The 60,948-nt window shown below is 42.7% G+C and overlaps 1 protein-coding gene across 1 annotated transcript; it reads right to left on the reverse strand.

The window, feature by feature from the left end:
* Positions 1-26,494: 26,494 nt before the first annotated feature.
* LOC308132182 (uncharacterized protein) lies at positions 26,495-60,346 on the reverse strand. Its single transcript, XM_080499180.1, has 16 exons — positions 59,976-60,346; positions 40,515-40,570; positions 40,249-40,361; positions 38,921-38,995; positions 32,711-32,854; positions 32,337-32,414; positions 31,980-32,131; positions 31,763-31,817; positions 30,793-30,867; positions 30,526-30,631; positions 29,836-30,342; positions 28,972-29,376; positions 28,712-28,810; positions 27,716-27,852; positions 26,882-26,933; positions 26,495-26,766 (listed from the first exon to the last, which is right to left on the reverse strand). The coding sequence occupies exons 1-16, from the start codon at positions 60,065-60,067 to the stop codon at positions 26,630-26,632; spliced, it is 2,283 nt and encodes a 760-aa protein (XP_080355306.1). The 5' UTR covers positions 60,068-60,346; the 3' UTR covers positions 26,495-26,629.
* Positions 60,347-60,948: the final 602 nt, after the last annotated feature.

Raw genomic sequence — 60,948 nt, forward strand, 5'->3', positions numbered from 1 at the left:
ACCCCCCCCAAAAAACCTGATCCAAGAAAGTATCATGACAGACTGTATTTACTTATCTTTATACAGTTGCTAATTTACGCATTTGGAGAAATGGATTTGGCCTCCCACAAAATTATCCAGGGCCCCACTGTTTCTCACCAGGCCAAATAAGACCCTCCAAGAAAGCTGGAAACCGCAGGCTTTCACTCAGCCCCAGCTCCCCCAGCTAACCGCTAATCCATGTGTTTGATATATTAGACGCTCTGCTTGGCTTTGTTCTGCAGGGATGTGCTGTCCCTTCTCCTGCCAAGTCCCCCTCTTCCCTCAACTATCTCTTTTGCTTGAGCTTTCTCTTGCTCCTGCTACAGTCCAGAGGATTAGGCCACAGTCCATGGGATTTATCTAATTGTGTTTAATTAGGGCTAGGTCAGGCCCAAGTCACAAAACTGTGGCGGCTGGATCTGTGAAAGCAGATACTGTGCGGTAACCCCTCCAGATTTGAGGCAAGCAGGTGGGCCTCAGTAAGGTAAGAAAGCACCAAATCAAGAAGGGAAAAGTGTATAAATAAATGCAGTGGAGGGAGAAAGAGAGGGCATGAGGGAGGTGGAAGAGTGGAATCAGTAAGGTGACGACAATGTCTGTGTTGGATTCCCCCAAGGAGAAATCGATTGCCACGCGCCTCGCTGTTCCCCAGACCTCTGCTTCCCCATGCTTTTCTCTCTGACACCATGCTGTGGGGAGCCGTAACTCACTGTGCCCTTGGTCGGGGCTTAAGCGGATTGTGGGTCAGGAAGTCTTCCCTTTGGCATGATGCACTGTATCCCAGCTAAAATAAATTCTCCACTGAAGAGCATTAACAGCAAGCGGCCTCTTGCTCTTGTCTGCTGAGGACTACCAAGGGCTTAAAGGAAGACAAAGGCGCAGAGGGGATGCGAAAGCAAACTGTGGGTTTCTTTGATTTTTGTCGACTGAGGACCTCCAAATCTACTAAGAACATTTAACACTCATCTGGGTTATTTGAGTACTGTACTCCAGGTCCATCACAGCTTAGCTGCCATGTGGGCATACAAGCAATAAATACAGAAAACACATGTCACCATTGTCCACAACATTATCGTCTATTAAACTAATGTGAAACGTAACAACATCAAGTGCTTAAAGACTTCCATCTCGAATGTCACTGCATACAGAACACGCCACAAGTGAAAATTCAACAATACCTCAAAGAAAAATGCACTGCCCCTTGTAACAAAGCTGTCACGGTAAATCTCCTAAGCATTTTCGTAAAATGAATCTGGTTGCCTTATAATGAGCCCTTATTATGGCATTGTATTTATGTTGTGTGAAACAAATAGTTGCTGGAAAAGAAATGCATCTGTAATTTGTGTGCCACGGCATTGTCATTAGGAGTTACTGCAAAATTGTGTAGGCTCCCAAATGTGAGCTATTGACACGCATAAATATGCACAAAAATATGCAATACCAAAGCCTCAAAAAAGGAGTTCTGGGGCCTATAAAGGCATGTTGATGGAACGGCGCTCTTGTAAATGAAATGTGCTGAAATGCTGCCGTGCGTTCTTTTCCTGATTCACCTCATCACATCTCAGTCTGAGACACGCTCCCAAAGAGACAAGACTCCATGCATACAAAGTTTCTGTGTTTGGCATGTAAACATTTTTTTTTAATAAATATTATAGTAGTGAAGAAAAACATTGATCCATGTCAAAAGTGCTGCCATCACATGTGAATGACATCACTGACAAGCCTCTAGTGATCCGGTGGTAAAGCATCGGCCTCAAGTTTATACAAATAGATCCCAATTATGAAAAGTTCTCCACACTTTTCCTTAATCTGCTGATATAAAAGGAGCAGGATTACTTTTGCAACAACACATCATCAGTAGGATCAAAGGAACCTTTCTAAATCCAGTTTCGACTGTCACGTTCACCATCAGTGGGTGAACAATCTAATGCTTGGTGAATTCTGCTTCACAATGACGGGAAGAGCCGACATCGAATCATAAAAAAAAAAAGCCATGTTGCTCTGAGCGCTTGGCCGCCACAAGCCAGTTATCCTTTTGACACCTGCTTAAAATTCAAAAAGTCCAGAACCAGCCACAAGGGCCGCTATCATGTTTTGCCTTGAGGTTCAAAAAGGCTCATTGTCCTATGAGAGCCAGCAATGCATAACAGAAATATGCCAGACAGATCATCCAAACTCCACCTCATCGTAATTATCCTTGTACTCTGGGTTAGACAGAAGCATCTTTCAAGCGTGAATATCTGCACAGAGCAGCTTGGGGAAGACAGGAAGTGAGTCAAAGGAAAGTGCTGAAAAACTTTCAAGACGAAACTACATGTACACATTTATGATTAGAATTAGTATGACAGCCTGGAAAAATGACCAATATGAATGTAAATACAATGTAAAAAGTCAAAACTTGGGAATTGTGTTTTCCGTACAACCTATTTAGCTGTTACAGGGTTGCAATAGCCGAAACCAAAATTGCTCAGTGCTTTCATGCAAAGTGTGCATCAAAACAGGGTTATTTATTGTGTCCAGTGCGTGCCATGAGTTAATACTGGAAATGAGAAGTTTTGGGGGTTTTTCCCACAAAAAAGAGAAGCGTACAAATTAAAGGTAAACCCTAATTGCTCAAAGTTTTATGCTTTATTATTAATTGCTGCAGTTTCTGTGTCTTATGATCATTCCCATGGAATCATGTGGAATCATCTGTGCTTCACATATGCACGCACACAGAGTGAGGCTGAAGTTTTTGGCGGGGTAAATTATTCTCCCTGGAGATTCATTGAGACTCCGCCTCCTGAGGGAGCACAGTGAGTTCCTCAGAAGGTTCTTTGTTCCTGGGGAAAGTTCCTGTGGTTGAAACTACTCAGACCTGGGATCAGTGACTTAATAACTCACTCAGACTAACCCCAGTATATAATCCCATGATTATCTCATGTCCATCATAACCGATGTGTTGATTCAGCGCGAGAGACAGATGGTCAGTGACAGCCAATGCTATCAACCTCAATTGACTCCGAAAGCTCCCACAATTACTCACTACCTCTTAATCACAATGACCCATAACAGTATCCAAGGCACTCCATTGGACTGGGAAATGGTTCACTGTACAATTATTCAAATCAGAGCTGAACAAGAGCAATGGTGGAAGTGTTAGAATTGAGTAATTATGGGCAGCAAGCAGTGGCTCCAAATGCCATAAGCTGAGCGATCAAGTAATAGCCTTGTATCCACGGTAACCTTTTTAAAGGAAAGTAATATTTGTATAATGTGGCCCCATTTGATCAGAACGGGAGAGAGTCGAGAAGATTCCCATAACTTTGTGTCAATGGCAAGCAACATCAAGGATTTATTTTTTTAACCGAGACTGCTGATATTTGTTTTTAATACAGTGGACATAATTTATTTACTTGTGTTTATAATTTTATGCAAGGCATAGCCTCGCTGGAGCATCCGTTTTAATATGGTTTCTGAGAAATTCATCCATAGATACCATCAATATCAGTGATAACATGAAAATACCTACCATTATTGGTCTTTTATAACATCCTTTCTGGACTTCCTTCACACCTGCGTGAAACCTGTCATGAAGAAGAAATGAAGGAGACTCGTTCAGATGGTCCGTCCTGTGGAACCAGAGATGGAGAAAATGAATAAAACTTTATTATTCATCACATGGTCAGCGGGGCAAACTACTGAACACAATATATCCATTTTCATCACCCTAACAACTCAGTTCCTCTGTCATCTCCGACATTAAGAATTGAGCTGCCAAGCACATATCAGTCCTGGTCAGCACCTTTCCAATCTTTGAATCAACAAGGCATTTTTCTAAGAGGAATTTGTTTGTTTTTTCTAAAACAAACAATTACAAGAAGTGTATGTTATTAATAGTAAGTCAATTACTGATGTAATTCAAGAATGACCACTGGAATTTAGAAAGGAAATTCCCATAAAAGATCAAAATTAACAGATTTTGTAAGTGGGCGTATGTGTATTTTAGAAAACCAAGCACCATGTTAGAGGTTATCAAGCTCAATAAAGAACACAATGATTAAACCATCAGCTATTTCTGTTAATTACAATATAAAAAGAAGCAGATTTCAGTTTTTAAGTAACATTTTTACCCTTTTAATATGATCTTCTATTGCCTGTTCAGTTTTTCCTGTATGCATATTTAAATGGCATGGTGCCATAACTTATATTTGAACTTGTATGCGAATGTCAATAATCATTACTTTTAGGGGAAAAATCAGTCATAAAATTACAGTGAGGCGTCTAAAAAAAGAAGAGAAAGTGGCTGTACTGTTGAGCAGAAGTTACAGCGCCGTTATGCTGCTGAATGAAGTATAGCCATTATTGTCCTGACTGCATGAGGTAAAAGTGGGACACAGCCAGAGTTAAATTAGAGAGCGGCACAGCAGTTGCATGTGTGCACATAACATTGGGGCTTGTTGCCTAGTCACAGCGGAGCACAGCACTGCATCCCGGTCCCAGAGAGTGAAGCGGAGATGCTGACTCAGCCAAAGCCCTCAGCTGCAGGCTGGAGTTGGCCCTCAGGAGCGCACCGTCTGACCCATATAACTCAACACTCGGCATTATACAGTACCAGCATACATTAAGTTTTATGGAACTTTACTGGTGGGTAAAGTTTCACTTCAGAAAACATTTTGTTCTAAACCAAACAGCTCCATGAACACTTTTAGTCATTTAGTCAAACAACTGCATTGTTTTAAATCGCTTCTGTGAGCGAAGTACATGTACATCGAGGTCGGCTGTCCTCACTTGAACTTAGGAGGAAATTAAAGTAAAACAACAACGGTAATCACCCTGTTTGTGCAGTGCTTGTGTTATCGATGCCATCACTTGCAGCTTACCTAACGTCAGACTGACTTTTTGTTTTCAATGTATGTTTAAATTCCACACTGTGGCTGTAAGCCGGTCAATCGCACAGGCGCCGACACATGCACACACAACGGGCAGTCTGATGTGTGGTGGCCTGAGGGTTACTTGCCTGTGGCAACAGACCGCATGACCATCACTTCCCATTAACCTTCTCCAAAGTGGGAGGAGAGAGCTGCAAAGCAGACAAGACCTGAGGACTTTATATTTAGAGGTGTGCTGCCGAGGCTCTGCTACCTATCTGCTCTGTCTTTGTTCCACCTTGAGAGGCAGTGCATGCAGGCTAGCAGTAACCTGGCAACAGGTTAGGTACTCTTTACTTATTGTGTGCTTTTATGAAAAAGAAAGGAAAAAAAAAAAAAAACATTTTCCAGCCGAGAAAGTCGGGTAAGCACAAGGCAAAAATACTCTCCAAATTCACTTCCCAAAATGCGAAAATAAGACATTGGAGGTTAAAAGTCTGTTACAAACTTAGCACAATAGAACAAAACAGGACTGGAGAAAGCGTATTCTTCAGTTTTCACAAATTCAAAGCTGGCCTTTACTTTGATTACGACGTGGTCAAGAAGGGCACTTTCGTTTTGTTTTCAGATACGCTGCTGCTTTTGCTGCACAAGTGCTGCAGGTCCCTCTGTCATTATGGAGCAAGAACATTTTTAAAGAGCATGTTTTTTTCCGGGACTGATCATTAACGTCTCTCTTTCTCATGATAATAAGTAAAGCAAATTATTACAAGCGTGGGCTCCTTTTCACTGTTTCAGACCTGATCACAATCCTTTGAATCTTTTCTTAATTACATATGCAGTTTTTATTTTAATTGACTTTCCTGTAATTATATTATCATTGTTCATTGTGTGTGAGGGGACTAATCAGAATTAAAAGAATCAAATTGAGAAAACCTTTGCCTTTCATTGGGAAACCACTTAATTAATGTGGTTGTGTGTGCATGTGTTCTACGCCGGTGATGCTCTGTTAAGCGTCAGTTGGATAATATTGTTGCGAAGGACTTTTCCGTGCTTCAGATCAATAATTCAAGGTGTTGTTTGAGCAGTGAGTAAACAGTAGACAGGATCTTGATCTATTCAGATAACATGACCTCCATTACATTATCATGAAGACATAAAGGTCATTGATTGGTGGAGAATCATTAGCCGCTGTCAAGCTGATTCATCTGCATCTCCGCGCTCGGCAGTTGAGAGGCAGTAAATGGAAAGGTAAGAAGATCAACTCGCCCCTACAGTTTCTAATCAATACACGACACTGTAACCAAAGCACACTAACCTAATAAAGTGGTTGTAATGTCCATTCAAACAAAATGTTTATAAAATAACTCAACACAACAAACGACATTCAGCGGATGTCATTTATGGTTGTGTGACTTACAGTGTTTCATTTCTTAGAAGTTTTAAGGCTCGTTCTTTTCCACAGCAGCTTTGATCAGAGCCCTGGAGAAAGTGGTCATCTGGACACTGTAAAGGGAACTTTGTCTTAATTGCTAAAACTAACACCGTGCAAACCTGTACTATGTTCTCTCTGGGTTTTGGTGAGCACAGCGGCAGCCGGCTCTATTTTGTTGTCAAATACAGGAAGGGAGCGAGTAGGAAAAAAACCACCATGGACTTGTATCAGTGTAGAGAGGACACTTGGTATTATTAATAGTAACAGACCCATGACAGTGAACAGAGAAGAGCCTGTGTGAGCTGCCTTTTATTTCAGCCACCCTCCCCTCCCGTACACCCCACAACCTCCAACTTCTCTCCACCCCAGCATCTTATGAAATATGTACAAGGCAAACAGAGGTGGGGTTGATGCGCAGACCTTCCTCCTCTATGACTAACCGCTACACGTCCAGTACCATTACTTATTTATAAGGCATGCCGTGTAAGTGCCAGAGTGGCCTCGCTCGCTTCCCTCCACGCCATAAGGGCACTTTCATAACACCCTGTTTACATTTCAACCACCAAGAGAGGAGCGATAACAAAAAAGGATCTCCAATTAGTTACAGTGTCCAGAGCATGGCGAGACACAGGCGGCTGTGATGGTTCCGATAAATATTTGTAATATGTCGTAGAGCCCATTGGTCTGTGCTGGGCATCATCCAAGCTTATTGGAGGAGATTAGTTGAATGCTTTTCCATTGAAGCCACGCTGGATTTGGAATTACCATGAGGGGAAAACGTGTAAAAACAAAAACAAATTCAAAAAGATCTGTTTAATGTAAACTGCACTTACACTCGGTGTTGGTAGAAGACGCCATACAAGTGCTATTTCCTTTTTCCATCACATTACTTTAATTTTTTTATTTATTTTTTGCCTAACTGGCTACTTATGTATTTAATGCTGAAATAGATCATATGCTCCATTTTTTATGTCGCAGTCTAGACATAATACCAGGAACCAATAATATTACCACGATGCATGGTTCAAAATCATTTTGTAACGGCTTTCATTAGAGTCCTTTTAGTGATTTCAAACAGATGTACGATACATTGAGGGGGAATGACAGATGTTCAATGGCTGGATTAGATTTTTCATGATACACATAGATTGAATAATAATTAAAAACCAATTCTGACAACGTTATTGTCTGCAAACCAATGAATGCTGTGATTTTCACTGAAACCTCTATAATATGGTCGCTTTGATATTTGGCTTCTCAAGGAATGAAAAACTGCCTCTGCGTTGAAATAAGTGGGAGGATTCTTTGTCAGCGAGTAAACAAAGCAGTGTGACAAGCCAATACCCCTCCCCAGTGTTTTAGAAACACAATAAAGAATCAGATCAAATCTGGATTAAGGATAAAATGCCTGCAGCACTTTACATTCACTGTACAACTGTATAGATTTTGAGCTTTACCAGGGTACTTACCAGGAGACACCATCTGGTGTAAGTGTATTCTTTTGGAGTCTTTTATTTATTCGGTGTAAACCGTATAGCTTGGTGGAGGCTTTCCACAGACGTGTGTTATGATAATCAGATCATAGTACATGCATAGTATTTGTCACAAAAAATTAAGACACCGACATGCATGCTGAAACTACAGACAATACTTGTATTTGAGAATTCATATGATTAATGTCTTCAAGGTATCTTATTTTTGTGTGCATAGTTGTAGATTGTGCACATGAATATTCAGACGGACTCTGTGTACATTGTCAAAGCGAAGCATCCTCCCTCCCTTATGGCAATGTAGGTCACATTTTCCTCCAACTCTGCCTCAGCATGAAGCTCGTGCTGCCCCAACTCTGGATGCCACCAGACACAGAGCTGGCTCAACCTCGCGGGACACACATGCAAGCGTTCACAAATACACACAACATACACACAACATACACACACACACACACACACACACACACACACACACACACACACACACACACACACACACACACACACACACACACACACACACACACACACACACACACACACACACACACACACACACACACACACACACACACACACACACACACTGACAGATGCAATGCCAGGCAGACCTCAGACATGTTACCACACTGCACCACTGTCTGGGACCTCCTTGGCCACTGCATCCCCAAACCACTGGCCTCATAGATCCAGCCTTAGGCCAGGCCGGCCCTGCCCAGCTGCGTGTGATCCAGTCCAGACCGAGCTGACACAAGTCCATCCTACAGCCACACCATCCACATCACTCTCCGCGTCTCCCCGAACTCATCACTTCTCTCTGGATGGATGGGGACTTGGGATCGACGGCAGGCTAGCCGCCTCTCGTCCTTGCCACGGCCATCTGCTTGGTGAGCCCAACGAAAGTGAGAGGAACGCTTGCGTGCGTCTGCCAACCAGCCGGCTAGTCTTGCCGAGGGCCGCCGTGTCCAAAAACGCTGTGCCGTGCCGCAGAACCTTAACTCACTGTCACAGGGCCGTCCAATGTGATTGATCTGGTCCATTTAGTCAGAGCAGCCAAGTCTGGAGGAGGCCTGGTGCTCCTGCTGCCCCTCCAGCCCCCTTCATCCCACTCTAGCCCTGACATCCCAACTAACACAACACAAACACTAGAGCCCTGCCAGCTGGCCCACAGGCTTGACATGCTCTGCCTGCTTATCAGTTAACACACCACAGGCCTAAAACCAGGCTTACATGGCCGTCCACAGCTCAATCGTTTTGGCGGTCCTATTGAGAAGTAATTGAATTGAACTGAATGAAATGAATGCTCATATTGTAATATGCTTTTAATCCATGATAATGTCATTTAGTTGGAAAATTGTGTCATATTCATTAACATCACATTTGCAAAGGCTCAAGAGGTTAAATGTGTTTTTCCTTTTTCATTAGCAGTTGTTCCTTGTGCCACCAAATTAAAATGCAAAGAGAACTCTTCTTTTCACCGATGTGAAATTACAGTGATTCAGAGAGTAGAGAAACATACAGTAGCATACTCTATATTTCCTCAAACGTGTCTCCCGGAGCATCCGTACTACATTTATAACGTGACAGATGAAATGGAGTTCAGAGGAAATTAAAGCGGTCATCAGGACACGTTTGCACGTTTCATTTTACATCCTTAATATTATTTCCTGTTCAGCATATTTGCGTATCCTCGTCCCTTCTATTGGAAGGCTGGTGCTCTGGCTTCATTCACTACAGGGAAGACATTTCACTGGGTGTTTAGTTACTATGAAAATTAGTTCCCTAGACACATAGGTTACAGCCACAGCCCTTCATCCAGTTGCTCTTTGTGCTCTGTGCGTATTACATCACTTTGAAATCGGGCAAGTCCAAAGGACAGAGTTCTCAGTACTCCCTTTAAACAGACCGACTGTTAGTTTTTGGGATTTACCCACAGTTGCAGTTTGCCCTAAAATTCCAACCACATCATATGGGGTTATTTTTCTTCCGAGACGTCCGACTGCTGCTGAGGAATCAGTTCTCGAGCTGCTCAATTTCACTGCGTAAACAGAAAATGATTGTAGATTTAGCGTTAACGTCAAGTGAGGTTTTCTTGATATGTTGATATAGATGAAACGTTTAGCTGGAACAGACAACGCTTTAAAGCTTTAATTGTGAGTACTGAAGCGAGGCAAAGACACAGAGCTTTTAGTTTGGGGAGATCCAGAAGAGAAATGGATTCTATGTATTGCAAGTACACCGAGTGAGTTTGAGGAACTCGCGGAAGTTGTTAGGAATATTGCATGTCCTCTCACTTTAATATTTAACAAGAGGAAAGCTTTTTCTCTGAAACTTTTCAGTATCCTTTGGTCACTGGATGTTTTCCTCAGCTCACACAGTGCTCGCTCTCTCTCTCTTTTTTTTTTTTTTACTTTCCACATCTTTCTCTCTCCTCTTTGCTATTTTTGTATGATGTTTGCCGCCAAAGGCCTTCTTTTTTTGCATTAGTCTAAGGGTAAAAAGGACAAAAGTGAATGGCCGTCTATTTCATACAGTGCTCATTTTTTCTTTAAATGAGAGATAAACCACATATTTTGATTCACCCCAGCAATAAGCTATAATTCCTACTTGCTGCTCAAGAGGTCTTTGTGTAATAGTGCACATACGGCGAGTAAATGATTTTAATCTCCACGATCGTCCGACCAAATATGAAGTCACACTATGGTGAGACAACCTAAGCAAACTCCCTATCGGACTGAGGCATTTGGCGGAGCAATCTGTGAGCTGTCCAAGGACCACCATGGGAACTTTACTAGAGGGGTTGGCTGGAAGGATTGTGGGAGTGTAGTGACAGTTGGGGGACTTTTCTCATGTGAAAAGAGCTCAGCAGCCTCAGAGAAACACACACCACCACAAACAAAGAGCATCCATGACCTGGTAATGAGGTAATCTCAATTTTATCATTTTAAAAGTGTTGCCACCCCCTCCGCACTCCCTCTCCTCCTCTCTCCCCCCCCCCTGCCAGTCTCCACATTCACAATTGTAGCCAGGTTAATTAAAGAATTCTCTCCTTAATTCCCCCAGAATATAATCATGACAGTTTTACAAGCAGCAAGGTAATATGATCTCATATTTTTGTTTAGTGCTGCAAACCGTGCTGCAAAGTAGTTTTAACCGTGTCTCCAATGGTGACATCTCATCATGGCGCAGTATGAAATGGTCCTGAAGTTGAATGAGACTCAAACAAAAGCGTGAGGGAATTAGTATTTGCGAGGCACATTTCCAGAAAGTGTTTATGTTCTTCTTAAAGCTTTTCTCTGGCAGAAGCGATTACATGAACGTCTCCTACTTATTTGTTTTCATCTGAACATTTGGCTGAGGGGTTTATCCATCTTGACAAGCACATAATATGGTTTTTGGTGCTGTGAGGGGAAAAAAATGAGAGAGATTGGAGGAGAGAGAGGGGAGGAAATGTGAAAGTTAAAACAGAGGCTCCGTGGTGGGGTTTTATCACTTTTCTTGCTCTTCCCTCCCTCTCTTAAACAACATGCTTAACTCCCAAAAGATGTGTTGAAAGATCACAATAATCCCCTCGAAATGACATTAGTCTTCACTCTCCTCTTTGAGTAGGTGGAATGTATCTGAGCCAAATTACTGAAGACACTCTAGGGTGTTGGGAACGATGTGATAAACATATAAAGTTCCCAATGTAATTTGATTAACTCTAAAAGTATAAATATGGTATCTGCTCAGCATTCCATGCTAAGCCTATTAGAGGCTCTACAGTAAATGAATGTTGGTCCATATGATAGTTTGACTTAACTTCCTGAGCAGTCAAAAGGTATCCAATAAAGCAGCAAAGGCTTTTCAAAACTTTTTATTAGTGGTCAGTTCGCTTTAAACACCACTACAAAATAAATAATCTTTAATTCAGAACATAGACTTATGTGCTGTATGTGATGGTTTTGACCATAGCTGATTATAAACGGGGGTTCAAATATGCAGCCCGTGGGCCAAAACTGTCCCGCAAGAGTTTCCAGTCCATGCAAACCTTGCAAATTCTTCAATAAAATAAACTGCTACTTCTAATTAGGAGAGATTAGTGACAGAAAGGGGGAAAACTAGCCAAACTTTAACACTTAGTTTGTGAAAACATGCTCAATAAAAGCTGCAGAAATCATCCAGGCTGCATGATTTCTACATTAGCGTGAAGAGAATTACTGTGGCAAAAAGGATTTAAGTTTACTCTTTTTCTTTCTTTTTTTTTCATAACAAATTTCAGGTTGTTTAAAATAGATTTAGCAAAAAAGTTCATGTGAACATTTTCAGTGTGTATTTTTTTCCCCTCAAACCGAAGTAAAACTTTGGGGTTGTTAAAACGTTGCTATGCTATCATTGTCCTGTTCTGGTCTCCTCGGCTGTATGTGGCCCCTGAACTAAAATGAGCTCGACACCCCTGGATAAAGACACCGTTTCCATTCATCCCATCACTGTGCAAGAATGCATTTTGTATTGCGCATCAGCAAGCAGAACCGGGACGAAAGAGGCCTGAAAGCAAATTATTAGGTGTAGATGGACAAGAAAGGTAAATGCCGAACATTGACTGGATAGATTGTTGTGTAGCACAGCGTCTTAACCACTTGGCCGCGACTTGAAGTGAACTTCAAAATGCAGCATTGCAGACATGTGGACCTCTCCTTCCACCAGTGCGGCATTTTGAACATTGCAGAAAGAGCCTCAAAGTGCTTATTTCTTCTCTGTCAAATTGGGAGCCTGGGAGACTGTATTGAAGTGCTCAGCTCCAAAAATTGCTGCCAAGATATGCCACTGACTTTTCAACCAGCTTTCAATTGTAACAGTATAATGTTGGAGAGGGAAACAGGGGCCTTTTTTGTTGTTTTTTTACAGTGCTGGGGGTGCTGATGATGACCCCCTAATATGTTTGTAATTTGTATTTTTATGTGAAAATCTATCTATCTATCTATCTATCTATCTATCTATCTATCTATCTATCTATATGGATTGTGTCATGTTGTACCTTATGGTGTCTGCATATGTCTAACAGGGCTTTGGTGGTCCATCTAGTTCTGTATGTGTGAGGCTGACTATTTGCTGATCTGCTTCCCAGTGTGAAGTGTTGGATAATTAGCTGCCGTTATCAGCCTGGGACACGGACAGTCTCCTCTCCACTGACAGGTCATGGAGCCCAGGACCAGCAGGAGGTTAGAGCAAAGGAGGAGGTGGGATGATAAGGCCACAGGAGGAGAGACAAGGAGGAAGAGGGAGAGAGACGGGTGAGAGAGCAAGGGGGAGATGGCGCTAAAGGAAGAGAAAACAACGTGGGGGTTAAAGAATCAGACAAAACCTGAACGAGAGGAATGGGATGAGGAGCCAGACAGAGGAGTAGACAGAGAGATGGAGCAGTTAAAGAGGGGGAGACAGTCAGGCCCCACAAGGACAGAGCAGCTGCTCCGGCCTATCAGCTCTTCTACAAGACCTCGACGCTCATTAGCATAAATTCAAATGACAAATGTGGCCCGCTTTGGCAAAGACTAATTAATTCACGGAGGGGGGAAACTCACCACAGTAAGAATTCAAATCATTCAACGCCACAGGCCTGTACAAGTGTTAGGAGGGAGCATGTCGAGCACCATTGTGTTTCGGAATTAACCGCAGTTCTTTACAGGTTACAGGGTGAAATACATGGTTTTAATATATGTTTCAGAAAAAATATCTTAATTTTTCAGGTTGCGCATTGATAGTTTGGCAAACTGCGTGTTACAATGCTCCTTGGAAACATTTCTGATTTACATGTGCTGGGTGAGTGGCAGTGATTGGGATGATTAGGCTGGCTGAACTTGTTTGGTATATTTTCATGCTCACATAAAAAACTCAACACTTCCTGATTTATGGAGGGAACAATGGACTGGAAAAGATTGCTTTGCACTGAAGTAAAGGCAAGTGACGCTGCCTGAGAAACACGGGGGAAGGTTAAGTGCTCCCCCTTGTGTTCAGCACACATACTTCTGCTGCTGTCTCACAGGACAAAACATCCTTTCTCCACATTATTTAAAACTATATCTAACACAAACATACATATTTCAGTGGATACCTGCACAAAGTTTAGTAACGCAACATTTAGCCCTTTGCCTTTTCCCTTAATGTCGGAATTATTACGTCATTGTTCCTTAACCGAAAAAAAAAGTCAGCCGATGAAATGTCTGTCGTCAAGTTTCACTAACAAGCTGATCATTCTCAGGGGATTTGTGTAAATTGAATCAATTCAACATGTTGGCAAGTCACACGGAGTGGCGTGGGGGGCCTAAACGATCCGTTTGAATGAGATTAGAGATAAAGTATCTGTTTCATGCCCCAGCCTGCACTCGCCTTCAATCCTCTTTGTTTTCCACTTTACAGGAGGTTTAACTGGCCAAAACATCTGGCTCTCATCAAGTCCAGGTGTTCCTGCAACTGTGTGTGTGTGTGTGTGTGTGTGTGTGTGTGTGTGTGTGTGTGTGTGTGTGTGTGTGTGTGTGTGTGTGTGTGTGTGTGTGTGTGTGTGTGTGTGTGTGTGTGTGTGTGTGTGTGTGTGTGTGTGTGTGTGTGTGTGTGTGTGTGTGTGTGTGTTGCTCTCCCTGCCTCTCACCCTCCTCAATTCTGTGTCTCTCTCACTTTCTCTACCTTCTTACATCCCCCCCCCCCCCCCCCCTCTACTTTCCCCCCGTCTCCAAAACATACCAAGCTCTGCCAGGTGCAACCGTTTTCCTCACCAAATCCCTTGTTAAAGACCCCACAATGGCCGTCCAAGTGTGCTCCCTCCTAAACCAGGCTCTTCCTGCTCCATAATTACATCAAAACAGAACATGTTGTGCAGTGTGAGGACTATTTATACATCTACATTGAGAGCCAGTTTTCGCTCTTTCTGCTTCCAAGGAACATCCTTCTGTGACTACTGTGTGTGTGTGTGTGTGTGTGTGTGTGTGTGTGTGTGTGTGTGTGTGTGTGTGTGTGTGTGTGTGTGTGTGTGTGTGTGTGTGTGTGTGTGTGTGTGGGTGCTGGGGGAGTAAATGAGTGGTGGTTGGCAGAGTGAGTGTGATTCTCCAGGTGGCATAGAGGGGCCCCTGTTACCACTGCCCATTACCAATTCCTCAAAGACTCTTACACCTGTAGAAAACATTATATCTTGACCAAAACATTGAGAATATGTGGTGCGCTTTTTGTCTGACAGTGGTGGACAGTTAAAACGATTTGACGGCAAGGTTATAAACCAACTGCTCGTTCAGAAGGGATAATTCTTGCAAAGCCACAACTATTACGGGCCGACTATTCATATCTTCATATGAGGCCATCACAATTTCCATACTAGCTTCATATGTAATACGATTGCTCTTTGGTTTAAACTACAGAATGGTCTTTGTTGGAGCGATCTCATAACTGTGCAATGTTCCAGCCTCTAATGGGCAATTACACTGTAGGCCCGGCCATTTATTTATTTAATACCATCGCTACCATGGCAATGACGTTTGTCTCATTCATACTCGCCCATTGTCATTGAGCATTTCAGTTTGGTTCTGAACTCTGCACATTCAAGGAGAAAAATTTGTGTTATTTATCAAATAAATTGGTAAAATAAATACAAATTCTTAAATCATCGTGTTTAGTTTTTTTGTTAAGTCTTGAATGAGTTTCTCTTGTCACTTTTTTAATAATTAGCTTGTGTGACAAGTACCAGAATAAAAACTGTGTACGTAATGGAAGGGGGAAACATTGAATAACCTGACAGAATGACAAGCTTTAGCAGGGGCTGTTAATTACAATATGACACACACTTCAGTATCTGTAGTCATTTGCCAAAAAAGAAAAAAAGAAGAAAACAATCGATTTTCACACTTGTATATACATCTTACAATCTTTGTGCATGGCAGGAGGCTATTTAATACATCATCTGCTATATGAAAGTTTTTGTTTAATCTGCGCGGGGTCCGCTTTGACATAAAGGAAGAGCCTGTTGCTGGATATAATACAATCAAGAAATGCATTGCCTCCACACTCACCCTATCAACTTAAAGCAGAGTGTCATGGCGGGTGGCAGCTTTGATAGGTTATCCACTGAAGGGGCTCTCTGATAATCCTGGGGCACTTCAGAAACAGCTACAGAGCTAACCAGCCTCACTAAAATTGCAAGCTTGTAACATGAACATGCAATCATAATTTCATGAGGGGTGTAACTCTAATAGAGGATACAGTTGGATTGTAATTTAAGGTTTTTGATTCAGAGGTTAAGATGTACGGCCGTGGTGGATCAGAGGAGATGTCAGCTCAGTATGAGCAGGATATGCCCTGGACAGGTAATATACAGAAATATACGACCACATACAAACATCTACACTTACAGGCAATTCACACTCACCAGTAACCTCAGGGACATGTCTTTGGATTGTAGCACAGGGATAAAACAAATTCACACAAAGAAAGAACATGCAGACTCCACACAGAAAATGTCCAAACCGAGAATTGAACCTGGTTCTCCGCACTGTGAGGGTCAACCAATAATCGCCAAAAGATCACCTCCTGCTTGATGTTTTCCATCCATCAAGCCATCTTGCTCACTCCACACATCATGCTGTCGAATCAGAGACAAAGCTCCATCTGTTGCTACAGCTCACAATGCCTCACTGGCATACATGGAGCAATAAGGAAGGGAGTGGAGGAATCGCAAGAGGAAATGGTTTCATGGCTGAGCTGACTGTTTGTATTAGTGCATTTCAAATGGGCATCGTCTGCTAGCACTCTGACATGGTGTTGCTCTCGCCTTTGGCGCGCGTCCATCCCTTCAGAGTGACACGCACGCACGTTCGTCTCTGGTCACACATGCACATACGCATAGGCGCGCGGCGACGCGCGGAAACGCACGCCTTCCTCCGACCTCCCCGCTGTGTGTGACACAGCACCCATGATCCTTTGCCTCGCGGGCTGTGAGCTGTCAGAGTGACAGGGCCATGAGGAGGTTGACATGTGATGCTATGAGACAGGATCAAATGTGTCATCATCTCCTCAAACAAAGACACAAAGAGATGAGATACTCTTTTCTGCAACATAAGCTAATTTCTAGAGTGTCACAACCGAATTTATAATTTGTATTATTTTCAGTTTGTTAGTTTTGAAAAATTACTTTTGTTGCTGCATAGGAGAATGTCTTGAGTGATATATTTTGTTTTGATGAATATGAGAAACACTATGAAGTTATGTTGCTCCTTTAAAGTCCAAAAGATGTCAGTCTAATTTAAGTTTTCACGTATTATCACCTATAATGACGTCTTGGACAGGACAAAATGCACCTCCCAGTATGTCAGGATACTGCATTTATTGTAAGATCAGCTGAGCATAAGAATAATAACAACTACATGCACATCATTGACAGTAACTGAATTTTAAAAAATCCCACTGCGTCCTGACGTATCACCGATGCCAAACTGTTAAAACACAAGTATGTACGCTGTCCAACTCCAGCGAGTCCAAGAGATAGAGGCCTGACGTCACTGCTAACAGTATTAAACAACTCTCATCTTGTTAAAAGTCATTTAAAAATGAATCAAATAAAAAAGATGGGTGTATATTTCCCACTGGTACTGCAGTGCTCTTCAACATTCAACTTTAAATTGCACATTCGAGTTTCTCAGAGTCAAAGATTCACACTGGAAATGCATGGATGACGGAAGACAAGCTACTTCTAAAAAAAAACACACAAAAAAACCTGATGCTTGTCCTGGTTCAACCTTCTGCCTTGAGTTAAACACACGTTGGTCATAGCTTTTACGGATCTTCTTCACTTGCTTTATTCAACAGTTGTTGTGGGTTGAGATGGAGCTGTAAAATTTGGTTGCACTTTACAGGCCTTGCAGCTTCACGCATTAACAGCTTAACAGTGGCCCGTGACAACCGATTATGTTTGAAGACGTTTCTCTATTCATGGTACCAGATTCATTAATACTGGGACCTGCTTAAACAATAAACAACAAAAAGGCTTTGAAAAAACATGACCCACTGGAGTTTTGGGCTTTGCGCACAAAAAAAAAAAAAACAAAGTTGAATGGTAACAGAGCTTTACGTCATACAGTATTGCAGTAAACTGCTTTAAGATTCATAGCACGCTTTAAATAATCACTTTCCCTCCTTCACACTCATTGAGACACACACACACACTAATATCAAAGTGCTTGTACACCAACTCGGGTTTCATTGTCTTGCTCAAGGATACTTCTGAACATGGTCAGGATGAGATGAGGGATTGAACCTCTGAGTTTGGGAGTGGAAAACAAACAACTCGACTAACTGAACCTTCCTTGTCCCAACTGTGGTGAACTGGTTAGTGCTCTTACCCCACAGTGATAATATCCCCAATTCAAGTCTGGGATTGCATATCAATCTGCGGGAGGCTTGATTCTTCCAACTGTGCATGTTTCTGTGTGTCTGCGTGTAATTTTCAAACGTTTGCCCTTTGATGGACAGGTGACCTGCCCAGGGTGTACATGCTGTCGTCATCTGGAATCGGGCTTCAGTAGGATGAAGCCGTACAGGAAACAGATGGATGAATTGATCACGTTTGACTCAAATGATGCACAAATGATAGATCTCCTCAACATAGATTAATTGAATGACTGTTAAGTTATGGCTCAAAACACACGAAAAAAAAAAAAAAAATTCTGACCTGAGTAGAATGAAATGTTGAATTTAGAATGGGAAAAAAGAAAAAACATATAACATTACTGCTGTTCCTGTCTACTCTCTACTCTGCTGTTGTGTGTCTGACAACCTGTCATCGGGTACAATGCTCGAGTATGCATGTGCGGACACACACAGAGGGGTGGAGAGAGAGAGAGAGAGACATAGAGGGAGAGAGAGCGAGAGAGAAATTTCTAGCTCTCGAAGCTTAGTGGAATCTGTCCAAGGCTGTCCAGGTTTCTGCTGTGTTAGTAGACCACACATCCACACCAGCTCTTTATTGTTCCTTGCACTGTGGTAATGGAAAAAGAGTCAGTGTGTCACGGAAGAGTAGGAAGTGGTGGCCAATAGCCATGGGCCCCAAGCCCTGTATGGCCTCTTAATGGCTGGCATCTCTTTATACTCTTTCACACACACACACACACACACACACACACACACACACACACACACACACACACACACACACACACACACACACACACACACACACACACACACACACACACACACACACACACACACACACACACACACACACACACACACACACACACAAGAGAGATAGGCTGACCACACTATAGTGAAAAAACACGCCGCGCCTGCATCCCTTCACGTGCTAGGAAATCCTGGACATGTCGGGGCACATTTACAAAAATACTTGCGGCTTTTTAGAAATTGCAATCACTTCATTTTGGAGAAATGCGATGCTGGTTATATTAAAAAATGAAAGGGTGCCCATATGGAAACCATCACAGAACCTCATGCATGCACATACAAATCAAAAGAACTCCATCCCAGCTGCTAATGAGAGTGACCATGACGTTTTTATGTTGTTATCCTTCTGTGTGGCTAAGGTAATGGCTGTAGGATGGGAGGCGTCCTCCACAGTGGCACACGGCGGCCTGCGTTGTATTGTTACAGCCTAAACGCATTTTTATGGTCTTTTTAACCTCCGAATTATAGTATCAGTTCTGCACAAGACAGGTAGGATTTAGTGGTTGGTTAGCAAACTGGATTTATTTACTTTGAATGTCTCATGGCAGCCAAATTGAAAAAGGGGCTGCTGCTTTATTTATGGTGAAAGGAACAAACATCCACAGTTTACCGAAGGAAACCAGGATAGAATAGAATAGAATAGAATAGAATAGAATAGAATACAAACAACTTCAAATTACAACAATAATTTGGGCTTGATAAGATTTTGGTTTCCCAGTGTTCGACAGTGGATTTCACATTGTCTTTGTGTGCGGAATGAGATGTCAGTTGTTAAGGTAATAATTGTCTGAGTGTGTATGTGACAGATAGAGCGCGTGTGTCTATTTGTGCATCTGTGTGTGTAGTTAGATGCACCGGTACTATCAGTCTTGGTCAGGTCTCTGCCTGGTGTGTGAAGGTTTGTCTCCCCGTGTTGTTGCAGCCTGTGTAATCATGGTATTAATTATTAGCTGTTTGCTCTCCATCATCAGCCTCCCCTGGGGCGGGCACCGTGCCTGGGCTGCCAAGGGCTGGCACCGGGTGTCTCATCCTGTATAAATCTGCTTGCTTAACATCAGAGTCATTGGAACAGCAGTGCGAAGTGCACACGTCTCATTCAGGTCGGGGGGGGGGGGGGGGGGGGGGGGGGAGGAGCTGGATAGATTAATATACCTTTTAGCAGAAGATAAATCAGACATGGTATGTTTTGCATGTCTTTGTCTTTATTTTTAATTTTTTTTTTTTTTATGAGGGAATAAACACAGTGTCCCCATGGGCTTAGCCTAAGTGGTGTGAGAAAAGATGTCTCACATTATCCTGGTTGGTGTCCTCAGGCCAGACTGTGAATTAGTTTCAAACTTTATCTGATCTCTTATGTGTCGTTTTATCACACGCCGCCATCAGCATAGCTCCATCACTTGCTAACACTGCGTTGGTGCGTGCGTGTATACATTTGTCTCCCTCAAATGCGACCGTCAGCATCTCTCCTACAGAGATACTTCAGAGAAGAATTGTGGGAGCGAAAGTCACAGCATCTGGCAGTGATCGTGGTGCCACAGGCCGTGTGTCCAAAACATGTTGGTGGGGGAGGGGGGGGGGTAAGTGGGGTGGGGTGCTTAAGGCTAAAAGACATCTCACCCCATTATTGACCTCCAGGACCTTATCCACATTGACTTGTGACTTTTGAAAACAATTTAGATCTTCAGTTTAAAGTCTGGATTTTCAGTGAAAATATCTCTGTATTCTTAATGCTTTTATTTCTTTCTTTCTTTTTAGCCGTTGATGTGTAAAATGTGTGAAAATGTATGCAATCAAATGCTATCCAAAACACTTAAAGTCATTTACAGGATTGAAAGCAATTTAGAAAATCTTTAAAATCAAATCTCATTATCCTCCATTTATCTTGGCCAATTCTGCTTTGCTTGCCTTTCAGCTGTTACCGCAGCCTTTGACATGTTTCCCATTTCTTTCAAATTCAATGATAGTCATAAAGACCAGAAAAGATCATTTTAGCAAAACACATTTTAAGTCAGTTACCAAATGGAAACATAAATGATCGGCACATACAAGGATCCAATAAATCTAAACCAGAGACAGAACGATTTCTTCTGGAGCTTTCGCAGAGTGAATTAAAAAAATATATTTCTTGTGTTTTTCAGAGAAACAACAGCTTTTCATTGTCCAGGCTTGACGATGAGGTAAGATTTACATGTGCCTGTTGCTACAGTCAAAGCGTGTGTGTTTTTCCTCTCTCCCTTTTTTCCAGCTTTACATTCAGAAAAATAAAGCATTTGTAGATTCTGTTGCATTAATTAACAACTACCAACGTTCCCCCTGTGGTTTCCCGTCACTTTGAAGACTCCTTCACAATAGACCAAGAGACTTAACCATTTACAAACTGAATGAGAACAAAAAAAATCTCTGTGATTGGATCACAATGCCACATGTTGGCTGATTGTAAGCACAGGAATTGTGTCGTAAAAGCAAAAACTGCCTCATGGGAATCATGACAGGAAAAATCCCGAGGTGGTTATGCTGCCAACTAGTTTTCACCAGTGACTGGTAAAAAGAGATTTTTTTTTTTTTAATCCTTTTTTTTTTTGCTTCAAGACAGAGAAAGATGTTCTAATCCTCTGTTCATTGTTCAGGTTGTGTGGGACTGGCCGAGGAAAATAGCTTTTTGATGGCAATGGAGGGGATAGGGGGCTTTGCCAAAGACGGGTTTCAGAAGTTAATGGGCCGGTTTCTATGCTGACAGTAAAATCTTGGCTGCAGCCGTCATTAGCTTGCGAGGCGTTATCTACTTCAGCGGTTTTGAAGATTATCTTTAAAGGGAAAACAGAAAATGACAATGTCAAGAAGAAGAGACATGTTTAAAAGCAAAGGTTTAATCAAGACTTACACCAGATGGAATTATCACAGCGCTAAAGCTGATTATTGCTGGATAACAGTTTAGAGAAATCCTTCCTCGATAACTGTTGGAGCCTTGAAACTATCTCGGAAGTGGATTCCCTTTCTGATGCACCACTCTGCTGGGCAATGGTGTTTGCCAGTGGGTAATGTTTGATCCAACGGATACAATTCGCCTACGGTGACTGGTTGCCCTATACAACGAAGATCTAACAACAAAATAAGACCCATCGTCTCAGCAAGGGTTCTTGCACACTGGTGCTTACAAATGCCGATCTTTATTTCAGCAAGGGAGGCAAAAAAAAACAACAAAACAGAAGCTTCTTACCTGTTTTAAGAACAACACTGCATGCCTGAGCACCGTTAAACCTTCACTAAAGTAGAGCTCTACGGGCTTTAACAGTATACTTTGGGTTGGGGAAGCTCAAAACAGGCAGTTTTCTTGCTGGGAGAATGGTAAGGTAACCTAACGCCTGAAGGGATGGGACGTGACCCCATCTTCTAGTTTCTTGTGCAACACAAAGCCGAGAAGAAAGAAAAAAAAAAGTCCTGTTAGCTCCTACTACACACATATCAGTACAATAAGAAAGCAAGTTTCGGTTAGAAGAGTGTTGGTGCAAGATTTGTGCATCGTGTAAATTAAGACCGTACCCTTAAACACATAATCAATCATTCAAAGTCACAGTAAACTATTCATTTGTATAGATCAGGAGTTCAAATAGTGGGAATGAGAAGGAGATTCCTTTACAGACAAGTGTGAAGAATAGCAGCAGACGTGTGCAGTTGCATGTACGTCTATCTGTGTGATGCATGCATGTTCATGTGCGCAAACGTATATGCATTATGTGTCTGTGCTTATCGTCTCCGCCAAGTATCTTAAGGGTTGCCAGAATCAGTTTCAGAACAACAACAACAACAAAAAAAACTCAACAAAAAAAAAACCCAGCCAATAAGCCACAAGCCATCAGCAGCCAGGTCAGATTAGGTTTCTGTCGTTGCCATTGTGCTGATAACACTACAGTGAGTGGCACTTCCCTACCGCCATTTCACCTCGGCCGCTCCACACTTGTCAGTCCTCCACCGGTCAGATAGGGTCTGTCAGTTCAATAAGAGATAAAGGGGACGTCAAGGGGGGGGGGGGGGTCTTTCTGTTAACAGAGCAGCATGGTCAAAGAGGTTTTGTTACTGAGGAGGGTCGCAGAAGGAAGAAACAGCCTAAAGACAAAGGGGAAGGAGGCAAAGTTGACTGGCACATTAGCCGGTGTCTCCCTATCACTCTGTTTAATCTGAAGAGACAAGGGATCTCTTGAGTTGTGGGGATGACCATGGGAATGGGGAACGGGCAAAGTGAGAGAAAGGGGTGGGGGGCACAGCTGTCGAGACTGATTTGCCTTCATATTATCTGAGCACAGATGTCCTCTCACTCGCTCACTCTGAGGCTGTTTATCTTCCTCCTGCACACAAATATAAAATTACACATTGGTGTTACACTGGATATTAACTTATTTATATCACTATTGCTTTAAAACTGCAATCATCTACTTCTTTCTTTTTTCTTTTTTTTTTATCTGCCAATCTTGCTCATTTGAGGTTAAAACTATCTTCTCCCAGCAAACCAATTAGTGTTTCATAAGAGGCTCATCACCTTTTCACACATATCACTGAAGATTAGCCTTCTGGGAAAACTTCGACAGAGTAGTCTCCTGGATAGATTTAGTCGGTCTGTCAACAGGCATCAGTGGAAGGAGGCTGAGACCCATGTCAAATGTTACCTCTCTATTTCAGTACAGAGGCACATCTGCCAAACACTGTTATTGAACTGGCACCACAAGAGCGTAACCTAGACCTCCCCCTGCACAACTATTAAAGGTGCACGGTTAAGCAATATTAATGTCATATTCAATCAATCATTATTACCTGAGGGGGGAAAATCCTGTTTAAGGTGTAGAAGAATTAGCCATTTTTAGCTTTGGAAATGTCAGGATATCCCGCTTTAAAAATGTGTTTAACAATAAGGCTCCTCTCTGCCTGTCAAAATATTTTGCCTTTTGTCCTGAAGAATCCGTAGTTTTAAGGAGCTGAACCTCAAAAGTTCTGCCACTATTGATACCTTGGGAAAGGCAATGTCTCCACCTATAGGAGTGAATGTGACACTACAAGTCTTTGTTGCCAGTGCATTTGTCGAGCACAATAAAAGAATGTGTTCATGAAATCATGTTTACTCAAAAAGAAAGTTGCAGAACGAGTTCCATCAGCAAATTAAGTTACTGAGCAATCTACGTATTGAGGAGTAATAAACCTATGTTTGGCACAGTGTTTTATCAAATTAACTTCTTTAATTTGTTACATTTTTATGAATTTTGTATGGTTTTGTATTTTTCTGTCTGTGTAAGCAACAATTTGTGGTGTTTATAGGTAAATATACCTGTGAGGTGGTGTTGTGGTTAGTACTCCGGTTTGAGGGCCTCTTAATGTGGCGTTTACATGTTCTCCTCGTGTATGCAATGCCAGAATCTGCACGGCCTGCGTTGTTTAACGCGTCATTCATCTGTTTTTATGGCATCCACACCATCAATGCTGAATATAAGCGTAAGGATTTTCTTCTCAGTAAGTGTTACAGTAGTTTGTTCTGCTGTATGTGGAAATGAGACGGTTCGCTGAAAGAAACGTTTCCTTGTTATTTTTTCCCCTCATAAAGTTCCACGTCATCGTTAAATTGCACTTTAATCCACATTCTGTTGAACCATGTTAATCAAAATATAGATATTAACAGTCCAATTGATTCTCTATTGTTTTGGACTTATGTCGGCTACTGTCAAATCCCGTTTAAGATTATTTTCCTTACATTAAACCGTGTATATATACATTTCCCTGTCAGTACACTTTTAGTGATGTGATTATATTCACATAAATCGAATAAAAGACACTGATTACGATTGCAAGACGTAGTTTACACTGCATTCATGTTATCATTGACACCCATAATTTTCAAAATAAGATAACATTGTCAATCAGTCGTGAAAAATGTGTTTTTTCTTTTTTTCTTTCACAATTATTTCGGTTTCGTGAAGTTAATGAGACAGTTGATTGAACACAAGCATGGCCAATTTTTGCTATTTATCGTGCGAAAACTGAACGGATGCGCGCTCCAGCCGGCCTGTTTTTTGCAGTGTGGACGTCAAGACTCGCGTTTGTCGAAAACGCCCCACCTCTCGACCCGAAAATCCCGTGACGTCACTGAACAACAACAACAACAACAACAACAACAACAATGTTGGACTTACGCGCTCCAGTTGTGCGGAAGAAGCTACTGATGCATTTCGGTTGGATAAGGTTATATGATATGACAGACTTCTCGATTTCTCCGTTTGTGCTCGCTCCCTCTTCTTCTGGTTTTGGTGTTTTTTTGGCAGCTTTCCGTTACAGCGCCACCTGCCGGCGTGGCATATGTACTACATCACTGAGTTGTTTTGCGCAGACTGCACTAATGCCCTGTGGATGGGAAACTTTTTAAGAACGTGTGGAGGAAAAAAAATATTGTTGTACTCTTCTGTTGGTCATGTCAGCTGGTAGCATGAAGCGGTGTAGGAGATGGATCATGTCTCATTGTATGTGCACACTCACTTTCATATTACAGTATTTGGTTATTGAAAACGGTAGAAGACAAGAAAAAAAGCAGGAGACAAACATGTTAAAGAAGCTTAAGTTTGTAAATGGTATGTATTTGTGAGTTTGGAGTACAATGCAATAAAACAAGAATACAAACATCAAAAAAAGAATAGAAAAACAGACAATCTTTGACAGTTTTTATACATTCTTATAATACAGTGTAGAGTATTATTATTGCTGAAGATAAACATTTGGGATATTGTAATTTCATCTCAGTACTGACAGACTGCTATTTCGTTAAAATCTGAGGGGGGGCATAAAACACAATCATGGAAGGACATCACCATGAGAACAAAATACAGCCCATCCAAAACACAGAGTTATACAGGTGTCAAGTGCAACACCAATTTCCTCTGCTTTTCGTCATTTGTTATGCTTTTGTTCTGCTTCGGGTAATTAAACTGTGCTGTGAGGCTGTCACTAACAAATGCAGTGCTACAAAATAACTCAGGAAATACAGGAAGATGATTACAAGATGATGTCTGATACATGGATACAAATGGTGAGCAGAGTGGAATGCTTGTTATATGTGTGGATCAAAAAGAAGAGCATATACTATAAAAAAATCTGTTTGTTTTCTTAGAAGGAATGCAAGTTTGTGATCATTTGTCATTGTGATCTGATCACTCCCACCAACACTTCTACTGTATCTCAAAAGCAAAATAAGTTATTTTGGTCCAGAAAAAGGTCTTCGCTACTTTATCCAAGAAAATGAGGCAGGGTAATTTCTACATACTTGTGAGAAGATTTTTGTTTTTCTCCAAAAACATCAAAACAGAGAGTCACACTTTTTCTTTGTGCTCTCGATAAAACAGGGAGTCATGTTTTTTTTCTGTTTTTTTTCCGTTCGTTTTTACACCTGCAAAATAGAGAGTACAAAGTTTCAGTGGGAGGATAAAGGTAAAAACATGCATAAACGCACGGGGAGATGGTGTCCCTGAGTGTGTGTGTGTGTGTGTGTGTGTGTGTGTGTGTGTGTGTGTGTGTGTGTGTGTGTGTGTGTGTGTGTGTGTGTGTGTGTGTGTGTGTGTGTGTGTGTGTGTGTGTGTGTGTGTGTGTGTGTCTCAGGCTGCCTATATGGTTTCAACATAATTAGCCGGGAATAAGCCTTGGCGGCCGTCCTTGCTCCACCCCCTCCACCAGGCTTTGTCCACCGTCTCCACATCCTTGATGATGTCACCTGGCTCAAAGGAGATCTCGGATTCGTCCTCTGCGGGAACCACAAGGCAGCATGGTGAGGACCCCCATAATCACGGCGTAATTATTGCAAATGGAGCCACTTTGCGTGCACATGTGTGACGATTATCCTCTAAATGGCAGCTTACCTGCTTGGTAGTCATACAGAGCTCGGACGCACAATTGCCGCTCAGCTAAACCCTGAAGCGGAGAAGAAAATTGAGGGAGATGAAAAAGCCATAATCATTAAATTGATCTCTTGTTTAGCCAAGATTCACACAACTGAACAAAGGGATGAATCACTTTACCAAAAACTTGAAAGTATATCAATAACTTTTCTGTGGATCGCATGAACTTTAATTAAAGAGAAACATTGAAAGTTTCCTCGTTACTGTGAGCAGATCACCTTAAAACGACTCAAACTATTGGTAAACAAGCGTCTCCAAGTTAAATAATGACGTTATTGTCAACCAAACATCACAATGTATGTCTAATAAACAGCTTGTCATGTTGGTTTTTTTTTATTGTTCTTTACAGTTCATTTTGAATCTCACATGCACCGTTCTGACTCGTGGATTAATTCGCTGTCACCACACACTCAATATACCCTTATTAGAGTAATGTTTGCTGAAGACTGCCGTACGCAAATGTTCCACTGAAATATTGAAGTTCTGATGGGGTTCAGTGTGGAAGAAATATTATTGCTTTTCTTTTTTCTTTTTTTTTAAATTTTGGTCTATTTATGGAATTTGTTGACAATGAGGAAAATTAAAAACAGCACCTGTTCTTTAAAATATTCCCCAGCAGGCCAGAGACACTACAAGATTCCTAAATTCATGATCACCAAAGTTAGATCACATGAGCTGCACATTTCGAGACAACTTTTATTCAGTCGTGTAACTTCGATTCACACTTTCCATCTTTGGGTACAGGATTATTGTGGAGGCTATAACACATAGCTACTGTATGTGTACATAACACACCTCTTCTCCATTTTCTGAGATTTCCTGGTCTTGTTCCTCTGTGAAGTCCTCCTCCTCCTCTGCGGTGCCGTGAAGATCGTAGCAGCCCGTCAGCTCGGATGTGCTCAGCTCTGTGTCAGAGGGGCTTAAAGACCGTACTGGGGAAGACCGGGATGAAATGCATTCATCACAATCCAATCAAATAACAAAGACATTGTTATAATACGTCCAAATCAAGGGTGTCAAACACTTTTTTTTGTGTGGTTTTCGGGCTATATAGTGTTCACTTCAATCCTGATAGGGATGCATCAGTGAAATTATAACATTACAATATTAATATTAAACTGTAGGCTTACCCCATTCTGTGTGGGACCATGTTTACTTCCTATATGATGAGGATTTACTGTTTGTAATTGTTGCCACTGTACAAAAGTGCTGCAACACTTCATCAGCTGCTTGAACTCACCCCAGCAGTGCCTCTTTATTTTCTCAGAAGTACCGCATTAAAAAAATAGAACCAGTGTTCCTAAATGGAGCTCAAGTGCAGTACCACAGTCTCAGAATCAATGTTTTAGCATAAAGGAGTTCGAGTACAGTCTGAATATCTATTATAAACTACTTGAGAATTGTTTTCAATATGTGCAACTTGAGTGATTCTATGCCACAGTGATTATTCACTGACTGACAGTCTGTTGGCAAAAGCATGCATGTTTTTTGTTTTTTTTTAACCAACACATATAGACTTGATGTTAATGTCATCGTAGATGTTAGGTTGCTTTCGCTGCAGGATTTTTGAGTTGTGGGTCTTAGTGTAACGTTATGTTTGCGGATCTTCAGAAAACAGTGCGATCCCCAATGGACACGTCCGGGTTAGCAGTTACTGTTATTGAAAAGTTGAAGTCAATGTTTTCTCTGTCATTTTTACGCTTTATAAAGTCTTTTTGTAGGGCTGTATGTTTGACACCCCTGATCTAAACAACGTTTATTAATATCGTTTGAACTGATTTGTAGCCAAACCTAGGCCATTCTGCTTGTCTGTGTCATCTCCATTCAAAATCCCGTTGGTTGACAGGATTACAGTCTCATGCTTGATTTCTTGGCAAATCAGCTCTGCCTCTGAAAGATAATAAAAAAAAACAATGTTATTGACAGTTTTTTTTTGGAATATTGCTTTTGGAGAATCTACAGGACACGATCTAAAACTATTTGTGACAGTGTGACAATAATAATCAACACAGAAAATTTCAAAAAACAAGTTGCAAGCACACAAGGTCCACCTGTGAGTGCTGACTCCTCCCTGTCTGAATCTCCGGCGGGCTCAGCAGCGACCCGACAGTCCTCTGATTGGTCATCCTCATCGTCATTGACCTCCTCTTCATCCTGTGTCGCCTCCACTGGTTCCTCTGGTGACGCAGGCTCTGTGTCCTCTCCTAATGCTTCCACTTCACCATCCTCCTGTTCTTTATTCTCTTCATCTTCTTCCTCCTTGACCTCCACTTGTTCCTCCTCCTCTTCCTCAGGCTCTGTGGCAACAGGACAAAGCTTGGCTCGTGTTTCAGGCTCGCGCTCCTCATGCTGCTCCTCCTCGTCCTCCTCTTCGTCCTCCTCCACCAGGACAGCCTGTACCTTGTACCCCACGTCTGAGACCAGCTCCGTGTGCAAACGACTGACTGTGTTGAGGTCTGTGGATTGGAATGATGACACAATTATAGCATCGCACAAAAGACAAAGACAAAACACTGTAATTGCCGAGCTGACAGGGTGACGGCTGTAAATTGACGCAAACGCCAATTTCTCAGGGCATTCATCAAGTTGAGCCTGGAATCACAAACGATAAGTGGGTGCTTCCTTATAACATGAATGACCCATAGCAGTATGTATGCTTTATACACACTGAAGTATATGGAGTACTTTATTTAATAAGTGTTATTAAAGTTAATTAGGATTGTAATACTGTTTTTAATAAACTATGATTGATGTCAACAACAAAAAAAATCATTGTGACAAATTGACAATCAAGTGATATTATCCTCCTCACATCGCATGAACAGAACATTAATATACATCGTCGGTTTCTCTTCTGCACATCGCTTCAATAAGACATTGTTCATTAGGAGTTTGATTGGGCTTTTGCGTCATACCTGTGATAGATTGTGGATTGTCGGGAAGAGGAGCAGTTGGAGCCTGTGGAGGAAAATCAAGCTCAAAATGCCTTTGGATGTTGGAAGGCAAATCAGTCAGGGTCTCTGACTGTGCTTCAGAGAGGGCGTTTTTTACTAAACTGGGAGAGAAAGAGGCCAAAAGAGTGGGGGATGCTGGAGGAGCAGAGGGTTCGGTGGGCGACGTAGCCCTGGGCTCATCTTGGCTGTTAGCGTGTGTGAAGCTGGGCAGGGCTGGAAGAGGAGCGGCAGGGCGGGGGGGTGATGTCGGCGGTGAAATAGGGGCTCTGGGTCTCTGTGGAGAGGTAACCGGGCGGAAATCGGGGCTCGTCGGAGGAGACACGGCACGGAAACTGGGAGACGGAGGAGCACGGGAGAAGGGAGAAACCAGGGGAGAGCTGCGGGGGGAGGAGGCTGAGCTTTCTTCTGCTTTGGAGAAGATGAAGGCTGTATCTGTCAAGCTGCGCTGGTATCGTCTGAATGGTTTACCTAGAAAGAAAAGACACCTGTTTGTTCATACAAAAAAATTAAACAAAACACACAAGCCTTACACGACATGTACAACCCTCCGGAGCCTGTTTGTTTTTTTTGTTTTTGTTTTGTTTTGTTTTAATGAGCTTGCCTGGTCCTTCATGTGAATATATAAACAACAGTTGCGGTTCAAGTTCATACCAGTACGGGAGGATCCAGGGCTCGTGGGACTCTGTGACGATGCTGACAGCTGCCTGAAGAACTCTCGAGGGTTCATTGACCGCTGGGACACTAATGCTGCCGCCTCCTGCAGGTCAAGTGATGTACAGTTTAGTAGTTTTAGTTGCATTTTCCTGTGCAAATTTCACAAATATCCAACACTGTAATCACCTCAGTGTGGCCTCGATTTTAGTAAAGTTTCGCATTCAAAGCAATACTGAGATTGTGACGGCCGCGATAATCACTTACTGCTGCTTTCTCTATGGACTCGCTCCTTTTCAAACGGGCTCTCATATCATCCTCGTGTTCCCTCTGTTGCTCGTCCTGTTGGTGAGTAAACGCGGCAGCAATCACATTTCGATATTCAAATATGCCTTGAACAGCTTTGGGGTTTGTTTTTTGTTTTTTTTATTTGGATGGATGGACAGACGGACGGACGGACAGAAGACATGTGACTTAAAATATGTGCCACAATCATAACTATGAGTTGCTCTATTTTAGGACCTGATTGTTCCGCTGGGATTTTCACACACAATGACATCCAGGTTTCACACCGAATGGTCAGAAAATGAGGAAACTGTCACGTGAGCTTCAGTTCTCCAGGCGAGCGTGTCGTGTTGGTGCCAGACGTAAAAGGATGCCAGATGTAAAATGACCACACAGGCTCAAGATGACAGGAAAGTAACGGTAACTAAAATAACCTCTCATTATATCCAAGGTGTGTACGAGATTTCATGAACCTTGAAGCAGAAGAGCTGGAGCACCAGACGGTGCCACACCTGTCAGCCAAGAACAAGAAACTGAGGCTGCAACTCACAGCAGATAACCAAAATCTGGCAGTACAGGAGGGGAAAAACTTTGCTTGGATTGATGAGGCCCAAATTTCTGCAGATATTTGGATGGCACGGTCAGAATTTTGTGTAAACACGATGGAGAAATTGGAACATTCTGTCTAGTATTAAGAATTTAAGCAAGTAGAGATGGAGTAATGGTGAGGAGAATATTCTGGGGGGTTTACGTTCATGGCCACAGTGTCTCTGCACAATGGTCAAATGTATTGCATTTTCTTACTTGATATTGTGGACAATCACACATGCAACTTCTTCAATCTTAATTCTTAATCTGAAGTCTTGAGTGAAGAAATGCATTTTTACACGACAATCATGTCCCAGTTCAAAGAAACTAAACACTAAACAACCAGTTTATTCTTTTCACTCACCCATCTCAGTTTCTCTTTTTTACGCATTTGTTCTTCTTCTTCCGCCTGTTTTCTTCTGTGTGACACAGAAACAAAACACTTCAAAAACATTTAATTGTCATCCAGAAATGATTCCTTAAAATCCATTTGATTCGGCCTGTTGCTAACTGGTTTTCCGATCGATACAAAGTGCAATCACTAAAGGGCACAATTGACAGGAAAAACTTATTGTTCCAACCTCTGCTCCTCAATCATCTGCAGTTTCTCGTTCATTTTCCTGTCTCTCTCCTCTGCATCCTTCCGTTCCTTCAATACTCTTTCTCTCTCAAGTCGCCGTCTCTCTTCTGCTGCTCTTCTCCTCTCTTCATCTTTTCTCTCTTCTTCCTCACGCTGACATGAACAAAAACAGTGATATGGACAATATTAATATAATGTGATAGATGTTAACTGAAACAAGTTACAAAGTGATTCTCAAATTAAATAAATGGGAAGCATCAATACAAATTTAAATAAAAACATTTAAACAGTACAAATAGATTAAATAAACAAAATATGGCTAATAAGTGTAATGAGAATGAAAGTTATTTTGACAAACCTCTGCACGTGCCCAGAAAGAGTCCCTGTTTATTCTTCTCATCTCCATTGCAGCATTAGTTTTTCTGTAGTTTGTCCCCTATAAGGAAAATGGTAAAACAGATCAAATCCACAGAATGCAAAATATTTTTGTATTTTTATATTGTGCAAAAAAAAAAAGCCTGTTCTGTTATATCAAGAGGCACTTTTTTATATCTAAACTAAAGAAACGTAGAATATATTTTATTCCTTGTAATAATTTAATGAGATTGAATAGACATGCTTGAAGTGGCTTAACTCATAACTTAAAGAGCTGCCGTTAAAGTGTGTTCAAATCTGTATGTGAAAGCCTCTGCCGCCATCTAATTGACACGTGTGGTGTTGCAAGAGACTCACCACCAGTTCCTCCTTGTCTGCAGACCTTGAGCTCCTTCTCACCCACTGTGTGGGAGCATGGGACTGGACTTTGCTGAGCTCAGCTCTTATGTTCTCCTCTGTCACATCTTCCACCTTCTCTGCCCTGATGAAAGCGTGAGCTTCCTGAAACACACGGAGGAGAAAAAGGGGGGGGGGGGGGGGGGTGGAAAGAAGAGTAACGCAGATGTGATTTCAGTGTACTGCCCCCACCACCACCACCCCCTCCCAAACCTCTCACTCACATGCACATAAGAAAATCTATACAAAAGCACACAAAGTCCCCCTGGTGGTTTTACTCTTGGTCTGACTTGGAGTTATGCAAAGTTGGAGCCAAACAGTTGTGCAACTGCTTCAACTCTGAGGATTGTGAGAGAACAAAAACAGCAAGCGTTTCAGTGCGAGGACAAGAATGCATTGGTTTTGGATGGTTTTAGAGAGGAGAGGCAAAGAAGGGGAAAACAATACATGAGGGTTGCAGAGAGTGAGAAAAGGGGTGTGAAAAGTCTGCATGTTTCCAAACAGAGTGAAAAAGACTATTAATTAACCTCTGCTGGTACATTTTAAATAGTTGTTTTTTTTAACCCATTTAGAAGCATTTTTTGGCAAACTTAAAAAAAAATGTGAAGGCATAAAACCTCAAAATCCAAACAGTATGCACCTTTTTAAAATACCAGTAGCATGACAACAACAGTTTCAATCCAAGTTTTCACTCTTTTTTTTTGTTTAAGTAAACAACACTGTGAACTTTAAGTGGGTCACGTTGCAAAAGTTGCACCGTACCTGGGGTTCAAACTTCGGGGAATATGAAGTCCAAAATGTACGCGATCCGCTGGTGGGGGGTCAAACATGAGCTGAAATCACGTTGTGTTGTGTGTGTACGAACACAGGCATTTGTATGTGGAAACATTTCCATGCAGAGTAATTTTGGGCTTGTTGACAGAGAGCCAAGTCTGGTTGAACTTCAACAGGAAACCACAGCTTTATCTGAGTGACAACTCTGACACTGACACTGGGCAGAGTGCTCGCCGTGCCCTATAATACATGTCAGGAGAGCGTATAATCCATATCAATCTGGCTGTCACTGCCAACGGGATATGGAGTTGGACCAAAGGCCAGATGAGTTCTCCACACTGCTGCCAGCAACAACGGGGGAATCAAGGCAACAGACCGCAGCGCGCAGCGACGTGACATACTGTACTTCTGTGCAAGTCTTATAAAAGAAAACATAGAACTTCACATTTACCTACCATTTTCATTTTTAGAAAAACTGGAAATAAAATATTCATTCATCTCAAATACACGGGTTTCTGACAAAGAGTGAGGTGATTATTTTATGCCAATTTAACATGAATGGCCACTAACCAGTGTTGAGAGGATCTGTACATCAACAATATCTGTTCATAGGGATGCTAATGCGTCAACTCACTTGTCTTCCTGTTTCAGCTTGATTTGTCGCCATAGAAAAGACTTCAATTGAAACTTTTCAGAATATACTTCAGCGATCACGACATGCAACAACCCCGGTTCGAACGTGCTCAATCTTCAACAATGTGCCGATACTGACCGAGAAATGATCACGGGAATATCTTGATAGAGTGACCCAGCGAGGTTTCACTTTATGGTGTAACTTTTCAGGTTTAGTGGCATTGATGACCTTGGCAATGAAGCCTCCCTAAGAGTATAAAAATATAGCCCTTCCTGGGAGGAAAAGGAGCTCAAGGTGATGTGACAGGCTGAGAGACTTTTTAGCCGTAATTGGGCTCAGCTCCACACAAACTGTCTCTCTCTGCTCTGGAGCCAAACTGCCTTATAGTCTCTCTCTCCAACTCAGGAGTAGTTCAAGAGTAAGAGGCAGTAGGAGGATGTGGGGAGACTCAAGTTTCAGTACTTTAAGTATGTCTCACCTTGAATGACAAGTTACTTAGGGTGACTATCATTATTGACAAGTTAAATTTAGATTTTTTTTTTTAATGCTAATTTATTGCGGTTTTAATTGAAAAGCAAGAGTTAAATATAGATATGGGAGCTGATAAGACAGTGATACTGTAATACTGTACTTTATGATCATTACACTCTCTTTGTGGAAACTGGGAAAAATTACATTATGACATTTCACAACTGACCTGTCCAAAAGATGCAAAAGTACAATGAATTGCTTGATGTCTGTACAAAGCAACAACGTTAAGAGGTGCATTAGTTGGCATGAAGCCCAGGGGGCAGCGGCTGAAGCTCAACGTAACGTCACAGGTTTGTAGCCAGTCCACGTCTGTATTGTCTTATTTCATATAGTTGGGCCAAGTCACCGCTGACCAGTGTTTCCACAGTTACTTCAAAAAAAGTGATTTGACTACTAGTTACTCATAAATAGTATTACATCTCTGCAGTTGTGTTACTGTTGCAATGTTACGGTTCAAAGATGACGTGCTGTTCGTTCCGATTCTTTTGTGCTACGTGACCATTCGTGAGTCGGCATGTGATTGGCTGAGAGTGGAGAAGGAGGGCAGGTCAGGTGTGCTGGGTGAGGAGACTGCCAGTGAGCGTGTGAAACGCGTCTTCCTTCCCAACGCCCTGCGATAATACAATAGTAACAGTTACAGTGCGTGCCACATGAGAGTAATGCATTACTAATTAACGCATTCCCTGCACCACTGCCTCTCCTCTGGAAACCCAGAGAAAATGCATGCATGCTCACGCAGAACATGCAAACTTCACATCTGTCCATGGGTCTCACCTAAATCTTGATTTTCTTTTTTTTCCAGCAACATCTCTTCAACTCCTCATTCCTTCAGTGCACGCACAGTAAGTCTCAGTCTCTTCAGTTCATATCCAGTCAGCCATCTTTAAACTTATTGTATTCCCCATTTGTTTAGGTTGTTTCCATGGAAAAAATCTCAAAAGTGTTTTGTTTCGTCGTTTAACTCTGTCTACATTTGTGGCGTCCAACCCCGCACCCTGTTTTCCTGCTCCAACACATCTGAATTTCATAGAGAAACTTTGTAATGAGCCACTTATTCCAGTCAAGAAGCAGAGACTGTGCAGGAATGTGGGCTTCGGGAACCAGAAGAGCCCACCTCTGAAGTAAATTTTCTGATTATGTGTGAATCAGGGCAATAAGTCAAACGTACATCTCCTGCTATACCTTTGACAAACTAAAAGTGTAAATTCAAGTGTAAAAAAATCTAAATGACCTCTGTTTCATGCTGATATAAACAGATCTATGCAAGTATGCCGCTAATGTGCAATGAGCTTAGTAGCGTCAAAGCATCACCGATGATGGCCGTATGCTGATTTGATGGTGATATAGCTGGTCTGCCACCAGCCTGCAATGTTTCATTCCAATTTTGTTGATGTTTTCATCATTTCCGCATCCACTGCAACATTGGTATTAACTGCACCCACATATGTGCACAACACTCTTCTGACCTACAGTCATTCTGTTAATAGCTCAGTGGAAATGCTGAGCAATGGAAATATTTGCACCCTATTCACGTCTTAGTTTTTAAAAGGCAATGCCACACTATAGTCAACTTTCTAACACACCTAAATTGCCTGCTTAGAGACTTGTGTGGACAAAACTGATAACCAGTTGTGACATGCAGCATAACAAGACAAGAGAAAAAAAAATGGAAAGGATACAAGAGAAAAAGATACGGAAACAAGGAACAATAATGGACCAAATATGAATGATGTGTTAGCTTGTGCTCAAGCCAACAGCAACTTTGATATCATCAATCAGCAGAAGTACATTGGCTTTATAGTTTTGTTTTCCATGTCAGTAAAAGGTCAAATAAAATCTAAGAATACGAAATGTCAAAGCTACACCAGAATTTCATTAAATAACCCCAAAACACTAAGAGAATCACTGCTTATCCCCTCGATTTTATATATCAAATATGCACAGTGATCCGTGTTATTAGTATTCTTCACTAATGTTTCTGAATGCTTAAGTATCACAGGGTACAGATCACTAAAGAGAAACAATCACACATTCACATCTGTGGGCAAAATAGAGTTTCCACTTCTAAATCCCATGTATTTTAACTGTTGGAGGAAATCGAAACCCAATCAATACAATTCTCTGTGTGACGCGACACTGTTAAACACTAAACCATTATGCAACCCTGTAAGTTATATTATTCCTGATTATTGCTATTTATTTACAGTATTCTGTCAGTGAGTCAGTTGCTCATTTATCTAGTTAGTTGGTTCCCTTCTCCTGCTTTCCCTTGATCTGAACTCGTTGTGGTATATTTGTTTGACAACAATTAACAATCAAGTACAAACGTTCTAATGTTTAAGGGTCATTTCACAAGAAATATGTTCATATTGTATACAGAGTTATACACACATGATGTAAAGGATTCAGGGAGATTTTAGATTCTAAGCTGGGATGTAGAAGAGGTCGGATTAAAGGACTTTTCGACTATTCTCAGACATAAACACTGTGTGCATGTAGTATAATGAGTATATACTCTACAGCTGTAGGAATATAGATGTATTTATACATGAATGATGTATAATATATAAAAATATTTAAAAACTTACAAATATTGTAAAGTTGTTTTTTTTTCACTTCCCATTTTTTTATTTTCTGTCAGTAAGTTAATCGATTTACTTTTGATTTCCTTTTAAATACGTTTCTATACTGTCTTAACAAGCAAGATAACAGAGTCTGCAATAGATTTAAATAGACAGGCAGGGACTGTGACCGTCACCAATTTGAATATGAAATTTAAAACAATGGCTATAAAATCCCAATAGTAAAGAAAAAGAGAGGGTAGAAACTTTGAACAACCGCTTAAGCTTTTTGGCTGCCGTTTTCTTTGTCAGTATATTATGTTATAAAAGAGCTTTTTCATTCCCTGGCCGTCTGGGCCACTTGAGAAAAGCAGTGAAGGCGTTTAGAGGCAACTACGTGGCCTCAATAGAGTGTGAAAAATGTCACGTCTGCTGGCAAAGCCAGAATGAACAGCTATGTATCATCACCGCAGTCTTTACATCAGGACATTTCTTCAAAATGAAATCCACATGCATGGCTACGACTCCCATTATACAGAGAAACAGTATGTTCATGTTGACGCTGAATCCAGCCTTAACTAATATATTGGAATCTCAACCACTGAGTAATGGAAAACCAACCATTCTTTTCCCTAATTCTGACAGCTTACTTCCAAAAAAGCGACTGTAAGAACAACGACATGGGTTTATTTTCAAGCGAACTGGCTCTACTTCTTTTTCCATTGTATCTACAGAAGCAGCTTAGCTATTACAGTAGAAAAGAAATGTATTTGTGACACATGTGCAGCCTACACTGTGTGAGCGTGTGTTCGTGTGTGTGTTTATTTGTGTTGAATTATATGTTTGTGGGTTGGGTTTTTGTTTCATCCTCGTCAACATTGATCGTGCAATCAATTTCCAACAATCTCACAAGAAAATGTACTGAGGCCCCAAGATTAACACACACACACACACACACACACACACACACACACAGTTGGGGTGGTGGGTTTTCAGACAGTGGGCTCGCAAAAATCCCAGACTCCACATTCACTATTAAAAAAAGGCCAGGAAAAAAAAAAACAACAAACATTCCACAGATGCTTCTGCAGTTGACTCGGCGATGCCTTATATGGAAACTTGTAAACCGAGGGGTCACTCATACTGCTCCTACTTGAACTGAAACACTTAAATAAACAGTTTGATGGACACACACGGAGAGAGTGCGAACACAATGATGGAAACAAGTACTTCATATGCTGTAGATATTTAGCACCTTACAATTAAAAATATGGACTTCAATGCAACAGAAAATGTAGTTTTTCACCACATATGTCGCCATTTTAGCCTGGTAGCAGCATGGTAGATAGAAGATTAAACAACATCAACATGCCAACGGAACAGGAAGGGGGCTGAGGACAGGAAACGTACTAAACAATACTAAGTGAGCCATGTGAAAATATAGTTTGAGAGTCCAGAAGTTGAAGAAAATAGTGAAGAATGGGTGAGGAAAAGAGTGCCAGACATTAGGTTCAGTTTTTTTAAAGGACGAGATTCCTATAATCTAAATCTATAATGCAACTTCAACAAACAACTTCAAAGTAAATCCAAACAGGAAACCTACTGTTTAACATTTTCACAGTGTTTTACAACTGACATTCATGTCACTGATGTCGTGGTGATGTAATTCACCTTGAAGAAGATCTTGACGTCTGGAATATGGCTGGTACATTCTGTCCTTCGGTATTCCTCCACATTTTGGCCAAACTGCAGACAAACACAGGATGTAGGCTCTTACATTCATATCATACCTCCCTCTGAGAAGACTAAATAAAGATGCTGGGGAAGCTGGCTGAGGAACAATAGGATTCATAACATTGTCGCTGATGTCCTCTTGAAGTTTGCCAATCTCTTAATGGATTTTAAAAAGGATACAGTTTGCAGAACTTTTCCTAACAGGCATTCTTGTGGAGCTACAATCAGAGAGCAACTATCTCTGAATCAGCTGGAGGTTTCTTCATGTAAAAAAAAAAAAACAACAACAAGCTTTTCCTTTCCTCTGACACCCATGCTTGCTCGATTTGAATGTGCAGTGCTATGAGATGGTTGGGTCATAACTGGTGATGCACAATCAAAACAGAAATGGAAATGTTACTTGGCGGAAAAGCGGCCTTGTGCAACAAAAAGACAGATGATTTGACGTCAAAGGGAAAGAATGTCACAGTAACAGTATACATGTTTGGTAGAGTTCAACCTCAAAACCAACTATTGAGTATGGTGGTGGGAATGTAAGAGGCTATTTCAGGAACTGGGCAACTTGAAGATAAAGTGAAGCCATCTGTTTAAAGGCTGTAGATGAACCACAAGAGCACCTTTGCATAGGATAATGATTATAAGAAGTAAAATTGTAGAGGGATGAATTAAGATTTATGGCACGATTAAGCTTGGACAAACTGCTTTTTATTGCCTTGGAAGGTTCGTTTGGTCGCGTAAAAAGACTAAAAAAAGACCCAAAATGTTTCATAAATACCAAATTGTATACAATGAAATGCTTACTTGACCAAATATCTCAAAATCCATACAATTTCCAAAATACTAACACATTCTCATGACTGTAGCATGTGACATAAAAGACCATCTGGTGATTCACGTTGTTTTTTTTCTGCTACAGTGGCACTTACTTAAAGCAATTTACCTCATGTCAAGACTGAAGTATGTCTGTGTCAAAAGAGATTCAGGGAATATAAGTAAGCCGAGGAGCTTAGCAGCGTTTGCCAGGATAATTGGAGTAAAGATTTCTCCTATAAGATGTGTGATCTCATAAGATGTTAAACCCATTAACCTCCAGCTTTGAAACGACTCCTCGGTCTCCAAGTGAATGTAAGTCAGTGAGAATCCATCATTCTTATACATACATTTAAAAAAAAAAAAAAAATCATACTTCTGATTCTTTAAAGTGAGCTGGTATGTGTGTTATAATACTCCCATGTCATAAAAGGAGCAAAGCCTCTGCCACCTACCCATATGATCATAGCGATCCGGGGGGCTCCTGTCTCTACACTTCCCACTTTGCACAATCCATATTGAGGCTTGGAGATGTGAAACTTGCCTGCCAGCTCTGCCACACCGCCCACTGTCAGAAAACAGACAGACACAGAGACAAGGTGTAGGGAACAAAGGTGGGATTATTATTTCGATGAGCATATTTTCATAGAAATCTTTCAATATATTGTGATGCGTGATGTTGTGTTAGTCAAAGGTTACAAAGCCAAGATGTATACTTTACCTCCTGAGTCAGCCAGTTTAAGCTTGTTGGAAACTCCATCATATGTAAATAAAGCCCTGTGAGCAGACAGACACACACATAGCTAGTGAGATAAAAAAAAAAAAAAAAAAAAAAAAAAAAAACACAAAACACGCACATTCTGAACACTGAGTGATAGCATTTCTTGAATAAGCACCTAACGTAAGTCTTGTGTACACATGAAAAAGGACATTTAAGAACATTTTCTCGATGCAGGCTTGTGGACGTGGACAGCGGCATATTCAGTGTGTTCAGTCTTTTGTTTGTGCACAGAGGACCGGCACGGATGCTTTAGTGCACAGAACAAGCATCCTCACTACACAGCAAATCACTACAATACATCAAAAAAAAAATGTCTCAGTACACGCTCATACAGGAAGACATGTGCATTCATATTGGGTTTTCAAACAGATAGATTGCGAATAACAAGAATTTGCAATGGAGTTGGGGTTTTTTTTGTACATCTTACAGGTGAAAACCTGTCCCACCTCACCCTTCAGTCAGTTTACTGTTGCTGTGGTAACTCAACAAGTGTCTCGTTTTTTTATGACATAGGTGAGTCGCAATTTTGCACAGCGATGATTTGGGATGTGGATGCACAGTATTTCTATTTGCTCTGCTGCACAATCTCCAAGGCTGATGCAGGTGGCTTCATGGTCAAACCGTAGAGAAACAAAGTAACAGACAAGCAGGAGGACCAACTGTGTTGGACACGTTGTCCCGGATGTTATGTAAACCACTCGGTCTGTATCCAAAACCATATCCATATGCGATTTGACACGGCACACTCCAAACGTAATCGTGATTCATGTGTGCGTGTTTCAGGCACAGCTGCATAAATGTGTGAATGTCTGTGCGTGCGTGTGGGTAAGTGAGTTTACAAGATGGCCTGCAGAGAGAGATGAACTGTTGCGTCTTCACACGACCGTGCATGCGGTTTTTTTTGTGTTGGCAAGAATGTGTGCGTCTTTTAAAGTTGTCTCTGTAGGACTCCTGAAGGCGTGTCAATAACATCTGGTGTTGGGTAGCAAAAGGCCACGAGCAGCTATTACAACAGGCCAAAGGTGAACACTGTGTGTGTGTGTGTGTGTGTGTGTGTGTGTGTGTGTGTGTGTGTGTGTGTGTGTGTGTGTGTGTGTGTGTGTGTGTGTGTGTGTGTGTGTGTGTGTGTGTGTGTGTGTGTGGGGGGGGGGGGGGGGGGGGGGGCGTGCGTGGGCGTGCGTGGGCGTGCGTGGGCGTGTGTCAATGTTTCGTCTGCATATGTGCATGCTTGCATGTGTGCGGACCTACATTTTTATTTTGTTAGGTATTTTAAATAATATCAGCGAGATGTGCGTATTTGATGTGTATGAATATAAATTATAATACAAAATGAAGAAGTACAACTGCTCATTTGCAAATGAGCAGACAAGCGCCCAGTTAACTCGGTTATTGTCCCTAAAGCACTCCGTTATGTTTTCCTGATACAACAAGCACGCCTTTGTTCTTTCTCCCAATAGAACAAAGAACGCCAAAAGTCAGCCAGTGTGTGAGTGCGCCGAGGACACAATAACCATATTGTGTCCCCTATTGAGCGAGCATGTTGGTCCAGTCCGTGGGGAGGCTCGCTGACACCGCTCTTTCATTTTTAATTGTGGTGCGAGTGCTAACAAGCGTTTACTGTTTGTCTATTGTGTCAAACCAAGCCACACTTCACCAGACTATAATTTCAAATCGAGCAAAACTCCTCCACAGCTCTGCACTTTTGTTTTCACAGACTTCAGCCATTCATACGTCTCCTCAAGGATTAGTTTTGCCTCAATAACTACAGAAACAACACTTTTCTGCCTCCCCATCAGTCTGACCAGCAAACACAGCTTAGTTACCCAGCCACATTTACTGATCCCTGGTCTTCTAGCATTCCTAAAAGTTACCATTTACAAGCAGCCAAGGTCAAAGGTGGCTGCGCCTCTGAGGGAGTCTTAATTGCATGTGCAAATTCTCCACCCAGAGGGAACAGGCTCCCACATGAGGAAAGGTATTGCTGTGGGATGTACGTTGTTCAGCAGGAGCTTTGACTAAACCAAAGATGCAAAATACTATATTTTCCAAATCTTCGCATCACTCTAACCTCAATATTTAACATTTTTCTCATGATACATAATTTATTATCTGTGTAAACAGATACTTTTTTTTATTTTTTAATGAGGATGCACATTTTCTAAAATGCAATAGCACAATAAAGTAATAGTTTCCATGAACTGATCACACATTCAATATTTGAATTCATCCATTTTATCCATTCTGAGATGCTGGTCAATGCATGATTAAATCTTTAAATATACCGGTACAAGTGTGTGCAATTACATCCTGTCTCACTAAACAAAGGAATGTCTTTCTGAGAATACCTGTCAATGTTTACAGTCCTGGATATTGCACGTTTTGGGGGGCACATCTTATATATCATTGCTATATTCTGGCAGAACACAGTGTTAAAACACGAGATAAACCACTAAATGATTGCATGGATATGCAAGCTTCAGGGGCAACATTCCCAAAAGAAAAATGTGATGGTTCCAAATTCTCATTATGGGTGTTTATCTTGCCTTTAGAAAGACAATGAACACGAAATGGTAGCGTCTCTCATGTGTAGCTGACTCACAGAGTTTAAAGCCAACGAGGACCACTCACGTTCCCAGGCCTGTTCATACCACTTGATTAGTTACTGTAATCCAGTGGCAGCTTGAGCAGTTTCATAGGTAGTAAAAGTTTCCCTTGCTAACAGGGGAGATAGACTCCCCCACCCAGACACTGTGTCTGATGAGAAAAACAGCTTCTCTTGTGTCTGTACTCCAGCCCACCTCCAAACCCAGCCAGCTATGACCTCACAGGGAGGGACGGAGGGTGTGAGGAAGAAAGGAGAAGAGAAGAGACGCTGAAAAAGTGGAGCAAGAGGCTATCATTAAGAGCAGAGACGCAGCTATGAAAGAAGGTGTGGCAAGAAAACAAACATAAATGACATCATAGTCTGTCAGTAATTAAGAAGTAATTAGGAATGAGAATTTAAATAGTCACATCATTACCATAGCCAGTCACTCGATGCACGGATATCGCAGCTGAGCAGACATTTTCAAAGTGTTCACACACGCACACACCCACACACACACACACACACAAACACACAGATACAAAAGTACACGCACACACAACGTACGCCAAGCTTGAGCCAGTAACAACAGGGGTGGTTTGTTTTGGACCGCCACAGCCCCTGTAATACCTCCAAACATGCTCCGCTCGGCCATTTCAAGATCAGCACAATAGAAGCAGATGGTTAGCTGTGCTGCAGAAGGCCTTGTCGTCACTTACCCAGGCGCTCGTCGGCACCGGGCTAAACTCTGAACCACTGGAGTGTGTAGGAAACACACGAACACCCGTTCACACACAATCATGTATTTATGGTAATTCCAATAGATGCTTTGGGACATTTCTGTCGTCGCGCGCTCACTGAATCTTTCTAATGATGTTTTGAAAGAATGCATTTTTATTGTAGCTGTGTTTCATTATACTGTAAGGAAGGAGCAGAGTGAAGCAATGACAATATATTTTAGGCCCAAAAACCAATAAACATTTCTCATATCCACTGTTAACTTCACCATCCCCACTGTCTCCATATATTCCACTGATATGTCACCATTGCTGCTCTAAATTCATTATTCAGATCCCCACCTCCAACAGCAGCATATTTCATTTCCTCTTACTTTAAATCTTGAAACACAACACACCTCTGTCACAAACTAAAGCAATATCTCATTTTCATCTTTTCTCTCGACTCCGCACTTCCTACCCTCCGCCTCAGAAGAACAAGACGTTCTCCGCCGCCCATAGGTCATTTATTCATCCCATCTTCGCCAGCAGGGGAGATATGAGAAACTTTTGGTTCTGCATGCCGTTGCAGCATGATGAAATGCGCATGGAGAAAAAGATAGGAGAAAACAGATGAGTAGCTTGGAGCTTTCGCCAGGATTGACTGCCCAGATTAGGCTTGCAATCTGTTCATTATTTCCCTCTTTTCTCATAATCTTCCCCCTTTCACAGGCTGCACACATATCCCCAATGGTCACCCCACTCTCATGCGAGGCATTCGTCAAATTGTCAAAATTGTGGCTCTAAAAGCACCATCATTTCAAAACATAATTTGCGCACTGACTTCTTTCATATTTTCATATTTGTATCTTCATGCACACTCTTCAAACAGTCTCTTCACTTCATTTTACATCATATGTCCCCCCCCCACCCCTTCCCCATCTGCTCCCCAATCCCTTACTCTTGGCTGGAAGCTGACCTGGGCTCCCAGTTCTATTTTTAGGTTGTCTACCTCTTGGTCTGTGTAAGAGTGGGGAGCTCAGAGACATCCCCTCAGCACACAGGACTCATTTCCTCTCTCCAAACATGGGCAAAATAAGTCTAGCCAGACAGAAAAAAAGTTGTTCCACCTCACCCCTCCTGTCCGACATGTTACTCATATAATGTCCACGGCGCGACCCCAGCGGTGCGAGTATTCCTCCATCCGTCTGGGCTGCAGGGACACATGGGAGGATTTTTTGGGGGGGAAAGGGTTGGGAAATCTGAGCAATAAAGAGGATGTGAAGGAATGAGAGAATTACAGAGCAATAGAACAGAAGAATAATAGAATACGGGGTGGAAAAAGTGGGAGAAATAGTCTGGTTTGATTGTGTTTGGAGTAAATAATATTGCTTTAGGTGGCAACTGAGAAACTGTGTGAAACTGAGAGGGAAAGTTCCGATTGTAAATAAGTGGCAGACATTGGTTTTGGGAAGAATACATGCATTTCAGAAACAAAAAGCTTCATTAGCTTTTATAATGTGCCAGTTAACAACATAAGCGTAATGGCAAACAACAACCCGGGACATGAAGATCTCTACCGCTTGAACTGTAACGACACAGGACAGCTTTTCTGGTCCTTCATTAAGTGATGAAACATCGCTGTCAAACATGACCGCACTTTTAAAAATATGCCACAACAGAGCAGCCCTGGCGAAAGTTGGGAGAGCAAGCCAAACCGATTTGTGAAGACAGGAAGTCTAACAAAGGACGACACAGAGGCAGGAGAGAAAAGAGGAATGTTGTAAAGACAACATAGAAGAAAATGGAAAAAAACAGGAAGCTCCTGATGTGCCACAGAGGAGTCCGTCAGATGCCAAACGGAGAAACGGGCCATCCTCTTTGTAATCCCCGCAAACCAGGCGAGCGGGATCTGTGAGTGAGAGCTGCCGGCCATGAAACGAGTCACCGACCAGTCTGAGAGGGCTTTTGAAAATGTATTAGGGTGAGCTGCTCATAAAAATATAGTTTACATTTGAATGTATGACTCACGACACACTAATGATGATGTGCTGCTACACGTCTGGAGCTGCCCAAAAGCCAAGAACAACAGTGAAGGAAGTGTTTGACTCTGATGTGAAGATGGTGCTTAACACACAAATCTAGATATATCTCAAAATATCAAGTTACATAAAACCCCAAAATAGGGGCAAATAATAAAGGCACTGTAATTAAATAGACTTTTTAGGTGTCTGTACTTTACTTTGATATCGATTCCACTCCCTGCATTTGCACACACATGTCTGTACTTTCTTTGCCTTACTTAAAATCAGGTTTTTACTTCTTTTCATCTCGACGATTATGATTCAAAGTTACAGTAAGAAGAACAAAGCAGCTGACGCCATCAGTTCCCGATAATGAATTGAAGTGTGATCAAGTTACTTCAACAATGGCTGACTGCCAAGGCTTCCTGTTTCTGTATCAAAAGCAAGTCGTGAGAATTTAGCTTTATTATCTGTATGTTTCATTTTGAACATCATGTATTTTCTGATTCAAAATGATGATTCAAGTTGGGTCATGGTCTTTACCCATTACTAATGATTCAGCTGCCAGGCCCATGGAAACATTGTGTTACACCAACAATAGTTCTGTGTGTGCATATTACCTCCTCCAACCACAGTCACCACTACTCCTGGAAAAAGGTGCACAATGTCTACAAGAAAGGGATTGATCATCAATAAAGCTTCAGTACATTTCACTTTTGTGTTTTCATACATTTCTGAATCCTTACTTCGAATTGCTACTTTTATTTTATCCAAGTATCTTGTAGTCGCACTTACTTAAAGGTCAGTAATTTTGCAATTCTGTATACATATTGTATTTGGCAATAAGAAGCTGCTCAGAGCCACCTCTTATGTAAACATGGCTGATCTATCAAGATTGAATGTCCCTAAAAGACACACAGAAGTTGTTTTTGCTATAAAAATAAAAGACCTTCACCTTGTGACAAGTTCGCCCCATGTACCATCAGAGGAACAGAAACACAGACATGTGAGGAGTGAGGAAAACTATTTATTACCACTCTGACCTCACTTGGAAAGAGTATTGTCTGCAATAGGAAAGCTCCCCTATTGAGAAAATACATTTCAGATTACATTTTGATACCAAATCAATGTGCATGTCTTCACTGAGTTCTCAGCTTGCTTCTCATGCTGCATGCTTCTAATACCTCTGAAAATGTGTCAGTTTGACTACAAGATACTCACAGACCTGCTGGTGTTAGTCACTTCAAAGTAGCAACTATATCTCTACTGTGCTTCGTGTCCTATCCTCGACCACTGTAATGTTCAAACCAACATCTTTTCTAGTTTAATGTGTAAATGAGATGATTGTTTGACCCATTAAAGTACACCCTCAGAACCACCCTGTGACTAACACTAACTGATTCTGTAAAAATTTGACTGGGTGGAGGACAAATCCCGAGTCGCTGGAGATTATTACAAAATTCCGAAGCTATTTGTCAGGGAGAGAAATGAGAGAAACGAGAGGCAAAGCAGTACCGAAATGAGAGAAAGATCTGAAAGTGAAGCCATAATACTACACGTCGGAAACCTCTCAGTGAAATGTTAAACAACAGATCGCGCGCAGTATCAGTCAGAGGGGAGAGGGAGTGAGAGGCCGAGGGAGAGACTGGATGGAATTCTGCGAGGAGAAGGGGGAGGGAGCAAAATCTCTGTTCTCAGCAAAAACACGCAGCCCCAGTTTAGAATATGACAAACAAAACAAATAAGTAATTAAATCACTGCCAAGGACCGGTGAGAGAAAACAGCCCTCCCTGTGCTGAGGCGGATGGAAAAGAAAAAGGGGGGATGGACGAGGAGAAGAAAAACGGACAAGAAAGTGTACTGTTGTGAGGCAGATCAGGTCAAAATGTCATGCAACAACTAACTTTAAAAAAAACACAGACAAGATGCTTCATTAATATGAAAGGCAGGGAGCGACACAGATGGGCGGGAGGAAGTCCCACAGTTATCGGGTGATGATGACCTGCGAGGCCGCGCGTGGGCAACACTCAGTCTCGTGTTACGGCCTACAGTTAATCCACAGACATCATTAGCCGGTCAGCGTGCAAGCAGAGCTGCACTCGTTCTAATTACTTAACAGCATCATTCAGGTAATATAATACCAACAATAGAGAAAAATTGAAGAGTGCGCATATTTTCAGAGGCAAAATTGATCCGGGAGGATAGCAAACCATAACAACCAGTGTTGTGACTGGAAATTAGTAGTTACTTAATTACTAGTTACTGCAAATGCAATGTAATTTGTCACTTACAAATGCAATATTGTTCATTTTCTGAATTATTTGTTTGAGATATTTGTTTAGCTACTACGACATATTGTTTAAAATTTGGTGTTTAAAACTGCTGACACATTCAGTTGTCTATCAATATGGCTTTGGAGCCTTTACGCTGTACAGGGTCTGGAGCGCTTGACAGAGACAAGTTCACGTGGACACAGAGAGACACACAAATACACTCACAGTCACATCAAAGGAAGAGGGTTGGACCCAACAATTTACTTCAACTATTTGTTTTGTTTAATAGGTGGGAGGAAACTATACAAACTCTTCACAGAAACATCCGAGTACAGATTGGAATCAATCATGGACCACTACACCACTGTACAATCAGAAACACTGGTCTTAGTTGTAGTTGTTGTTTTTTGTTTTTATCATTTTAATGCAATTGGCTTATCAGAGGCTAATTGTTTAAGAGTGCATCTGAACATGAAGTTTTAAAAAATGTTTATGAGGCAACATGCTTGTACTCATTTGGCCAGATTTACCTATGGCGGAGTGTATAAATCATTTCAAAACAAAATATCGAAAATCAGTAAATTTAAGTAAATATTGTCTATTATGCCTCCCTTCTGGGATTCTTTCTTTTGTACAGAAATCACAAGTCTTTGCTGGGAAACCAACTCCCGTGTGACTTTTAAATTGTCCCACTCAGCTAAACAAATCCAAATGACGTGGACATTATATTGTTTTTGTAGTTTTGCTGTAGTTAAATGGAGTTACAGACATGCAGCATGATATTAATCTGTCCTTGAAAAAGATACAGATATAAAGGAACTCAGAAGACTCTACAACAAGAAAGCTTAGATACATTTGAAACATGATGAGGGCTGCAGCCATGTCTTAATAAGATGACCTGAACAACTCATTGGTGCTGTGGATACAAGGTGATGTTCATGTCAATAGCAGACAGTAAGTTCCGGATTAATTTATTTCCTGCTCCTCTTGTAAACTGGAGTTTAGTGGCGGTTGTATTAATAAGGTTACCATTTAACTCAACATCCATCCATCCATTACTCCCCCTTGAACTGCAACCTTATCGTGGTGGGGGAGTTTGAGCACCCGAATGACCCTCGGAGCTATGTTGTCGGGGGGCTTGCCCCCCCAGTAGGGTCTCCCAAGGCAAACAGGTCCGAGGCGACGGGTCAGACTAAAAGCAGTTCACAAAACCCCCATGGATACACGCAAGAGGAGCAAGGTGACGTCGCCCAGTTTGGCGCAGCCGGGGCCACACCCTGGAGCCAGGCCCGGGGTGGAGGCTCGCACGCGAGCGCCTGGTGGCCGCGTTCTTGCCCGCGGGACTCGGCCGGGCTCAGCCCGAAGGGACGACGCGGGCCCCTCTTCCTCATCCTCCTGTGGACCCACCACCCACAGAGGCTGCCGTAGGGGTCGGGTGCAGTGTGGATTGGGTGGCAGTCGATGGCAGGGGCCTCGACGACCCGATCCCCGGACACGGACTCTGGCTTTTGGGACATGGAATGTGACCTCGCTGGGGGGGAAGGAGCCCGAGCTTGTGAGGGAGGTTGAGAGATACCGGCTAGATATAGTCGGGCTCACCTCCACTCACAGCTTGGACTCTGGAACCCAGCTCCTCGACAGGGGCTGGATACTCCACTTCTCTGGAGTTGCCCGCGGTGTAAGGCGGCGGGCTGGAGTGGGCTTGCTTATTGCCCCACAGCTCAGCCGCCATGTGTTGGAGTTCACCCCGGTGAACGAGAGGGTTGCGTCCCTACGCCTACAAGTAGGGGACAGGTCTCTGACTGTTGTCTCGGCCTATGCACCGAACAGCAGCTCAGAGTACCCAACCTTCTTGGAGTCCCTGGGAGGGGTGCTGGATAGTGCCCCAACTGGGGACTCCATTGTTCTCCTGGGGGACTTCAACGCCCACGTGGGTAATGACAGCGAGACTTGGAAGGGGGTGATTGGGAGGAACGGCCTCCCCGATCTGAACCCGAGCGGTGTTCTGTTATTGGACTTCTGTGCCAGTCACAGTTTGTCCATAACGAACACCATGTTCGAGCACAGGGGTGTCCATAAGTGCACATGGCACCAGGACACCCTAGGCCGGAGGTCAATGATAGACTTTGTGGTCGTGTCATCTGATCTCTGGCCGCGTGTCTTGGACACTCGGGTAAAGAGAGGGGCAGAGCTGTCAACTGATCACCACCTGGTGGTGAGTTGGATGCGCTGGACTGGGAGGAGGCCGGATAGACTCGGCAGGCCCAAACGTGTTGTGAGGGTCTGCTGGGAACATCTGGCCGAGCCCTCCGTCCGCGCAGCCTTCAACTCCCACCTCCGGGAGAGCTTCTCACAGATCCCGAGGGAGGTTGGAGACATTGAGTCCGAGTGGACCATGTTCTCCACTTCCATTGTCGAAGCTGCTGCTCGGAGCTGTGGCCGCAGGGTCTCTGGCGCCTGTCGTGGCGGCAATCCCCGAACCCGGTGGTGGACACCGGAAGTAAGGGATGCCGTCAAGCTGAAGAAGGAGTCCTACTGGGCACTGTTAGCTCATAGGACTCCCGAGGCAATCGACAGGTACCGGCAGGCCAAGCGAGCCGCAGCCCGGGCTGTGGTGGAGGCAAAAACTCGGGTCTGGGAGGAGTTCGGAGAGGCCATGGAGGAGGACTTTCGGTCGGCCTCGAGGAAATTCTGGCAAACCGTCCGGCGCCTCAGGCGGGGGAAGCAGTTCTCCACCAACACTGTTTACAGTGGAAGTGGGGAGCTGTTGACCTCAACTGGGGACATTGTTGGGCGGTGGAAGGAATACTTCGAGGACCTCCTCAATCCCACCACCACGTCTTCCATTGAGGAAGCAGAGACTGGGTTCTCAGAGGTGGACTCGTCCATCTCCCAAGCTGAAGTCACCGAGGTTGTTGTGAAGCTCCTCGGTGGCAAGGCACCGGGAGTGGATGAGATTCGCCCAGAGTTCCTTAAGTCTCTGGATGTGCAGGGACTGTCGTGGCTGACTCGTCTCTGCAACATCGCGTGGCGGGTGGGGACAGTACCTCTGGACTGGCAGACCGGGGTGGTGGTCCCTCTCTTTAAGAAGGGGGATCGGAGGGTGTGTTCCAACTACAGAGGGATCACACTCCTCAGCCTCCCCGGGAAAGTCTATTCCAGGGTACTGGAGAGGAGGGTCCGGCCGTTAGTCGAACCTCGGATCCAAGAGGAACAATGCGGTTTTCGTCCTGGTCGTGGAACACTGGACCAGCTCTATACCCTCCGCCAGGTGCTTGAGGGTTCGTGGGAGTTCGCCCAACCAGTCCACATGTGTTTTGTGGATCTGGAGAAGGCGTTCGACCGCGTCCCCCGAGATGTCCTGTGGGGGGTGCTCCGGGAGTACGGAGTCCGGGGTCCCTTGTTGAGGGCTGTTCGGTCCTTGTATTCCCGGAGCAGGAGTCTGGTTCGCATTGCCGGCAGTAAGTCGGACCTGTTCCCTGTGCACGTTGGCCTCCGGCAGGGGTGTCCTTTGTCACCGGTTCTGTTCATCATATATATGGACAGAATTTCTAGGCACAGCCGGGGGCCGGAGGGGGTCCGGCTTGGGGACCACAGAATCTCATCTCTGCTATTTGCGGATGATGTGGTTCTGTTGGCCCCATCAAGCCTGGATCTCCAGCGTGCACTGACACGGTTCGCAGCCGAGTGTGAAGCAGCTGGGATGAGGATCAGCACCTCTAAATCCGAGGCCATGGTTCTCGACCGGAAAAAGGTGGCTTGCCCCCTCCAGGTCGGTGGAGTGCCCTTGTCCCAAGTGGAGGAGTTTAAGTATCTTGGGGTCTTGTTCACGAGTGGGGGAAAGATGGAGCGTGAGATCGACAGGCGGATCGGTGCAGCGTCTGCAGTTATGCGGACGTTGTATCGGTCCGTCGTGGTGAAGAAGGAGCTGAGCCAAAAAGCGAAGCTCTCGATTTACCGGTCGATCTTCGTTCCTACCCTCACCTATGGTCATGAACTATGGGTCATGGCCGAAAGAACGAGATCCCGGATACAAGCGGCTGAAATGAGCTTCCTCCGTAGGGTGGCTGGGCGTACCCTTAGAGATAGGGTGAGGAGCTCAGTCACCAGGGAGGAGCTCGGAGTAGAGCCGCTGCTCATCCACATCGAGAGGAGCCAGCTGAGGTGGCTCGGGCATCTATTTCGGATGCCCCCCGGACGCCTCCCGAGGGAGGTGTTTCGGGCATGTCCCTCCGGTAGGAGGCCTCGGGGCAGACCCAGGACACGCTGGAGGGACTATGTCTCTCGGCTGGCCTGGGAACGCCTTGGGGTGCCACCGGAGGAGCTGGAGGAAGTGTCTGGGGCGAGGGAAGTCTGGGCAACTCTGCTCAGACTGCTGCCTCCGCGACCCGGCCCCGGATAAAGCGGTAGCCAATGGATGGATGGATTTCATGGTGTTGAAATCTGTTTTGTTTTTTTTATTATTGTTTTGTAAAGGATGGGCAAATGAAATTCAGTGTCATAAGAGTGTGTGCCAAAGAATGATGGAGTAAGGCCACTTGGATTGGCTTCACACTGGGGAAAACGATGAAAACCACCAGGGGATGTAGACAGGTAGAGAAATGGGCAGGCTGCGAGGGCAGCGTTTAACAATGGCACACAATGAGAAACTCCCAGAGTCGACTGGAGGTTTCCAAGGGGGCAGTAGAGTATGTGGTTAATGGGGGTAAGAGTTGTAATGAAAGTAATGGGGCTGGCTGGGGGTGGGGGGTGGGGGGGTTGTTAATCCCTGTGGGGTAAATTGTTCTGACTGGGGAAATAGGTAGAGGAACCTATGGGGGGGAAAGATGGGAAAAAATGTCTTTTCCTACACCTGTCACCAGAATGGATAAATGGAGATGAGAGGAGAGGAGAGGAGAGAGGAAAGAGGAGAGAGGAGAGAGGGTGCTGATAAATCCTGCAAAATTGTAGTCCACTGGGATCATTCTGGCATTTCCTCTGCACACAAAATACATACACACACACTCATAGAGTAGCCTTCCTTCACTTTATTACAGTTATTTACAGTTATTACGGGACTGCATGATGGCATCTTATCTTCAGCCATTTCCCCCAGTTAAAGAAAACAAACTGTGAAGTATCGCATATCCACTTAGACCTTATTTGGCCCATCTTCTGTGTAGCCTCTCTTGAAGCTTTGATCTTTCTCTCATTTATCTTCACCCCTTTCACTTATCCTCTCATCTTCCCCTTTTCTCCACTCTATCCCTGCCCAACGCTCTACCATTTGCTTATTCTGGTTCTCGAAAACCTCTTGTCCGGGACCACCGAGCTTCTCTTCACTCCAGAGGTATATAATCTTTCTCTCTCTCTCTCTCTCTCTCTCTCCTTTCCTCTGTTGTCCTTTCTCATCTCGTTATTCCTCTATATTTCTCCCCGAGTGTCTTTGCCCTTTCATTACCAGCCCCTTCCCAGCCCTCTCAGTCCTTCTCCACTCGTCTCCCTCCATTCATTCACTCACTCTTGGCAAACAACCCACTTTTCCCACCAGGGTCGTCACGGACAACACATCCTTCCCCGACCATCTACGAGGACCAGTATCCCCCGTCCCACCAACAGCCAGTCAACAAACATGACGTGAGAAAGGGGGGGAGGGGGGACTCCCCAGCCAGGGGGAGAGGAATAGTTACCCCTCTGAATGTTGTGGGTTTAACCAGTGAGCTCTGGAGTCACTATGGTGAAGTGAGATCAACACACAGCTCACTACAGACACCCCACAGCGTCTGGAAAGCTGTGGGAACCACAAAGAGGGTGTGCCTTTATTCAGTTCTGCATCTTTTGTGTATTTGAAATGTGTCAGAGTATAAAACATGTTAAAAAGGAAAATGTGTCAGTGTTTGCTTTTGTTAATCTCGCATGTAACTCCAAGCAGTATGACGGTAAATAAGTTATTGTCTACCGCACGTCAGACTGATTGTGTTGCGTAGGGAACACACACAAAAATAAGCCGCCATAACAAAGAAGATGACAAAATGTTTTGGCATGCACTGAGTTCATTTTGAAACTGTAATTCAAATAGAGAGAGAGAAACACAGACAAACTTCAAGCAAAAGCAAAAGATTGTTCAAAAGGCTTTGTACTTGGACGTTTACGTCTACTAATTGCTCTCAAAACACTTCACATGGGAGCAACATGAGGTTCTGTTTTATGCTCAATGACATTTAAATATATAGACGGAGGATATGGAGGATCATATGGTAATTGTGAAAAGACATAAACACACAAATGAAAAACCAATCAACAAATAAAACCCAATAAAATCAAGTGCACCATGGACCATGGTGCATTTCAATGTATAAAGATTGAGAAGGAGTCTCTGTGAGATTGGACACTCCTTGAACTTATAACTCACTTGTACCCAGTTTGTTTGTTAAATTTTAATTACTGTTACCAAATGTATTTGTCATACACTGTGAAAAATGCACGAAATGTAGTTCATTTGTATTAGACGAATATGTAACACCTGCAATCCCACTGGTAAAGATGTCAGCCATTAAATACGAGACATTTAAACAATAGAGACATAGACACACTCAAAATAGCAAGTATAAACATGCAAGTATTTGATATGAGATGCAGCTGCGATCACATAATGGTCTGTTTCACAGCGTGGGAACTTGAGTTTGAATGTACATGAGTGCTACTGGTTTAGTTTGACAGATATGTATCATTAACCAAAATCCACCCCTCAAACAAACATGATATTCAGTGAATTAATCTGCCTTTGGCACGTCTTTGGTTCAGACATGCCCTAAAAAGTGACGCAGCTGGAATTACGACGCAAGCACATGGAAGAAAGAAAAAAAAAATCAAACATACAAAAATACAGTTGTTTTAGTCTGCAGTGTAAATGTCGAACACAGCTTTTGATTTCAAAATATTATCAAGTTGCACAGGGACAAAACACTTTCCAGTTGAGCGTTCCGTCCTTCATCTTGAGCTGCGGAGGGAAACAATATTGTATTTGTTGTGCCCACTGCTGTGGCAATATGAGGGACAGACCTCCAGTGGGAACAATGTGAAAAGGGCGTCTGCATGGAGATGAACTGATGTAATACACTGGAATGAACAAAAGGGGCATTTGACAGAAAGGTCAGGGATGAGGGAAACTGACAAAGCACTTTTAAATTATTGCTGACACTATAATCCAGCAGAAATAAATTGCATTACACCTGCTGGATAATCTTTTATTTATTTATTATTCACCGAGAAGAACAACAGCACAGCAGTGCCACGAAGTCATGAAACATTAATTGACAACCTTTTGCATCTTGTGTGGTGTAGTCACATGTCACACCGGAGCAATGTCAATTTGTGGTCTTTACACCCGACGGTTGACGGTTTGTGTCCCCAGGAGTGCAAACGTACAAACACAAACACACACTCACACACTGTATAACCTTCTACAATTACGTCTCATCGTGCCTTTAACCTACCATTACCCTCCACCTTCATCTTAGACCCCAGATGAAGCCAAACAATATTTAAGAGCGTAGTAAGCAGTTGTTTAGTGATAAATGCACGAATCATCCTCTAAGTTTATCTAAACAGAGATGGAGTACATATAACAGCCATTATAACTGTCGTCTTCCAACACGCCACACACAGACTTGCTCTCACAAGAAGCTCGGCAAGCTGACAATACTGTGAAAACAATATATTCTCCATAGAAAAGGGACTTTATTCAGTTTTGTTTTTTTTTATAGTTTCTATTACAATACATTTTTTTGCCCCTTCTGATATGTGTGCAAATGTTCATGAGTTTTTCAGTATGTTTAGGCTGTCAGAAATGCAGCTGCATTCTGCATCTTGAATCATTGCACCACTTGGTGATCAGACCCCATGTAGCAGCTTGTGACACCATTTCTTTGGCGATAAGCGGGAATCAATATCACATATCGTCAGCTACTGCAACCTGTAGGAGAGGGAGCGCATTGGGCAGCAGTCCACTTTAGCCACCCCTTTGACTTCCCATTTCCAAATTTACAGTACACTGCTATTTATATCAAGGATCAATGCAACATGTCCTGTTATCATCGAACCTGAAAGCAACACTCTGCGCAGCCTTTGAAGCTCTGTCCTGAACAACCGGAGGAAACCCACCGGGCTGCTTGGTTTCCTTCTGTGACATTCCATCGTAAAGGGGATTTGTTCAAACAGAGAAGCTATGACAACCTTTAGCAAGGTAGATGGGGATTATACACCAGCATTATTATGCCCTGGGGTGTTTTGGGTTTTTTTTTTTTTTTTTGATGGATGGGTCACTGCCGAGAATCAAGGAACTGAGCACAAAGCAGAATTTGTGCAAGGAAGTTCAACCACTGAGTAGCTTCTTGATAATCATGACACAATTATTGTCTATTCATAAACAAGATGACTGACTTCCATTTGCAAATATAACCTCCCATTCAAAGAGGAAGCACTACACACCGACTGTAGGAACAATATCAGAGCACTGAAGCGTGCAAATCCACAGTGGCAGCACAGTATTTTAGCTTCCCCTCACCACCCTGACACACCCACAGGTGTATTCCATCGAGCGTGTAACTTTAGACCTGAGGACTCTTTAGGTATCAGTTAATCATGCAAGAGCCTGCGGAACGTCTGGCAAGCAGGAGCAACATAAACACCCCAGGCCCAGGATGAAATAAAGACTTCCATTTATCATCACGATCTGAGACCCTTCACAGGATATTAGAAGTGAAATGTGTTGCTTCTTAAATGAGTACAGACATGATTAATAATACAAGTTACTACACACTGTGAGATCCTAGGAAACAGTCGTTCCTTTAAATAATCCACAACATTGATGGATTTGGTTCAATGACTGATTGTATAAATTATAGTTTACTACCAACTGTTTTGAAGGTTTTTACCAAACAAATTGGGAGTTTCTCAGAGAGAATTCCCAATTTCAAAGCAACACTAAGACTGAAACTTAATATCTCAGTTTCGGTAAACATTTCCATTCAGTGACAAATTGCTTGGCAGTTAGAGAAAGAGCACAAGTGAATGTTTGACATAAGGTAAACACAAAGGCCTTTGAAATCAAATCTCAGAAAACAGTCTATGCTGCATAACTGTAAATGCTTAATTAATAAATCTAAATTAAATATCTGATGTTGGAACTCAGAATTTTGTTAAGACTGAATGAAAACTCAGTTGACTAGTGAATGAATACTCTGTGTAAGCTGAATCACTCTGTTACTACAATGAAATCTGATATTTACTGTATGTGTCACTGCGTGACTGCACTGATCTCCACAAGAGAACACTCAACCACGAGCATACCACACACTAACAAAGTGCGGCCCGCAAGAAAGAGGTGTATGAAGGAGTTGTGCCTGACTTCACTGGGGCCTTAAGATGTCAAGATACAGCCCACACCCATTCTGATGAATTGAACTCCTATCTGATAATGCCACACATGGCTACAACAATGCTGCAAACATTCTCCCAAAACCCACACCACCCTTTTCTTTCACAGGCCTCACAAGGCTGGTGCTGCACTTCTTCTTCAGGCTCCCTTTGTGATAGTTACACCTCCTCAAATGTGCAACTTTGAGATTCATGCTAAATGACAAGCGAGGACTAACAACCCAAATCATGTTTTCCTCTCGTAAAGATGATTGGGGTTTAGTCTTTCAGCGTATCACGCAATGCAATTGTATTTAATGGTTAAGCTTTCTCCTCAAATGCAAGCAAACAAAAAACACATGCAAGCGGCGCGGAGTTCCTGCCACGCAGCTTCGCACTTTGTAGTCCTCAGTGGTTGGGGGGGTGGGGGGGGGGGCTGAGCAAAGACCTCCAAGGCTGTGTTTTGAGCAGCAAGGTCTGAATGAAGGATGCATTGAAATTGCTCCTTTTTCTCTTCAGAGTCTCACCCACAAAGGGTCTGTTTCCCATTCAGGACATAAGGTCATTAGATAATACACACAGGGACCTCAAGGCCACACAGTGGGGGTGGAATCATTCAACAAAATAACCTTCCTACCCCTCATCATGCAAACTTCTCAACACCCTCCACTCAGTGCTGAAGTCTCTGCAGGATGCATGTGCACATAAGGGGGAAACATAAATGTGAGATCCCCCAGCATGCACGTGTGTGCGTGGGTACACACACACACACACACACACACACACACACACACACACACACACACACACACACACACACACACACACACACACACACACACACACACACACACACACACACACACACACACACACACACACAGATTCTGTCTCAGTGTAATAGAGGCAATCATGACATCATGGTAGCCACCTCCCACCTCCCTGCAAAGTTATTCAGCCCTCTGAAGTGCCCTCAGTAAATGCTCATTTCTTTTTCTCTTTTATACTCTTTTGGTAGCACAATTAAGCGCTTGTGTATCCCGAACCTATGCGTCTGTACATGTTTGTGTTATTGTTTGACAAAAAGCTGGTTGGAGGAAACACTCCAGATCTAATGTTGACTCAAGCTTCACGGAAAATCTTCTCAAACAAGGCATTGCTGGATCTGTGCAATGTCTTTTTTTTTTTTTGTAACCATTTACAGATTTTGCAGATTAAACCCCTTTCTGCCAGCAACTCTTGTCCTGAATTACATTGTAAGTTTTCAAATTGACGTCAGGAGGAATGTAGTAATAAAGGTAGCATGGAAACTTTACAAAAATAAACAGAGACGAGCTAAAAGAGCTCTACTTCCACATGTTTAAATATTCCGATTGTTAAACTCAATCGAAGTCAGTGGGTGAAGTAGAAAGAAAGAAAGATGATGAAAAGTTGAAGTCCCTCCAAACAAATTTAGCACAATAACAACTCCTGAGTAGCATGTACATGCACACACAGGGAGATAGGACGGGGGGGAAAGGATTACACAGGTATATGGACACTATTTTAAAAAGATGGCCAACTCTTCAAAGCAACAACTTAACCAACCCAGTGATAAAGGACCGAACACATTCTGTTTCAGTTACTGAAAAGCATGACCTTCCTTATGCCAGTGCAGACTCAGGAACATATTCAATGCCTATCTATTGGTGATACTTTCCTTATTCTGTGTCACAAGATGCTGGAACCAATCCCAGCTAAAACAGGGACAAAAGCCTGGACAGGTGGTAGAGGTGGACAAACACTCATCTATTTACAATTAAACAATATGCCTTTGGACTGGGAGGGGAGAAAATGTAGCCAAAGAAAACCTTGTAGGGACAGGAACAACATACAAACTCAACACATGAACCAGAAAGTTTAAACATACTGGTTTGACTCTTGTTGCTGTGAGACACCACCTTTCAACTTTTCCTTGTAGTCAATTTAGATTTAAAAATAAAATGGTAATATACTAAAGGTTTTATCTGTTTTTGCCTACAGTTGACTTAAACCCTATTCAGTCAGTCATAAATAATGCTCACTGCCCAGGTGAAGGACTGTGGGTCCCCTGGCCGGTGGTCCACTGGGCACGCTCTCTGCCTGACGTGCGTCTTGGAACGGCAAAACAAGTCCGTGAGAATAAAACAACTGCACACATTCTGTCATTGCCATACTTTTCCGAGTGTGTTGGCGGCCACTGCCATATGCCATCCCTATCAAGACTCATTGGAATCGATCCTGCTCTTACGCAACCGCGTCCCTGGCTGTGCGTAAAAACGCCGTTTCCAATTGGTGAAACAAGATGGAGAACCACAAAAGTAACGTCTTCCCGGCGATAAAAGTCACCGTTTCTCATTAAACCAAGGCATTGCGGAAAGTCGAGTTACCAGTTGGTGGAGGAGCGGGGGTTGAGGATGTCCTCTTTGGCCGTGAGCAGCGACAGGCTGTAGGTATCAAGGTTGACCGTTCGCTTGCTCATGATGGCAAAAGTTTTTTTTTTCCCCAGACGCTGCTTCTCTTCTCACAGGTCCCGATGGTTTTCGGGGCTCGATGTGTCCGCTGAGAGGAGGAAAACAAACAAACAAAAACAGCCACGGCAGAAAACACGAAAATCTGCCCCAAAAAAGTGCAGCCGAGTTTTGCAGGTTCATGCAAAGTGGAGGTTTTTTTGTTTTGTTTGTTGTTGTTTGTCTTCTCAGTTCCAACGCGGAGCGGATCGGTGCAGGCGCTGCGCGCTCACAGCGTGAGGAGGGAGACCGTGGCTGCTCACTGGGCTTTGTGCAGCTGGGCTACGAGAAGAAGTTTGCACAAAAAAAAAAAGCCCCACCTCCTGTTGAGAGAGTGGAAAGCAGAATGACTTCACTGAGCTGGGCCACTTTGAATTCAAGAGTTCACAGGGCAAACAGATCATGCAAAGTTTTGTCTTTGAGTCATTTGATAACTCAGCCTAACTCGGAGCAATCTTGTACAGTAAAAAAATAAATACATCTGCTCTTGTCATGGAAATTAAATGTGCAACAACTGTATACTTTGCTCCCCTGAGAACTTATTATACTTTATTATAGTTTGTGATTTTTATCTTTTTTTTTTATTTTAGTCCTGTTTTATTTTATTCATTATTACTTTTTACTGTAAATACTTTTGGCCCTTAGAGTTCTTGATAGTCATTGTATATAAGATACCTCTATTCATATCTAACTGTTCGCACATTTCTTGTCTTTCCTACTCATGAGTGTAACAAGTACATTTCTCCATTGTGAGATCAATAAAGGCTTATCTTATCTTATCTTAACAATTTCTCAGACAAGGAAACTCAAGAACATGTAAATAGACTTACTGGACTGCAGAGAGCATGTTGAT

Source organism: Blennius ocellaris (assembly GCF_963422515.1).
Source record: "Blennius ocellaris genome assembly, chromosome: 7".
NCBI classification, from domain to species: domain Eukaryota; kingdom Metazoa; phylum Chordata; class Actinopteri; order Blenniiformes; family Blenniidae; genus Blennius; species Blennius ocellaris.

Excerpts from the sequence above, each read along its gene's own strand:
- LOC308132182 (XM_080499180.1), bottom strand. The coding sequence starts at position 60,067 with ATGAGCAAGCGAACGGTCAACCTTGATACCTACAGCCTGTCGCTGCTC. Across the intron at positions 40,362-40,514 it reads TAAACTGGCTGACTCAGGAG|TGGGCGGTGTGGCAGAGCTG; the intron begins GTAAAGTATACA and ends GTTTTCTGACAG. Across the intron at positions 30,868-31,762 it reads AAAAAGAGAAACTGAGATGG|GACGAGCAACAGAGGGAACA; the intron begins GTGAGTGAAAAG and ends ACTCACCAACAG.